At 33.3% G+C, this 72,089-nt stretch overlaps 2 protein-coding genes across 4 annotated transcripts; both read right to left on the bottom strand.

The window, feature by feature from the left end:
* Positions 1-13,522: 13,522 nt before the first annotated feature.
* On the bottom strand, positions 13,523-18,536 carry LOC122295841 (probable glycosyltransferase At5g11130). The gene is made up of 4 exons (XM_043105094.1): positions 18,217-18,536; positions 17,674-17,852; positions 16,949-17,303; positions 13,523-14,371 (listed from the first exon to the last, which is right to left on the bottom strand). Exons 1-4 carry the CDS (start codon positions 18,463-18,465, stop codon positions 13,709-13,711), a joined length of 1,446 nt encoding a protein of 481 aa, XP_042961028.1. The 5' UTR covers positions 18,466-18,536; the 3' UTR covers positions 13,523-13,708.
* Positions 18,537-27,809: 9,273 nt separating this feature from the next.
* LOC122295840 (probable serine/threonine-protein kinase SIS8) lies at positions 27,810-44,929 on the bottom strand. Of its 3 annotated transcripts, XM_043105091.1 has the most exons (14): positions 44,547-44,929; positions 43,599-44,376; positions 42,052-42,489; positions 40,994-41,097; positions 39,417-40,648; positions 39,259-39,299; positions 37,566-37,634; positions 36,476-36,576; positions 33,605-33,683; positions 33,400-33,498; positions 33,238-33,306; positions 32,046-32,095; positions 31,767-31,943; positions 27,810-28,271 (listed from the first exon to the last, which is right to left on the bottom strand). In XM_043105091.1, exons 2-14 carry the CDS (start codon positions 44,082-44,084, stop codon positions 28,154-28,156), a joined length of 3,063 nt encoding a protein of 1,020 aa, XP_042961025.1. In that variant the 5' UTR covers positions 44,085-44,376; positions 44,547-44,929; the 3' UTR covers positions 27,810-28,153. The 3 variants fall into 3 exon arrangements, with proteins under 3 accessions (XP_042961025.1, XP_042961026.1, XP_042961027.1); XM_043105092.1 differs by lacking the exon at positions 44,547-44,929 and having other exon boundaries at positions 42,052-42,508; positions 43,599-43,739; XM_043105093.1 differs by lacking the exons at positions 43,599-44,376; positions 44,547-44,929 and having other exon boundaries at positions 42,052-42,185; positions 42,266-42,409.
* Between the last annotated feature and the right edge of the window lie 27,160 nt (positions 44,930-72,089).

The following is a 72,089-nucleotide window of genomic DNA, read 5'->3' as shown; positions in this document are numbered from 1 at the left end:
CCATTGTAAGTAATTTTTCAAAAAATTTATTGATATTTAAATATAATTTTATACTAGCTTTTTTTTTGTAGTCTGATTGGTTGTGACGAGCCTTGGGTTTGAGGAGTGTGGATTTATAGATTATGTTCATTGTTGGATGTGGGCCTTGGGCTGGATTGGAGGATGGGTTTATTTGTGGAGTTGGACTGTGATTGGTATATTTTATCATGCTATGACATCAAATATACTGTTTGCATGCATTTTCATGTGTCATGTTTAAAAACTAGATTTTCGTGTTAAGCAAGAATTTTGGGTACATGCGTAATGAATAGATCGAAAAGAATGAAATAAATAGAAAGGAACTGTAGGGATGATGGTATAGTCCTACCTATGATTTCCACTTATAATATATGCAGTAGGGATGATGGTAAGTAAGGATGGTGGTAAGTCATGCCTGTGATTCCTGCCTACAGTGCAAGCTGTAGGGATGGTGGTAAGCAAGAATGATAGTCCCACCTACAATGCACACAGTAGAGATGTTGGTAAGCTAGGATGGTAGTAAGTCCCGCATGTGATTCCCATCTAGAGTGACTGATAAATGAATATGTTGGGTAATTTTTTGGAAAAATTGCAGTTTATGATTAAATGGATATGAGGACCTTTTCTAGAAAAATTGTGAATTTATGTTTGGGCCATTTTCTGGACAAATAGTAGATGGTATTTAATGGACTTGTTTTGGACCAAATGGATTTTTGGCGTATGTTGGAAAACGTGTCATTTTTTTTTTTTTGTTTTAGAAAAATGATAGTTTTGTTTTTGCATGTTTCTTCATGTGGATGCATGCACATTGGTTGTATTTATATATTTTTATCTCTTAGATTGTTTGGTTGATTACTTACTGAGATTCATAATCTCACTATGGTAATCCTACCCTACGGTTCTGTTTCATGGAATCGTAGATATTGATGCAAAGGATGACATTGAGCCCGAGAGATCAGATCTGCCGGAGGAGTGACTCGCGGTCACTTTTGGATCATGGGATTTGTTTCCCTTTTGGTTATGTAATTTTGGCTTTTACTTTATTTTCGCTGGATAACTCTATAACATTTTTGAAAAGCTTTTATTTTCATGGTTCTGTATTTAAAATTCTAATACTTAGTTGAATATTTTATTTCCCTGCTGCGATTTTTACTTTACACTTTTTGCATGTACATATACTTAGCACTTGTCGATTAGGGTACATGACCCATGTTGTTATCATCCCAGTGTCACGATTCCGGCCTTTCATATGTGGGAATCGGGGCTACCACAATGATGGACCGACCCCACCTGAAGAGTGATGACTTGGGGTTTATTTTCTGTTGTAGTTAAGGGATTTACTTTTATTCTTTTTATTATTATTATTAGTTGGATGACTGTAATAACTTTATGGAGGATTTCTTGTTGGGTTGTAAACATTTTCTTATACTTAGCTTTTAAATTGCCTTATTATTTCTCCATTACGTATATTAAACTGTACACATATTGCATGTCCTCACACACTTGCACTTAGTAATGGGTGTGTGATCTAAGTAGCCATCACTCCAGTGTCACGACTTTTACCAAATCACACGTGGTGGTTGAGGTCACCACAAATAATTTACAAGATATTTTTAACATTACAAATTATTAAATATGTTTTATGAAAAGGAAACTTCCACCGTTATTTTTATTTAATAAAAATATGTTCTTTTCAAACTTATAAGTAGATCTAAAAATATATTTTTTGCCTTAGTTGTGATATCCAGTATCTACATGTATTTTTATTGAATTATTATTTAAATCATTATAATTAGTGGTTCTCTTGTTTTAAATTTAACGTGTTTTTTTCGTGGTATTATTTTGTGATTTTCAAGTTGTGAAATTTAAATAATGTGCTTTCTTGATATTAATAATTATTTTTATAAAAAAAAATAATTATTTTACAGTTAAATTACTCTCAAGTTTACATTATTTTATTATTGAGTTTTAATTATTTTATTTTATTAATATTGAGTTGTAGTGTTTTTATTTGACTTTTATTTATTTTTATTGTACATTTTTCCTTTGTTGGACCTTTTATTTTTTATTGGACTTGTTTCTAGTGGGCTGTTCTTTGATTTTGGGCCAAGCCCCTTCATTTTCGGCCGAGCCCATTTTATTCATTTCCTAAAACAGCGCCGTTTTGTGCCAGCCCTTAGGGCTTCTTCAATTTCTTTTCCTTCTTCCTCCCACCGCTGCTACCTTCTTCTTCTTTCTTTTTCATTTTATTTCTCTTCTTCTCCTCCACCAACAACTCCTTCTCCTTCTTTATTTTCATTTCTTTTCTTCTTCTTATATTTCGGTTTCTTCCCTATGTTTTTGTGCGTGGTATCGCTGCTCTTCTTCCCCTATTTCTTCTTCATTTCTTCTTCTCATTTCAGTCATTTGTTGCTCGGTGAATCCGCCATTTCGACTGGTAATGTTCCATTTCAACCTCTGTAATTTTTTTCGGTTTATCTTTCCTGCAAAACCAAGTAGATTTCTTCCTCTTTAGCATTTATTCTTCCTCTGCTTTCTCTCTTTTTGCTGGTATGTCCGTGAGCCTCTATTGTTGTTTCTTTCTTTAATTTTTCCTTGGTAATTTCGTGGTTCATGCTTGTGATTATTTCTCATTTCATTCTCATTTGTTTGGTCCTCCATTTATCTATTTTTGTTCATGTCATGATCTATTTTTGGTCTAAATCTGTGAGCCTCACTTTCAGTTTTGGTTATTTTTGTTCTAGCCATGAGGCTCACATTTTCCAGCCACTATATTATGATTTTAATTTAGTTAATCAACCATTGTATTCCGAATTTATCCCTTCAAAATTTACTTATTTTCGAGCCCCTTTTTAGTCTCTAAAATTGTGATTTTTTTGGTGAATTTGTTTTGAGCTCGCTTATGGCACTTATCAGATGCTTAATCTTTCAGATATTGCCTTTAAAGCACTATAAGTATTTTCTTAATAACCTTTGAGATTTAAATATATTTTGCATTAAAAATTATTCTGTGAATTTGGTTGGTTGTGCTAGACTGAGTCCAAGGAGTCGGGAGTCGGTTGGAATGGAGAACGAAATTGTTTGTTTGATTGGTTGATGTTGGGATTTGTTGGATATTTTGTATCTTGTCGTATACATTGCATGGTGCACGCATGTTCATATTTGTAAAATGAATATTGGGTTTTTGCATATTGCATGCGTGTTCATGTGTTGGAAATGAAAATTGAGTTTTCGTATGTTAAATAGATTTTTTTGGTGCGTATGTATCACGACCCCAAGTCGAGATGGGGTATTATTTCGGTGGAACTCATCTGGTCACTTGGGAGCATAATATACTGAGTAATGTCCCATGGGTTGTCGCTGGGCAACAACGAGATGTTAAAGCGTTCATGCCAACTCCGTGGCCCCTCTACTGATGAGGGTTAGAGAATATGCTTGGCTGCAAACGCGCTAGGCGCTGGACTAGGCATCACTCGTTACGAAGTCACATGCATGGTCGTTGCCCATGGTGTGACGAAGGGAGCCAGGATATGTGGATGATCCTTAAGGGAGATCATGGTGTATCTAGTAAAATGGATAATAGGCCATTTTCTGGAAAAATTGCGATATTTGGTTAAAGGATATGTGGACCATTTTCTGGAAAAATAGTGGATTTTATGTTGGATAATTTTCTAGAAAAATGGCTAATGTTTTAATGGATTGGATTTTTGAGCCAAATGAGATTTTTGGCATGCATGAAAAATTATTCATTTTTGGGAAATGATGAATTTTGGGTCTCATGCATCTGTCATCCTGTGCATGCATATTGTTGTTACATGAATATATTTTTATCTTGTGGGCTGTTTGGATTATTACTTACTTGCAGTAGCGTCTCTTGGTACCGTAGATTTTGATGCAGATAATGAGGAGGTTGAGCCTAATGATGCGACTCCGCTAGAGAAATGATTTGGTGCCACTTGCTTATATTGAGAATTATTTCCCCACTTTGGAACTTGTATTGTGGTTTTAAGTTGATTTTATTGAATAACTATATTATTTGGAAACTCCTGTATTTAAGTGAACTTGTATTTAAACAAATTCTAATACTTAGTTGATCGACTTAACTTATCCGCTGCGTCTTTTGTCTTACACGTGTTGCATGTGCACACACTTAGCACTTATCATTAGGATGTGTGGCCTGGGTTATTATCAACATGACGCCTTGATTTTCATGTGAGAGTTGGGGGCGTCACATTTGTTATATCATATTATTATTTAATTAATTTTATGATATTATTAGTAATGATCTTTGTATGAAGAGAATATTTCTTTTGGTGTTATTTGATTTATTAAAATCTTAAGAAATGAAATGTTTGTAACGTTAATACTTTGTACAGACACGAGCTGTGAACTAATTCTAGGAAAATAGTGCGACAAAGATAACTTAGATTCCATCTTATTGATGATTCTTAATTATATGACTGATAATAAACAATGCACTCACAATTATGTCTAAAATATAATTATATTTGAGATGATTATAGTATGTGTTGTGAATATGGTGAATATGTTCTTATTATTTCAAAAATGTATACATGATGGAACTGCTCTCTGATATGCCATGTTATATGCCATGCTCTAACTTTATGTTCTCAATTCAGGTATGATTGAGATGTTCATGTTATGGTATCTATTATATTATTTTATGAAGCTTAAGGGCATGTCATGATGAAGCATGAGTGAAGCATGAATAATATTTTGTCAGGACCCTAAAGGCTAGGATAGGGAACTATTCTAGTGAAACTCCTATGTTTACTCTAAAGTGTTTAATAATGGAGTTGATAAAGAACCATCAACAAGATTTATATGGAATCAGAAGATTGTTGAAGTGAAGCCATTGCACTTAATGTTGGTGGGTGCTAGTGACACTATGGTAACCCTATAGAATAAGACAACATGGAGACTCTGTGATATCTCATATTTACTTGTATTTTTATTGAATAAATTATTTAAATTATTATAATTAGTGTTTCTTTTATTTTAAATTAAATGTAATTTTTGCAGTACTATTTCCTATTTTTAAGTTGTGAAATTTATTATAATGTGCTTTCTTAATGTTAATTTCTTTTCATTATTTAAATTTCTTTTTTGTTCTAAATTATTTTATTATTTTACTATTAACTTTTATTATCTTATTTTATTTAGTCACTGCATTTAAGATATTTTATGTAAATTATCGTTTTGAAATCCTTTTTCTTTGGATCAGTTTTGAGACCCTGAGTTGAAAAGACTGGATCTCATTTTCTTTCTCTTCTTTTTTTATTTTTCTCTTTTTTTCCTTCTTTTCATTTTTCCCTATTTCTTTTCCCTCCCCTATTTCTCCCCTGCACCTCGTCAATTCCCCATCCCCTCTCAACTCATGTACCTCTCAACCCAACGGCGCCACCGCACGGCAAGCTCAGCCTCGCCGACCACCCCACCACCACCCCCTCACACCAATTACCACCTCCTCCATGTCAAGCCCAGCCCCATGCCATTCTCTCTCTCTCTCTCTCTCTCTCTCTCTCTCTCTCTCTCTCTCTCTCTCTCTCTCTCTCTCTCTCTCTCTCTCTCTCTCTCTCTCTCTCTCTCTCTCTCTCTCTCTCTCTCCGCGGCATGTAGAACCCACGGGTTCTTCAGTCCGTGCCTCCGGCGCGGCCAGCTGTGCCACCACACGACTGCCAGCAACCCACCACACCAAGCCCAACTCACCGGCGATCTCCCCTTCAAGCCCCTTGTGATACACCATATTTACGTGTATTTTTACTGAAGGATTTTCTAAATTATTATAATAAGTGGTTCTCTTATTTTAAATTAAACATATTTTTCGTTGTATTGTTTTATGATTTTTAAGTTGTGAGATTTAAATATTGTGTTTTCTTGATATTAATAATTACTTCACATTTAAATTACTCTCTATCTTGAATTATTTTATTGTTGGGCTTTAACTATTTTATTTTATTAATATTGAGTTATAGTTTTTTTATTTGGATTTTTATTTATTTTATTGTGCTCTTTATTTTAAAATAGTTTATTCTTGAATTCTAATATTTTATTTTATAAAGTCACTGTATTTAAATTATTTCATTTAATTCGTCGTTTTAAAATTAGTTTTCGTTTGATCATTTTCTTTACCCAATATGTGAGGACTGGATCATATTTTCTTTTCCTTCCTTTTTCTTTTTTTCTTTTTCTTTTTCCTCCTCTTTTTCTTTTCCCTTTTTCTTCTTTCTTTTTCTTTTTTTTTTTTCTTCTTTCTTCTACTGCTCTTCCTCCCTCCCGTGCATGATGTCCCCTTCCCCTTTCTCTACCCATTTTATTCGTCAGCCCCTAGTGCCACCGTCGCACCGGTGTGGCTGTCACCACCCCCACCATTCGACTCCCTTTTGGCCAATGAACACTCCCCTCCATTTTCAGACCACCTAGTGCCACCGCTGTGCCGCACATGCTCTTCCAAGCTGTGGCGTTCAAGTGCTCTAATGCTACCCTCGCGAAACCACCAACCACCATTTCTTCATCACTTTATCATCAACCTCTTGCCGACCTAACCCACCCATTTCCAATTTTGATTCATCGGCGGAGCAACCACCACATGCACAACTCTGTTTTGGCCGTTTTTCACTTCCACTGCCGTTTTCGCTGCCACCCACGGCCAACCACCACTTCCACTAGCTTCACTAGCACCTCTAAGTCATTCTCTATCAATCTCAAGTCTTAATTTATCCCCATTCAAAAGTGGGTATTTTGTGACCCACGGCTACAGTGCATTTTGCATTGTTACGTTGCTTTACCGCCACTTTTTGCACTTCCGTAATCTTTCAAAAATTATTTTATAGCGTTGTAAGTATTTTTCAAACTTTCTTTAAGATTTAAATATATTTTTTCTTTAACAATAATTTGTGATTGGTTTATTGTGTCGAACTGAATCCAAGGAGTCAGGAGTTAGATGGATTTGAGAATAGAGTTATTTATATTTGGATGATGTTGGGTTTATTGGATAATTTGTCTTTTTCATTACATGGTGCATGCATGTACATGTGTTGAAAATTGAAAACTGAGTTTTCAAGTGTTAATGGATTTTTGGGTGCGTGTGTATCACAACCCCAAATTAGGATAGAGCATTTTCTCGATGGAGCTCCTCTGGTCACTCGGGAGCGAAATATACTGAGTGACGTCTCATGGGTTGTCACCGGACTACAACAGGCTCGGACAATACGGTAACACTATTGTGTCGACTCTGTGGTCCCTCGACTGGCGAGGACTAGAGGATGTCTTGTCATGGTACAAGCTAGGTGCGAAGCTTGGTATCGCTCATGTAGATGTCACATGCGTGGTCATTACCTGCGGTGTGATATAGGAGCCAGAGTGTGAATATGATCCCTATGGAAGATCATGGTGCGTACAAATAAAATTGGAAATTGGTTTTGATAATGGTTAATGGGCCATTTTCTGAAAAAATAGCGAGATTTGGTTAAAGGATATTTGTGGGCCATTTTATGGGAAATGGCAATATTTTTATTAATGAATTTTCATGGACCATTTTCTTGAAAAATTATGGATTTCTTGTTTTGGGCCATTATCTGAAATAATAGCGAGGAAATGTTTTAATGGAATTGTTTGGGCCAAAAATGGAATTTTTGGCATACGTTGGAAAAATGATTATTTTTTGGACATGTTATTTTTAGATCCCATGTATATGGCATCATGTTCATGTATATTGTTGAGATTTTAATGTATTTCTATCTTGTGGGTTGCTTGAATTATTACTTACCTGCGATATTGTCTTTGGTACCATAAATTTTGATGCAGATGAAGGGGAGATTGAGCCTGATGAGGCCGCTCTGCCAGAGGATTGAATAGAGCTTTTGGCTTGTACTATTTTCCTTCTTTAATTATCTATTTTTGAATTTGTGACATTATTGGGACTTGTATTATTTTAATACGTTTGTTTTAAGCGAGTTTGTATTTGAACAAAATTCTAGTACTTAGTTGAAAGACTTTTATTAACCGATGCATTATTTTTTGATGTACACGTGTTGCATGTACACACACTTGGCACTTGGCGATGGGATTCGTGACTCGTGTTGTCATCATCTCAATACCTCGATTTCCACATGTCCATACATGGGAGTTGGGGGTGTCACAAACCCCATGAGATAAGAACATATTCATAGTTTGTGTACGAACCTATGATGTGATGAGTAACCAGTAGGAACACATGGTCTTATGGGGAATCGTGAAACATCCATACTCTTAATAAGAAGATGAATAAGAAAGAATGATGATGATGTTTTATGAAAATAATAAATTCATGTTTTATAAAAAGATGTTTTATAAAAGCAAGCATGTTCAAGTCAAGTGACGATGTCTCAAGTCATGCATAAGTGAAGTTCATGCCACTTATGCATACATTTCATGTTTATTGCTATTCATGCATTTATGAGATGATGTATGTTATTAGTTTTCTTATTGAGATTTTAAGAATCTCATATTGTGGTTCATGGATCCCACTACTATTCCCATCCTAGAAGAGTAGATTTTGTTACAGAGAGGGATGACAAAGTACATGTAGGGCTTGATGAAACTAATTAGCAAGAGATACTTAGCTTGAGAGACCTCTTGGAGTTCATCCTCTAGTTTCTCGTTAAGAAATGAAATTTTATGTATATTGAAGGTTTGAGATCTGATAAATTTTATGTCTCATAAATTTTCTTGGAGGTTAATAGATGAGCATGTGTGATTTGGTGTTTTATGATAAGATTGGGGTTTTGGGTTATTCTAGTACATCTTATGACACCCTGAAAGAAAGAAAAAAAAAATCAACTGTGATTATTGCATACTGTTAAATATATGCTAGTTGCATTGCATATTTTTTTATCATGAACAAGAGTATATAACCATGTGTAGCATGTTCTGACGCTTCATTCTCCGTCAAATTCTAAGTGAGGAACTGGGGCGTCACAAATATAATATTAAGATGTGCAAGCCCAATGCGCCTGCCAATCCGTTTTCCATTCTCTTTATCGACACATACTTCTCTCTCTTTTCCTACATGGAAATATATCCTCCTCACTTTATGACTTATGGCTTCGTGTGATTGTGCTGCTTCATTAATTTTCCATCAAGCTCTAGCTAGTCAATCTATTTTCCATTCTCTCCAATGAAAGACTATTTCCAGGGAGGTCAGATCGTCAGGAATGAATATTTCCGGCTAGTTCTGCCTGCCCAACATATTTATTTGTCATGTTAAACTATGTCCTGTGGATAAAACTCGCCATCATTGCCTGATGTTGCTATCGTGGCAAATCATATATATTCTGGCGATAAAGTTCGCTGGAAAAACTTATTTTTTGGTCTCCTTGACTAGGTTTTCTTGGGAAGTAGTGAGTGTTTCCATAATTTCAAAATCAGAATTTTCATCAATTGTTTATGATAATTATCTCAATAATTATTTCCACATTCGATCATTAGAAAAATGTGTTAATTAGCCAACTTGGACCTTATAAAATAGCTTTAATCATCTCTTTGTAATTTTTTTTTTTTATAATTATTATTGTAATCAAGCACGCATCCTAGCTTGATTCAATCCGCCATAGATTACATCCCACAGAAATCTGTTCCTTGCATAATTAGAATATTGTTTATTGCATTTTTTTTTTACGATATACTTATAAGATTATTTATAGGGGTGTGCATCCGGACCGGATTTTTTTCTGGTCCGGTTTGGAAATCTAGATCTGGATGAATCCGGGCGGTTATCCGCCCGGATTACACCCGGGCGGTTTTTATAAATCCGGATCTAGTTACGGATCCGGTTTTATAACCCGGTAATCTGTAACCGGGTTATACAGATACACTTGCTCTTTTAATTATTATTTTTTTGGTCGACACTGTTCAAATTGACTTTGTATTCCCCCAAAGTACCAATTTTTGGACTCAGCGATTTGGCCAGCCAAAGAGTAGTTTCGACGATGACGGGAGTTTCATAGCCAGTTTCTGGTTGCCAATAGGGAAGCAGCCGGAGATTTTCCTAGAGCCGAGGTGGGTATGCCCGAGATGCGAAACGTAGTGGGCTTTCCGGTGGAACGGGTCGCCAAAGCTTGTAGAAGCGCTGCCCATTGAACCCCTTGAACGATGCCGAAATCTACTATGTGAATCTTGGTTGCCCCGTCTGTAGCTTCAAGGATTGCTTGGTTTGTTGTTAAATGTGCAAACTTCGAGTATGGGCACGCATAGTTAAGAGATTTGTAAATCAGTGTGAAATCCTCGGACGTGCTCTCTTCTTCAGTGACAGTCAAGCTTTTCTCACCAGATTTCACAGCAGGACCAGGTTCCGAATCGCTAGCACAGTGACACAGTCTAGAAGCTTTTTGAGAAGAGGCCGTGTAGACTCGACTTCCGGTGAGTGGCTAGATGAGACACCACCAACTTCATTCCTGTGTGGGCCCTGCAGTGAAGTGTTCTGCGGCTTGGCGTCCTTAATTGGCGCCGATGGAGATGACGGTGGTGGTGGTGATGGAGGTGGTGTCCACGAGGGGACCTAGGGTTAAGGAGAAGGGTTTGTGAGTATTTGTCGATTCACTGATTCAGGTGAGAGGAGATTGACCATTGATGCCCAAAAAATAAACAAAAATCCGGATATCCAATTACAATTCGGATATCTGGATTGACTCCGGTTATCCGCCCGGATTGAGTCCGGATTCAATCCGGGCGGATAACAGCCCGGGTTTAGAAATCCCGATCCAAATCCAGTTTTGGCCGGATATCCGGATCCGGATGCACACCCCTAATTATTTATAAGTAATTAATGAATAATTTATAGCTAATATTTTATATATTATTATCACATATATGTAATACTGATAATAAATATTGTTACATATATACAGTTGTAGAGTGTGCAATTAAGCGTCACGTAATCTTTTTGTAAAAGAGTGGCTGGGGTACTCTACTATTAACAAATTAGTTTTTTCATATGATCAATTCCGTATTTACTTATTTTTTTCAAAAAGATTATTGTGCAGTAGTATTCACACACTCTACATACAATTACAAATATCATTTCTCTAATTTTTATATATTATCAATATATTGTGTATATGTAATATATAATACATACGCATAAACGAAAAAGTCAAGCTGCATGAGTCTTATTTTGTCAACATTTTTGTGGAGATCAGACAGACATGCATGTGACTAATCTCAATCTATTCAAACTTTATGATCAACACCAAGCAATGAACCTGGTGGTTGTGTTGTGGCCTTTTTCTCCAAAAAAGAAAAAATAATGGATATAATATATAAACCGCTGCATGCATGAGCAAATTAATGCATTCAATGTACATTAATTTGTATAACCAATCAGGCTATATTTGTATTTAGAAGAGCGAGCTGATCATGATCTTTTGATTTTTATTATGGAAAATTATATAATTTTGTTCCATTATTGAGATGAGGAGCCAAATTATAAGGTGATCTCAACGTGTGCTTATATCTAGATGAGAAATGATAATTGCAATCGTAAGTGTCAATCTGTTAGGGACCCCGGTCTTGTCCCTAACACTAAGGACCACGAGCTCGCCTTAGTGATATTGGTGACTGAGTGATCTTGCCAACTTGCTTGGTCTTCAACAAAGGATAGTGTTTGGGTGGAGGAATGATAGCGGATATGGTGAAATTGGATAAGCTAGGTGTTGATTCGGTGTGTTTAATGCAAGGTGAAATGACTTAATGGCTGCCCTTGATGTTGGGGCCACTTGGATGATACTTAGGGTAGGTATGGTAAAGTGTAGCTAGGATTTTAGGTGGTGGCTAAGGGGGATTACGAAATTGGGAAGTGATGGATTATGGTTGGAGTGTAAGATAGATTGCTCCTTGATTTTAGGGATTGGCTAAGGTAAGATAGGGAAGATAGGAGTTGGATAAGGTAAAAGGATGAGGATCTTTGGTAGGATTTGAAAAGATAGAGATGGTTGAGGGAAAATTCCTAAGCTGTAGGAATCTATCAAGGAAAGAAATGGTTTCGGTTTTGGCAAGTGGAGAGGGTTTTGCTTGACTTGAGGAATTCTAAGAACGGAGTGATTTTAGGGATCGGGTGGTTTGAGTGATTTGAGTGGATGGAGGATAGGGTTTTGGGAGGATTCCTAAGTCGTAAGAATCCTTGAGAATTTGGTGGGGCTAGTTTGGTAAGTCAAATTGGACTTGAGAGATTTAAGGGATGAGAGATTTAAAAAATTGAAGATAATTAATAATTCCTTAAATCAAGGGATGGAGGATTTAAGGGATTGGAGATAATTGACAATTCCTTAAATTAAGGGATGAGGTGTATGGCCGGCTATAGAAGGAGGGCTTGGTCAATTAGGATTCCTAAATTATAGGAACCTTAATTGGCAAGATGAGTGAGTGGATTAGACAATTCAAATTAGGCAAGGATTTGCCAAAATTTGAATTCAATTCCCAAAAGAAGTGAAATTCGGCCAAGGCTAAAAAGATGGAGCAAACACTTTATAGAAAGTTGAGAAACACAAGTGTTGGGAGATTTTATTGATTTGATGGATTGGAAGAGCAAAAAATATGAAGAACACTCAAGAACAAAAGAACAAATTTATGAACTTGAATGAACAAAAGCATAAACAATACTAATTCAATACTTGATTCACAAATTGCTTAAGAATTGAATAAACCTCATATATTGAATAACTCAACTTGGATTCACGAATTGCACCAAGTTGCAAGAATAAGATAAATGAATCATATCTATTCACGAATTGCAAGGTGTGATCCTCTCTTTGGGATTCACGAATTACACTCAAAAAGTCCAAGTGCCTAACATCGATGGTTGATCTCCTAAACAAAATAATCTTCCTCTAGGAAATTTGCCAAAAGATGTAAATGTAAAGACTAAGGGTCCTATTTATAATGATTACAACTTGGAAACCCCCAATAGGTCCCTTGGAAAATAAATAATTAAATTAAAATAAACAATAAGTAATAAAATAATTGGCATGGACCAAGTTGACCCATGGCATGCATAAGCCCATGGGTGGGCTAGGTTGGCCCTTCTCTTAATGGGGTTCTATCACAATCACCGCGCGCGCAATCATTTTAGAAAAAAGTAAATAAATATAAGATCCTTATAAAAAATTAATTTCTTAATAGTAAACTTTACTCTTTTTTAAAGTGACTGTACTGCACTTGCGCTAGCACTTGCGCACTCTACAAAATACATTAACTCTGTTTGGATTTAGTAATCTATATGCACGGATCTCAAATTTCATCCTAATTTGATTTTTATTTTTTTTATTTTTTTGGTAACGGGAAGTATTTTGTCCCGTTTAAATGTCTTGCTCAAAAAATTAGCATCATCATTCCCAAATTTCTCTACCTAGTTTTGAATATTTGATCCATTTCAAACACCAATGTTTCAGGCTCAAGTTTCCCGAATTTATGTGTTTCATCTTCTGTTACAAGTTGAAGTTCAAGCAACAACGACAATATACATAAAATAATCGAAATAATTAATAATAATTCTTGAGAAATTCTAAAAAAAAATCCGACTAAAAAATCAGACTTTTTTTTCTTCCGTTTCTATATATAACTGATCTATCATCTATGTATGCTTTGTAATCTTTTATTAATGTACACAACCTTAACTTAATCCAAATTCGAAGCATTATAAAGGCAGCCTTATGTTAAGCCTCCTAAGCCATACCGAATGCAGCACCATGTGTATTAAATCATATGGCTTAGCAGGTCTATTGAGTGCAAAATGTCGTTGCACCTGGATTACCTGCTTTTGCTTTGCCAAATACTCTTCTTCTGAAATTGCTTGCAAAATCTTCTTCATTTCGGGTATCTTCGCAATGGGAATATGAACTGAAAATCGGCTCCAATCAAGAACATCACTGAATGGTAGCACATAATTATCGGATATGATAACTGGGACGCATCCTGCATGTATGGACTCAACCACTCTAGGGCTTGCAACTTCCCATCCACTAGGACACAAGCAAAACTTGCTTTCCCCCATTAGCTTTGAGTAATTTGTGGTTTTTGGGAGATATTCATACACTTGAATATCTATGTCTTTATTTTTCCAGTGCCTAAACAATATCTTCCTTACTTCCCCGTGATCCCCACCAGCAAAGAAGGCAAAGATCGAACGTTTGTTTGGGGGTTGGCCAAATCTTGGAATATCCAAGTTTTTATCACGTAAATGAACTTCAGGTAAGGAGACGTCTCTCGTAATTTGGAAGCCTTCCGAAGTGTTGGCATTGCATAGAACCCTGATAAAGTGTTTGAAAAGTTCAGGGTCATTTGCTGAAACTTCTGGTGCCTGAAATGTCACATGAATGGAGGAATGTTAGTGACTTAATTGATTTACTATCATTGCAAAATTTTCACCAACTTTTAACGATATATAGATAGAAAAATTATCTTTTTGAATCTACCATCCAAGATAAACAATCCCCATTCTTATATATTTGCCTATTGTATTAGTTCATATTTCTCTTTTACAGTGTGTACTTCTCTGCAATTTGTTTCCTCCTTTTACACCCTATATATAGTACTATTATACTCACAACTTTTCCCTCTCTTTATTTCTATGAAGAGAGAATCTGCCTTTGAGCTACAACTCAACTGATGATCTTTTGATATATAAATTAAAACTTCTCAAAATAGTTATGATAATTTACACCCAAATAACTGGTGATAGAGATAGAAATCCATCTTTGAGGGGCAACCTAATATCTTAATTAATAGTTTTTTCATCTTATATAAATATATATATATATATATATTCATTATTTAGTGACAATATATATTTCTATATATATATATATGAAATTCAAGACTAAAAAAAAACGTTATCAGCATGACTGATTCTGCTATTCTAGCCCTGACTGATTAACTTGTTATTAAACTCATCTATAACAAGATTCATATATAAAACAAATTGATCTACCATAGTACTTATATATTAAATATTATCACATAAGAAAAATGGGGATGGCCGGATCCCATCCAACAATATATATATATATATATATATGAATTCAAGACTCAAAAAAAAAGTTATCAACATGTGCCTCAACCTACAAATTAATACACAGTAAAAGCAAGCAATGGGAGATCGATCGGTTGCAATATTGCAAGATTAATAAAATGTTACGATTACAATTAATTTGGAGGAGGGCGCCATGGCCTACCAAAATTTTGGTATGCAGTTAGTACCCTCTAAAAGAAAATAAAGAAAAACAAAATATAATTATCCCTTACACGCAGACTGATCACAACAAATCACCCTATCTCGTAAGCTAGTGAATCACTTAATCGTGTCGGATTTGTATAAGATTATTTGTTATCAGTTTCGGTCAAACACTTCAATCGGAATCTGATACGTCTATTTTAAAGGTTGACTCAATACGATCCGTTTGACTTATTTAGAAATAAGAATATATATATATATATTTATATATAGAAATATTTTGATCATTATTCCTGCCATTATACAGCAAGACAAAAGGATAACAAGAAAATATTAAGAAAATATTCAAAACAAAAGTTATATTTTTAATTTAAAATTCAATTTCTAGTTGAAAATATGTGGCAAGTTACATATTGATCCAACTTAATTAACTTGTGATCACCGATCGAATTAACCCAAACAATTCGAGATTATCCAAGAGACGTGTTTTCTTTTAATCGGTTCAACCTGTGAACATGCGGCTTAATCCGATACGACTCGATTATTAATCGGGTCAAATTCAGGTAAACCTGAACTGAACATTCTACCCAACCCTAATCCTATTAATATCAGATGATGGTTTCATAAGTCGGATTAAAAATTGACAATCGATCCTAATCGCACGTAAAGTTTTCCAAGTTGCTCTCGCCCAAATCTAACGCCACCTAGACGAAAGCCTAGATACGTACGTACAAGACACTCCTAAGAGTCCAACCAAATTTTGATACCACTTTTTTTATTTTAAGGAGAAAAACTCGTACTGATCATTAAAATGGTGTCCTATTATATATGTTATTTGTACGTGTCGTTGGGTTAAGTCATGATGTCCCGACATCATATATATACACGAAGGATTCGCTTAAAAAATTCCCAACACATGCCTACGTCTTCAATAAGAGTAACCGATAATATTCATGATGGCTTCGTTGACTAGGAGATCATGGTGTTAGATAAATCATTAAATTTACTTAACTTATATATATCACCTTAAATATTTGGTACAATCGTAATTGATTTTGGTAATTTGACATGACTAGTACTCATGATTACATGATGATAATTGGGTACATGATCAAATATTGTTATGTGCATGAAATCCTAAGTGGTTGAGTGTATGTGACTGTACTTACGTACCAACTCCAACATTAATATTTGTGGCCGGAGTAATCACAATACAATCAACACCTAATTAAAAATACTATTGAGTAAAAACTTATTCGCTATGAGTTCTAGTTCTACTTATCATCCTTGTACCACACACTTGCTAAGAGAAAAAATTAAAAATTAGATTAAAAAACAAAAGCAAGTGTACGCGTGGTATAGGGATGATCGTTCGGGTATTAACCGATCCAGCCAAATACATATCCTAGTATAGTAGTATATATATCATATGAATGCCTCGCTTAGACAGTACAATATATATATATATATATATATTTATGTAGTCATGTTCAGTTTGCCAACAATAATATTGTAATATATAACTTACAGCTAGCTACCTTAAAGTAAACGAAATTAAAGATCGTGAGTACACTTCAGAAAAATGAGTATTTATCATGATGGATTATTTACGATAAAATCAATAGATTCATTTTAGCAGAAAATGGCTGACAGTAAATAAGCAGTTTAATTAGATTTCTAGTAGTAGTGATATAGCATACGTACCCAATCATGACAAGAAACCATAAAATGGTCAGCCCCGCTGCTTCTTTTCCAGTATGGGTATTTCTCTGATATGGTGTGAATGTAGTCCTTAACAACGTTCTGTAGACGTTCGCGGGAATAATTGAAGTAAGGCCTATAGACGTATTGAATGATATTAACAACGCTGACCGGAAGAAAAAAAGCATTGGCCTCCTCAGGTTCTCTTGCTAAAAATTTACTTTTTTCACTTTCCAATTCATCGATCAAATGCCCTTCAATTGAGTATATGTCCCTCATTGGCCCGTAGTGAAAAATGGGAGGCTCTCCTTCCTTATATGCCCAAACCCTAAATCTCTTCACCATCTCTTTGTGGCTCCTGATCATCATCATCCATCAAATACATCAAACGACTACATTAATATTGCATATAGAGTTCTCATTTTAAAAATATAATTTATACAGTTTTAAAAGCATGCAAATCAAATTACAAAATTAATTTATTTTATTTCATGAATTCATTTTTTTTATATATAAAATAATGATATATATATATATATATACAAATCCTGCACAGGCTTTTTATTTAAAAAAAAAAAAAAAAAAAAAAAAAAAACACCCCATTATGAAAAAGTGTGAAAATTCACTTTTTTTATGATAGGATCTATATGTATTTTACGAAAGACTTGTGCAAGATTTGTCTATTTAGAGCTTGCTCTTATGAATGATTAATGTATTTTAGGGTTTACTGATAAAATGCGCTGGGGTTGCGATAGATGACTCCGGAGGGGACAAAATCGTCGCCGTTGAGTAGGGTTGCAGCTGAGAGCTTGAGCTTCGAAGCTGCGGATCTGCGAATCGAATATCGTGCTCGTGCAAGTCCTTGTTCGAGCTTTTGCTCTCTGCTTAGTTTCGCCTTCTTTCTGATCTGCATTATAGAGTAGTACTAGAATAATTAAGCATGAAAAAAATATAAAACCCATAAACTGTTCAATGAGCAAATTATTCAAATAAAAAACTAACAGACACAGATGAAGGAAGGGGATTTGAAGTGTTATAACGACGGTTTTTGCCTTTCAGTTTTTCTTACGCGTGCACATATAATGCATGTGTGTGTGTGTGTGTATTGAAAGAAGTATGAAATTCGAAGCAAACCCAAAGTGATAGAAAAACATGATGATTAAAATATATGAGCTCGCTTTCGATTTGTCGTCCGGAAACCAGTGCTCTTTATGCAAAAATTTTTATGGAGAGAGAGAGAGAGAGAGAGGCAGGCTGAAACGTAGAGCTACCATATGGTGCCCGGACTGATTCGAGGAAAAACCAGTACTGAAGCCGCCGCTACGTAGAGGTGGGTCTTGATCATCATAGGGAGTGACTTTTGTCTTCTGTAACTCCCAATCTAATCCTAAGAAACTCATCTGCCCACAGAAGTGGCCAGAGACCATGAAAACGACGACGATGCAAAACAAACAAAGAGAACAAACGATAGAAACAGAGCGTCCACGGCGAGTTATCATTTTCTGATGACTCGAGGACATGGGCACTGTTTGCTGGCTGTGATTTTTTAGCTTTCGGGAGAAAAGAAGATGGAGGGAGGGAGGGAGAGATAGAGAGAGTCTTATACGTGGAAGAAAGTGAAGAAGAAGGGCTAGCTGTTTTTGTGTTCTAAGGCAGTACAAATTAATAACAACAAACCTAACAAAAAGATACGGATTGGATATTCTATAAAACCTATCGAGTTCAAAAAAACGGGAGTAATTATCGTATCTCTTTGGTTATATATCTATCGCTGGAGGATTTATAGTGTTTTGTGTTTTGATGGAGGTGAAATATCCAAGTTGTTTGTGAGATATCCATGCAAGTTGATGTTTCCTATGATTTTATGGTACCTGAAGCATGTCATATGATAGTAATTTGCTTTGTATCATCATTTTGGGCATGAGAATTCATCCAAACTTCTTCCTTATGCAATTTCATCTAAACGTTAATGTTTAAGAAATTTACCTTATCTTATCTCAATGTAATTTTCCTATAAATATGGATGTATTCTTTCTATTCAAAAACGATTGAGAAAGGAAAGATGTAGCGCCCTCAAAGTCGATCTCTCTCCCCTAATCATCATCTCTTCTCCATCTTCTTTTCTAATTATATATTATTTTCTATCATAAATTGGATATATCAAACTTTTTAAAGGAAAATAGTAAGAAATTTAATTAATGAGAAAGCTTGAGATAAGAAAAGAATTTGACTGTTGAGATTTTATTGATTTATAACACAAGAAAGTATAAACTTCGCTTATTTAGAATATTCAACTTTTTTAGCTTGATTTAATTGGAATTGTCATTTTGTTTAAGTGGATTACATGGTTTAACTATAAGATTTAAAATTTATTAAAAAAAACTATAAGATTTAAAATCATCGTACTTCTCTTAAGTTTCTAATTGGCAACGAAAGCGAGTAGAGGCTATGACAAATAAGTAGTAAATTGATAATAGTCCATAATTAAGAAATTAATGTGCCCTGGTATATATGAAGGTAGGATATTAATTAATCTAAGGTGGCTAGATTGAGTTTTTGTATATCATGTGGAAAAAAAAATAAATCAAATTTTTTGTTTTTGTTTTTAAAATTTTTGGGGTGCATGGTCTATAAATTTATTAATGCTTAAATTCTTTATTTTTTGGGGGTGCCCTAGTGGTTTTTTGAATGTCTAGTTTATAGACCACCCCAAAAATGACGCATGTTGGGTTTGTAGCGCCTGATTTTCTTGGTGTCTCTCAATTTGATGGCCCGATCCGATAAGAATGCGTTATAATTTTTGGCAAATTTTCAAGGAGGCTTGGGCCATGGAATTTGGCCAAAAGTTCGCTCGACGCTCATGGGTTGTGCACTCCATGTTTGCGATCAGAAAAAGCATTAGACAGAAACTTCGCTCGTCAGGTAGCTCAAGCGAAACTCGGATTAAGAGTTCGCTCGATATGCACTTAACATGCTGTTCGAGCGAATAATACAAAATGAAAATTAAGGTTTCTGCCATGAGACACTATAATATATGCTTAATGAAGGTTTTGAGTGTTTTGAACAATGAGATTTCACCCCCAAATTGTATTCTATAATCCTCAACCATAATAAATCATTTTCAGTTATGTGGATGTAGACACATTATCGAACCACATTAATTTTGTGTACTGTGATTGATTTACTTTGTTAGTCATCGTTGTTTTCACAACAGCATGCATGTTGCATACTATTATATATTAACCTTTTGTTCCCTTCTTCTAGCGTAGACCATTTTACAAAAGAATATTACATCACCCATCTCTGGCCTCGTGTGTTGCATGCTTACCCTTATGTTATATGCCATTAGCGCCGCTTTTTAAATTTAGAAAATATTCATCATCTCTTTATTGGAATGGCATTTTCTGAAACAAATCAAAGGCCAGCTCGACACGTTTGCATGTTTATTAGAATTAATTATTCAATTGAAATTGTCTCCAACGTAATGATGGTTCTGAAGACTACTAACTAGCTTGTTGCTTGATCTTCTTCTTTTCAATGTGATTTCCTTTGTGGTGGTAAAGGAGCTCTCTCTGCATGCGTTTTAGATTCCTAGCTTACATTACGTGATTATTATAACTTTTTAAATCATATTCTTCTCTTATTCTGGGTTTGGTTTGTACTTTATATCGCATGCATATTGCAAATCCACCAACATGCCTAAAACCTATTTGTTATGGAGGTTTACATACAATACTATTTTAATTCTGAATGAAAACGGAGTAGTCTTCATGACTGTGATTGTACGTATATACCTTTTATTTTATCTTTTTAGGGCCCTTCTAAATGGTACATGAATGCTGAAGAAGATCAGATTCTTAATTATTGGGAAGAAAATGAAGGTTAGCTTTATTCCCAAACATCATCAAGTTTTGTTAGATAGATAAGGTAAATTTATTCCCAAATAACAGAAGGGACTACTGCATGGGTATACTGACAGAGGAGTGGTAAAGTGGGAAAAGCCTACTGAGTTGGTAGTGAAAGCAAACTAGCCGTGGATGTTCAACATAAAAGGGTGGGTAATGGGGTAGTTATTACTAATAACTTATTAGAGATTTAGAGGGGGAGATGTTGGCATGTCTTTGATCAACAGTTGATTACATTATAGAAACGGATCGTTGCTGAAGCGTTGGCTTTGAGAAGAGCAGTTGTTCCATGTGCAGAGTTACCCCACGCAGATGTGGTATTGGAGGGAGATTCTCAACTAGTAGTGAAAGCTCTCAATTGCAGGGAAGAGATATGGGCTTGGAAACATTATTGAAGATGTAAGGATGGTAATGGCTGATAGATTAAATTGGGGGGTAAGGTTTGTGTACAGGGAAGCAAACAATATAGCACACAAGCTAGCAAAACTAGCACACAATATAGCACACATGATGAGATCAGGGTGTGGATAGAGGATGGCCCTATAGAGATTACAAATGTCTTACTAAAGGAGAGATACTGTAATGACTGATTTGTATTAAAATTTCAATAAAGATATTACATTTGAATTTCAAATAAATATATATATATATATATTTGTGAGCCCTGCGCACTTGCCAATCCGTTTTCCATTCTCTGTTTGGCACGTACTTCTCTTATCTTTTCCTCCGTGGAAAAATATCCTCCTCACCGTGTGACTTATAGCTTCGTGATTGTGAAGGGTTGAATTTTAGAGAAAATGCAGGAGATATGTCGTTGAGTTGTAAATAGATTACATTGTCGTTTAAGAGTAATACGCATAGTTTCACTAAATAGAACGGCATCGTTTGATGCCTTACTTGTACTAAACTTGGCCTGACGTAGTGTAAACTCTAACTGTAATAACAGATTGTTGTTACAGATGTTCAATAAATAGAGGAATGGGAGGAAGGATCCCATATCCCGAATTGTGCAAACAACTTCCCTCTGAAAATACTTCTCTCTTCAGTTCTCTCTCTCTCTCTTCTTCTTGATCTTCTAGGAGATTGACTCTCTCGAACGAGTCTACAGAAAAGGGTCCATTACATTTTTGGTATCAAGAGCCAGTACGATGGCAGAAGGCACGAGGTCATATGCGCAGGTTCTTGATTCAGTAAACCAGTTAAGGCAACAGCAAGAAGTGCAGCAAAAGCAGTTGGAAGATGCGATATCCATTTTGATTCAGCAGCAAGAAATTGTTCGTGTGGATAGGGAAAATCAAGAAAGAAAGTTTGCTGAGATGGTACAGCAAATCTCAAGAATTTCTTTGAATAATTCTCTTGGGAATGATCATGGAATAAGACAGCATCAAGAAAATGTGAATCTTGAAGAAAATGAAGGCAGTCATGGAGGGCAGTTTCGGGACTCAGTTGATAGAGGAATCTTTAAAAGCATTAAGATAGAGTTACCAAAGTATTCTGGTGGAAATCCTGTTCCTTGGGTGTATAAGGCAAACCAGTATTTCTTGTATCATCAAGTTCCACCAGCACAAAGGATTTTCTTTGTTTCTTTTTACATGGAGGAAGACGCCTTGGTTTGGTTTCAGAACTCTACAGAAGCAGGCCTTTTTCATTCATGGGATGAATTTATCCAAGCACTACAAGTGAGGTTTGGATTGTCTGATTATGATGATCCAATGGAGGAGTTAACAAGGCTGAAACAATCGGGTTCTGTTGTGGCTTACAAGGCAGAATTTGATTTGATCTCTAATAGACTCAAGGGGATTTCTGAAAGAAATAAGTTGAGTTGCTTTATAAGTGGCTTGAAGGATGAGGTGAGGTTTACTGTCAAGTTGTTAAGTCCCAAGAACTTAAATGATGCATTTGGCTTGGCCAAGATTCAAGAACAGAATGTTTGGAGTACAAGGAAAGCTTGAAAGTCGAGTTCTTATGCTTCTGGAACTAGTGTACAAAGATCAATACAAGTTCCTTCTATTTTGGGGGCTCCTCCTAAAGGGCAGGTTGTTTCTAAAACACCTTACCAAAGGATTTCAGAAACTCAAATGCAGGAAAGAAGGAGGAAGGGCCTTTGCTATTTTTGTGAGGAGAAATATCATCAAGGCCATAAGTGTACTAAACCAAGAATATACCTTTTAGAAGGTATGGATATTCTTGATGCTGAGATTGTTGAAGATGATGAAACGGTACCTGAAGAAGAACCTGTTAAGATTGCAGATGTGGCTTCAATTTCTTTACAAGCTATTGTTGGGTCACCTAATCCTAAGACAATAAGGATTGTGGGTCAAATTAATAAAAAGAAAGTGGTGGTTTTAATAGATACTGGTAGCACCCACAACTTTGTGGATACTACAATTGCAGCCAAATGTGCTTTAACAGTTGAGAGAGACCAGTCAATACAAGTTCGAGTGGCCAATGGGGAGGTTGTGCAGAGTTTGGGCAGAGTTCATAATGTACAAATTCAGATGCAAGGTAATAAATTTCTAGCTGATTTTTTTACTATTGATTTGGGAGGATGTGATGTTGTTATGGGTGTGCAGTGGCTGCAATCCTTGGGTCCTATAATGCTGAATTTTGCTAAGTTGCAAATGGAGTTTTCTTATGATAATAAAAGTGTGGTTCTTAAAGGACTTAGTTCACCAACTTCTGAGTTGGTGGATAATAAAGAAATGACTGTTATTTCTAAAGTGGGTTCCAAGGGATTTTGGCTCCAATTGATGGTTGTAGAACCAGTTCAGAAGCAAATGATATCATGTCCTCAGGTTGATGAATTATTAAAGAAGTATGAGGGTATTTTTGAGGAACCTAAAGGTCTTCCTCCACATAGGTCTCAAGACCATAAGATTTTGTTGAAGAATGAAGCTGCCCCTGTTTGTTTAAGGCCATACAAATACCCACATTGTCAAAAGGAAGAAATTGAAAAGATTGTGGCTGAGCTCCTACAGACTGGTGTAATTAGGCCCAGCCAATCACCATTTTCATCTCCTGTGCTCTTGGTTAGGAAGGCAGATGGGTCTTGGAGAATGTGTATGGATTACAGGACGCTTAATGAGGCCACCATTAAAGATAAGTATCCCATTCCAGTAGTTGATGAGCTGTTAGATGAGTTATTTGGCTCTACTATCTTTTCAAAGCTGGATTTAAGATCAGGGTATCATCAAATTCGAATGAGGCCTCAAGATATTCATAAAACTGCATTTAGAACTCATGAGGGTCATTATGAGTTCCTTGTTATGCCTTTTGGACTCACTAATGCCCCCTCAACTTTTCAAGCTCTCATGAATGATGTCTTTAGACCATTTTTGAGAAAATTTGTCATTGTATTTTTTGATGACATCCTTGTTTACAGCAAGGATTTGAATTCCCATTTGGAGCATTTGAAACTGGTATTGCAAACCTTGGAGACTCATCAACTGTTTGCTAAACAATCTAAGTGCAGGTTTGCTTGTGCTGAGATTGAGTATCTTGGACATCTTATTTCTGATGTGGGTGTAAAGGCTGATCCCAAAAAGATTGACTCAATGATTAAATGGCCAGTTCCTAAGAACCTTAAGTCTCTAAGAGGTTTTTTAGGCTTAACTGGTTATTACAGGAAGTTCATTAGAGGTTATGCACAAACAGCTGCTCCTTTAACAGCTTTATTGAAGAAAGACTCCTTTGTATGGAGTGAAACAGCCACTTCTGCCTTTCAAGATCTGAAAATTGCAGTGTCAACACCTCCAGTTTTATCATTACCAGACTTCTCCAAGGCCTTCATCATTGAATGTGATGCCTCTGGTAGTGGTATAGGGGCTGTGTTAATGCAGGACCAGCACCCAATAGCCTTTCTCAGTCAGGTTTTAAAAGGTAGAAACCTTTTACTCTCCACTTATGAAAGAGAGTTATTCGCTCTAGTTGTGGCAGTCAAGAAGTGGAGACCTTATCTATTGGGAGCCTCATTTGTTGTAAAAACTGATCATCATAGTTTGAAATATTTGTTGGAACAGAAAGTGGGGACAGTTGCTCAACAAAAATGGATATCCAAGCTTCTTGGGTATGAATTCTCGATTGAATACAAGAAAGGTGTTGAGAATAAGGTTGCAGATGCTTTATCAAGGAGGGATGCTGATGTGGCTTCCTTATCTGCAATTACCTTTCCTAATCCTACTTGGTTAACGGAATTGAAGCTTGCTTATAATGAGGATCCTATAGTGCAGCAACAGATGAAACTGTTTGAAGAAAATTCTAATACCAACACTTCCTTTACCCTCAAGCATGGTGTTTTGTTCAAAAAAGGAAGGATTTATGTTCCTAATTCTCCTGAGCTGAAACTAAAAATTTTGAATTTTGTGCATGCCAGTCCTTATGCAGGTCATTCGGGGTTCCACAAGTCGTTACAACGTGCTAGGTCTGATTTTTATTGGCCTGGATTAAAGAAGGAAGTGAAGGGGTTTATTAGAGAATGTGAGGTCTGCCAGAGGAATAAAGCTGAAAGTGTACATCCAGCTGGATTGCTACAGCCATTACCAGTGCCCCAACAAATTTGGACTGATTTGTCCATGGACTTTGTGGAAGGTTTGCCTCTTTCTAGGGGCTATTCTGTGATTTTAGTAGTCGTGGATAGGCTATCGAAATATGCTCATTTCATGGCTTTAAAACACCCATTCACTGCAGCCAAAGTAGCTTCACTATTTCTGGATAACATCTTTAAACTTCATGGCATGCCTAAGAGTATAGTTTCAGATCGTGGTTCGACTTTCACAAGCAGCTTTTGGAGGGAATTGTTTAAACTCCAAGGGGTGGGTTTATCCTTTTCTTCTGCCTATCATCCTCAAAGTGATGGTCAAAGTGAAGCAGTTAACAAATGTCTGGAGCACTTCTTGAGGTGTTTTTCTGGTGAAAAACCAAGATTGTGGGCTGATTGGTTGGCATTGGCTGAGTATTGGTATAATACTTCTTTACATGCTTCGACTAAGTGTACTCCCTATGAAGCAGTTTATGGTGTGGCTCCACCTAAATTGCAAACTTATATTCCTGGATTAGCTTCAAACCAGGCAGTAGGAGAGCTATTGAAGACAAGAGAACAGATTCTTTCAGCCTTGAAAGTGAATTTGTTGGCTGCTCAAGACAGAATGAAGATGCAATATGATAGACATAGGACTGAGAGAGAATTTGATGTGGGAGATTGGGTCTTTCTAAGACTACAACCATATAGACAGCAGTCCTTGGCAGCAAGGAAGAGCTTCAAGCTGTCACCCCGATTTTATGGTCCATTTCAAGTTTTACAAAGGGTGGGCAAAGTAGCATATAAGTTGGATCTTCCTTCGTATTCTTCAATGCATCCGGTGGTGCATGTTTCTTGTTTAAAGAAAAAGCTTGGACAGTAGCAGGCTCCACTTTCAACACTTCCACCAATTGATTTTCAAGGTGAGTTAGTGTTGGAACCTGAGGTGATTTTGCAGAGAAGAAGTAGAAAAGTCAATAATCGGGCTGTTGTGGAAGTCTTGGTTCAATGGCAAGGAGCAGATTCTGAAAGTGCTACATGGGAGTCATATTGGCAACTCAGGCAGAAATTCCCTCACCTTGTGGGTAAGGTGCTTTAAAGGGAGAGGGTATGTGAAGGGTTGAATTTTAGAGAAAATGCAGGAGATATGTCGTTGAGTTGTAAATAGATTACATTGTCGTTTAAGAGTAATACGCATAGTTTCACTAAATAGAACGGCATCGTTTGATGCCTTACTTGTACTAAACTTGGCCTGACGTAGTGTAAACTCTAACTGTAATAACAGATTGTTGTTACAGATGTTCAATAAATAGAGGAATGGGAGGAAGGATCCCATATCCCGAATTGTGCAAACAACTTCCCTCTGAAAATACTTCTCTCTTTAGTTCTCTCTCTCTCTCTTCTTCTTGATCTTCTAGGAGATTGACTCTCTCGAACGAGTCTACAGAAAAGGGTCCATTACAGCGATCGAGTTGCTTCCTTAATTTTCCATCATGCTCTAGCTAGTCAATCCATTTCTATTCTCTCCAATGCAAGACTATTTCCCTCCCGAGAACAAATCGTCGGGAATGATATTTTTTCTGGCTGCAATTCCCAACGTAAATATTTATTTTCTGTTAAACATTTTCCGGCGGATATGAATCCCCGCAAATAGTCATTTCCTGCTGTTCCTAACCCGGGAAATGATATTGACCAGAGATAAACATCGCCACAAAAGCCTTCCAGCATGTTAACCATCTTTTGGTGGCGAAATCTGGTACTTTACAACGAAATAATTTGCTGGAAAAAGACTAGTATTTGCGACTATCCCACAAAATCGCAGGAAAAAAAAATATATTTATATATATCTCTGTGTGTGTGTGTGTTTTTTTCGTCTTCTAACAACTAAAAGGTTAAAAAGTTATTTCATCCGCCCATGGGAAGAAGAACAATAGAACTGTAAATGCGGCTCCTCAAAAATTACATTTGCAAATCGGCATGAAAAATGTCCCGCAATGACTTCCAAATAAAGAAGACTCAGAGACCAATAAGCTGCTGTTTTTTATACAAAGCTACTGAAAACATAACAATGGAATCATGAAGGATGTGTTATCAAGGAAAATGAAACTCATATTGAGTAAGAAGCATCGACCAGGTGGAAGGGGTCAGGACTGCTCGAGTTTTGACCAAATATTACAGCTTCATGAATAATGGTAATCTGGACTCAGAAGCTCCTAGAAATGTTCAAGAAAGTGTTGGCAGATTATTTTACTCATGAGCCACATCTCATCAGTGTATCTGACTCATTTCCCTGTTGTTTTCTCAATCCAACTCTGAATGTCTACAGCTTCAAACTTCCTTACCCCCCCCCCCCCCCCCCCCCCCAACAACACAACCACTCCTCCTACGGAGTCACTATTCCAGGTAGCCTAACGCTTTGGCAACTACTTGATAGAACTCCACGTACGGCAAAAATTTCACGCATTGATTACTTTTCAGTTGATTTCTACAAACAAATACACAACCTTGCACTTGCCCAGAAAAGAAAAAACAATACACAACCTTGAGGATAGCTGCACCATGAAGAATACCAAAAGAAAAAAAGGAGTCGAGGAAAAAGAATCACAATCTCCAATTAGATTGAGTTTTGGGGTCATGATTTCCAGCCAATCACTCGCTCATGTCCCACAGTCCTAGGCTACCTAGAACTTGATCCCATATTTTTGCATTCCAATGAACAGAGTGAAAGGTTGTATACTTGTTCTTCTGGCCAGCCTAGCCTTCAGCAACTTGTGATGGCTGGGCCTTCTAGCGGCTGCTGCCTACGGATGCAGTTGGTCTGGAAACTTGAGAACCAGTTATTGGCTTCTGCAACGGCTTCAGAGCAGCCATGATCTCAGCAAACGTGGGTCTCAACTTTGGATCTCTAAAATATTAAATTGGGTCAATTGTCAGGAATCCATGAAAGAAATTTTGTAGTATATTCGATATGCTACAACATCCATGACAAACACAAAATGGAATCTCTTTACCACTAATTCACAACTTTAAGACTATAATCTTTCTCAACAAATATGGTACCATCATTACCTGTCTAGGCAACAGGTTTATTGTTTAATCAATTATTTTATAAGGAAGACATAGATATCATGTTTCACAGTTTCACGTACAAGATGGAGGTGGCCAAAAGTAGAGAGTTGAAGTTCCAAACATAATCCTAATGGAGACGAACACTACTAAACATGAAAGAAGTATTTTTTTTTTTTTTTTTTTCCTTCTTCTTTTCAAGAAAAGAATGCAAGAAAATATGCTTTTAACTAATTGGTAGCAAGAAATGGAACCAAAAAAAATATATATATATATATATTATATTGAATAACATTGGCAGCATTCTCAGCATGTATAGGACTCTGTATTGCGCGAAGTGGTGGTAGCTTACACGTGGGAAATTACTGTTGAAAATCAATATCATTTTCATATAACATAAAAGGTAGCATGTTGTTTCAGGGATAGAACACAAGATTGTATTGAAAATTACAGTGATTCCAAAAACAGACATTCAAGGGCAGGAAAAACAAATTCTTGGGTAGTAACAACTTGATAGGCAAGTAGAATCTTTAGAACTAAATCTTTTTTTTTTTGATCAGTTAGAACTAAACAAAATAATCAAGGGCATCTTATTTCCACAATATACAATCTGCGATAAGTAGTTTTATAACAAGGAGGGCGTAAGTACTATAGCAATTTGCCATGATTTTCTTAACACAATGGTTACTTAAACCCAAAGCAGAGATTGACGCATCAAGATGTGAGGTCATAGGTTTAACTAGTATGTCCATATTTAGAGCAATGGTTTGGTTCAAAACTCACACAAAATAGGAGAAAATATCTGTAAAATATGAAATAATGTTGCTACCAAGAAAGTAAAAGCTTAGGATTATATATTTAAAAAAAAAAATTGAAGAAGATGTGTATGGATTCAAAATAAGCATTAATCACCAATTAGTCTGTCAGTTCTATGCAAGTTTCAAAATTCTCACGTGGTTTCATAATTATTATAGATGGTACTCAAGTTTCACACATTTGCCAACAATTATCCTTCCATTCATCTGCTATCCAAAAACCTAAAGGAACACCATGTTAGACTTATTAAAAGCTCAACATGTGTCCTCAGCCATGTCAGCTCAGACCCAAGAATACAAGACAGCTCAGAAAATAAAAACATAACAAAGCTAAAAATAAAATCAGAACTAAAAAATTGAAAAAACAAATGAAAAAGTGGTGGGAACAAGACCCTACTGAGTGGTGCTGCCAAAGCGGGGAGGGGTTTTAGAGTACTTTTCCATTGCCTCAAATAATGGTAGGCTGACATTAGAAGAGAGAAAGATATAGGGGGGTGGAATTCGATGGGCTTCGCCTGCCTGGGAGCTCCTCAAGCATTCTTCTCAGGAAGGTGGGACCTATTCAGTCCATCCTCCTATCTTTTTCCCCCCTAAAGTCATCCTGTCATCCCCCCCTAGAACTGACAAGGAATCTATATTCATAAGGGGAGGGGAAGTGCTTTTATATTATTTTCTAGTTTTTTTAAGTTTACTGGAAGAAACTTAAAAATGACAAGGAATCTAAATCCATACGGAGAAGGGAAGTGTTTTATAATTTTCCAGTTTTTTTAAGTTTCCATTATCTGATGTGGCAGTCTTATACAGGTGGAAATGAGCTAACATGACTGAGCATACGTGTATAGCTTTTTAATGGATATGATATGGAGCTTCATTAGGTTTTTGAACATTTCAGGGACAGAAAAACATTTTTGACAAAATTGTAAAGCTTGAGTACCACCTATGATGCTTTATGAAATCCAATGAGTTAAAAAAAAAATCTAATATATACATGTAAACCAGAGAGACTATGGTATTTAACCCTTAAAATAAAGAGTTCCAAGCATTCAAAAAAATTATATAAGATTTTGTCATAATGTGTTTGTATAGTTGATTATTTTCTGAATTAATTTAAGATGCTATGGGACATAAAACAATAACAGTCAGGGGTTTAGGTTTGAAACCCGATGCTGCATAGCAATTGCATTTCGATGTAGGTACTTTGTTTTGCAGTAATATACTTTAGAATGGCACCCAAAAAGGCTTGTAACCCAAAATTGTTGATTTTTTTTTTTTTACACGTAAGTGTTTACTATTACATTACTTTTGAAATTCTAACTGTAGATCCAAAATTTTGGCTAGGACTTGATGACTTAGTTGATAACTTTGGATAGGACTAGGTGACTAAAATGATAAGGTTTATCCTATCATTATGTTTGTAATTTTGGATGAATGTAAAATAATTATTAATTTTATTTAGAACAATATTGAGTTTATCTAGAAGTCTTAGGAGTTGTTTAGATAAGTCGTTTATGTGAAATTCAAGTCCATAAAGATCTGCACTTATCCAGAACAGAAGCTGAACAGAAATCAATACTGAAGATAAGAGTTATCACAAAATGTCAGTAAACCGTCAGGAGATGTCTTCGCGACAGATTCTATCAATCAGCAAAATCCACTGAAACTGGAAATCTTTCCAGATTGTTTATTTAAAGGATCCTACTAGTTAGAATCAGCAGAGATTCAGATCTACATATCTTCTAGAGCACTTCCTAGTGATATTTTGGTAAGAAAATTCCTTGGAGAATTTTCATATTTTTATCTCGTTGAGTGTGATCAGGTTTCAAGTGTGAAGAATCGTTGATTAGATTTCAGCCACTGTAGTTCTAGGAGGAAAGGCAATATTTGAAAATTGCCAGAGGTTCTGACTGCTACTGCTATAGAAGACAAATTGGTCGTTTGTCTGGACAAATAAGAGAGTCAAGTTGCAAAGGTTTTGTAATTGATGATTACTTGTAATTGATCTTCAAATAATAAGATTGATTTTCTCGAGTTTGGCTGTCTCGTAGGGTTTTACCTTTAAAGACTTCTTTAAAGGATTTCCCTTCGTAACCAATCGTTATGTTATACAAGTTTGTTTATTTACTTCAAGTATTTGATTCATTTAATAATCATAATATTGAGATCCAACTAATTTGTTTAAGAAAATTGGTAAACAATTTCGTGGTTTTACAGGAATATATTGGGATCACTAACCATTGTAAACACAAATTAATTTGCATCTTTTTATATCCACAACCTGCCACCGCCTCAGGTTGCACTGTTTTCACTAGAAGCAAGTTATCCTGGATTTTAACAGTGTTGAATGTATATCAGTCCTACAAACAATACAACCTGGCATGCACTCCAATCAACAGGTTACTGGCGTGACTGTGGTTGAAGAGCAATGTTTAACGACCAAGGTAGGCCAACAAAAACCATTGGCGTTGGATGTTTTGAAACACTATGTAAATAGTTAAAATTATCAAACCAACAATACTTACGTCTGCCAGCATTTCTGAATAATATCCGCAATGGTAGGATCCATATCATTTGGAATGTCAAGACGCCGATGTTGAAATCCAACTGCACCAACAACTTGCATTGGGTTCATTCCCCCCCATGGTTGTTGCAACGTAGAGAGCTCCCACAATATGACCCCAAAACTATAAACGTCACACCTACATATCAAATTGATGTAATTATTTAAAAAGCAATCTATCCAGGGTCCAGTCCAAAAATAATACTAAAAGAACAGAGAGGAGGGAGAATAAATGGCTTACTTTTCATTGGCAGGTTCATTTCTTAGCACTTCTGGGGCCATCCACTCAGCCTGAAATATTGCAATACAAACATTAGCTTACTCAAAACATACTATCAATGGTTAGATACTAGCAACCCACGAAATACAAACAAGTCAATTATCAAAAAAGAAAAGCATAACACAAAGCTCTGAATTTGCTTTAATTAAAAAGATCAAAAGGGGCAATCCATGGACACAAGATCTATACAAGATAGCAACCTATCTAGAATTAGAAAAAGATACAAGAAAAACATGGAAATCAGGCCCATTAAAGGCTATAGAAGTTTTTGAAAGGAGGAGTGTTAAAAAAAAAAAAAAAAAAAAAAGGTCTTGAGCTCCTCTGTCATTCGTATATAGTCCTCAAAATTTCTCATTGATTTCCCACCAAACACACCATATGGGACAATTAGGCATAATTTCTCACACTATTTCCATCTTGGGAAACCCCATCTACAAGAGTCAAAAAGGTTCACTACCCTTTTAGGAATGACCCAAGCTATTACCAAAAGCAGACTTTGCCCAGCCTGTAAGCTTTATTTAATTTTTCTCCATTCCACGGAGACCAAAAGTATATGTCCTTCAAACATTTCATGAAAGCAGAATAAACCTTGAAATTCAGTCATGAATACACAATGTTGTAAGCACTAAGTCCAGATGATCTTACTGAATGAGGAGCTTTCGGTATAGTTCTCTCAGTGATTTTTTAAATTTGAGATAATATGTGTCAAGTTTATCACAATAAATTGATCAAATTCAGAATCAAAACAACAGAAAAGCAAAGTCCAATTCTCTGCACGTAATACGGAGGCATTTTCCTTGTCAAAAAAGATGTAGTGATCTCTTTCTTTTCCCTTAATCGCCACAATAAGATCTGCCAAATGTCTTGGTCCAGGCAACCAACAGGACAGTGTTCAAAACAAAATGCAACAGATGATCTACTAACAAGAAAAGAACAAAACTGAGTGCTTTACTATTGCTGGAAACACATAGGAGGTGATTACAAACTAGATATTATCAAGAAAAGAATATATCCAGCATTAAGACATGAATGTAAGTCTAGCCGGATGATTTACCAAAACAACCAGAACAATACACACACACACACACACACACACACACACACACACACATATCCATCACATTCATATCCATGAAAGTTTTCAATGGCTTACCGTTCCTGCAGTTGACCTTGAAGAAAGATATGTGCTATTTTTCATCCGTGATAACCCAAAATCGCAAACCTAAACAGTCACAGAATTTTACACCATGATCGGTTAGGCATGGAAGATACATTAAATGCATTCAGCATGATCAGTAATGAGGCAAGAGACCACCTTCACAACCCAATTTTTATCAACAAGGAGATTTGGAGATTTCAAGTCACGGTGTACTATTACGGGAGAGCAGTTGTGCAAATAATTCATTCCCCGTGCCTGAAAGTTCAATCATTCAAAGAAGACATTCTTTCTAGTAAAGTCATCAATTATAGCAAATTTCTGACTGAAACTGGGATAAAGGGCAAAAATTACTGAATCATACAGTATCAAGGGCCATCCTCAAGCGCCTTCTTTCATCTAATTGATTGTTAGGCCGGTGAATCAGCCTATACAAACTACCTCTGCAAAGCCAAAAAAAGGGGAAAAGGTTATATTCCAATTGACATAACAAACAAGACTCGAGAAATAACTTATCAAACAGAACATATTAGCTGTGGAAGCTCTTAATCAAAGAGAATCGTACTGAAAAAGTAAGCTCATGGCTCTAATTCAATTTTGGAAAGCAGATAAGAGATAAATTTGGTAAGCCATGTTTAGTTTCTTATTCATAAGGGCAGTGTATAAAAGCATGTTTCTTCCTTTTTATTTCTGAGAAAATTAGATGTATCTACTGTGGCAATTCTCTTCTTTTTTTCTTAATTTCTCCGTTTTTTTCAGTTGATAATCTTAGTTTGGTTTTGGGGAAAGATGGTGTCAATGGATAAAGCATTGTATTACAACTATCAGATTCTCAATCCTGGTCAATGGCACTACCGAAGGCTTCTTCAACAGTTCTCGGGGCTTGAGACAAGGGGGACCCTTTATCCCCACTTTTATTCATTTTAGTGATGGATGTGCTGAGTAGAATGTTGGAGGGGCTGGTGGACAGGGGCTTTATCTCGGGCTTCTCGGTGGGTAGTTCCTCGCATGGTAGCTTGACAGTATCTCATCTCCTTTTCACTGATGATACATTGATCTTTTGCAACCCAGACCCTGATCAGATTCGCTTATTGAGAGGCCTTCTAATTTGCTTTGAAGCTGTCTCTGGTCTTAAGGTGAATTTATCAAAGTCTGAAATAGTTCCAGTAGACTCAGTTTATAATTTAAGTGAAGTGGCTGCTATCTTGGGTTGCAAGGTGTCATCCTTGCCTATGAAGCACCTAGGACTTCCTTTGGGGGCTCCTCATAAATCCAAGGCAATGTGGGATGGGATTGTTGAGAAAATTGAACGCAAACTGGCGGGTTGGAAGAGAATTTATTTGTCTAAAAGTGGAAGAATCACACTTATCAAGAGTATGTTATCTAATCTCCCAACGTACTTTTTATCTTTATTTCCTTTGCCTGCAGGGATGGCAAATAGACTTAAAAATATTTTTCGTGACTTATTGTGGGGAGGATTAGAGGATGAGAAAAAATTCCATTACATTAAATGAGATAAAGTATGCACCCCCTTGTCTTGTGGCGGGTTAGGGGTAAGAAAATTTAGAACTTTCAACAAGGCCCTTCTTGGAAAATGGTTATGACGGTATCATCAAGAAGGACATGCTCTTTGAAGGAACATCATAGATGTTAAATATGGGAGCTTGTGGGGAGGTTGGTGCTCTAATGAAGTAAGAGGGGCTTATGAGTTTGGAAATTCATTTGGAATGGATGGGAAGATTTACTCGGTAATTTCAGACTTGAGGGGGGAAGGAGCATGCGAATCAGATTTTGGCATGATATTTGGTGTGGTAATGTTGCTTTGAAAAACGCTTTCCCATTTCTTTATAGGATTGTGTCAGATAAGGATGCCTATGTGGCTGATAATATGAGCATTTCCACTGATTCCCTGCAATGGTCTGTGAGATTCACTAGATCTATCAACAAGCTGAGAAAGTGTGACCTCTGCATAACAGATTTGTGCTCCATGTGCAAACACAAAAGTGAATCAACAGATCACCTACTTCTTCATTGCGAAGTAGTCAAGGCTTTATGGGATGAAATCTTCACTAGGCTTGGTCTTGCATGGGTATTGCCTAGGAGGGTGATAGACTTATTGTCATGCTAGAGAGGGATATGGGATAATCGTCACATTGCAGCTGTTTGGAAGATGGTGCCTCTATGCTTAATGTGGTGCACATGGAATGAAAGAAATGGTCGTTGTTTTGACAATAGGGAACGCTCTCCGCTCTGAATAGTTTTAGGGCCTTTTTCTTTCATACATTGTTGCTTTGGGCTTCTTCTATTGTATTGAATGGAACGAGTTTTAATGACTTTTACGCTACTTTCCGTAGCACGTAGTTTGTAATTAGGCTCTTTCTTGTATACTTCAAGTGTACTCGGGCTTTGCCTAATTATGTGGATCAATAAAATCTCTTACTTATCAAAAAAAAAAATTCTTGGTTTTTCAAAAATTCAGACGGTAACTATTTATGGGATTCTCCCCTCATATCCTGTATATTTGGGTCTCTGTTCATCAATAAATTATCCATATATAAAAAGGCACTACGATTTTTTTATTTTTGTTTGTGATAAAACAAACATTTTTTAATAAGAAATTTATTAAAACCACGTAATTAGGCATAGCCCAAGTACACACGAAGTATACAAGAGAAAAACACCTAATTACAAGCTAAAGCTGAAAAACAGCACAAAAGTCATTAAGACCGGTCCCATCCATTACAATAATCATAGCCCAAAGCAACAATGTATGAAAAAAGAAGTCTCTAATCCCTCCCACCGAGTGTGAAACAGCAGCAACAAGAAGTCTCTAATAAAGCAAACATGAAACAGCAGCAACAAGAACATACATAGAATTTTCAAGAAAATTGCACAAACTGAGAAGTTAAAGAAAATAAACTCAATGAAACAGATAAGAAAGTTTGATTCCAAAGTATAGTATTTCTGTGTAAACCAAACAAGAGCCCTCTTTGATGCCCTTTAAGTAGTTACATGTGTGAACATGTGCACGTTTGTGTCTACACAGGTGTGTTCTGTGATCAATGCCAGACAAGGAAAAGGTTTTCTGTGCACTATCGCAGCAAAAGCATTCTGACAAATAGCCCAGTACAGGTAACAGGTTTTTGTCAGAAGTTACGGTATCGCACACATTGACTTCCATATATTTGTGACTAATATTATATCACAATTATGGTTAGAACAAGTGTTTACATACCTGGGAAGAAATTCAGTGACAATTGAAAGATTTGGGGGACGGGTTACCGCTCCCATGAAGAGCACAACATTGGGATGCCTGAGTCTTTTCATTAACAAGACCTTGCAATTCAAACAGCAAGTAGAACAAATGATTTCAAAACAAACCTTCACCTAGTTGGAGATAAAAAAATAAAAAATAAAATAAAATAAAATTGACAGCTAGCAAACGTTTAATAGGAAAGGAATACTTCTAGGCATGTCCATGAGGGGAGAAAGAGCTGGGCATTAAACAAAGAAAGGTACATTTCCAAATTCCACATGAGGATCCAGACAAATATGTCATCCCTTAGATTTTGATGAGTCAAGCATATGATAAGTTCAAACAAGGTAATTAGGGGCAAGGAAAATTTTGACAGCACATGCATGCTGATAGCTGAACTGGCCAGAGAAATAACTCATTATTTATCATACTTTAACATGATCTCCTGAGTCAATCATCAATTGATAGAATTTATCATTAATAATGGATTCACCACAGTTAAATGAGTGTTCAAGAAGGGCAAATACAATGAAAGAAAGATTAATTCCTGGGAAGCACAGATATCGCAAGAAAAGAATAAACAAATAAATAAAGACCCATATGTGTCATGCATACAGCAGGATAAGGTGGGATATAAGGTGGCTTGGACAAGGCACAGATACATTTCGTAAAAAATTATTTTTCTTGGCAAAAATCAGGCTGTGTACATCAAAGAGGATACATTGTCAATTCTACAAACCCCCCCCCCCCCCACAAAAAAAAAAAAAAACCGTAGGTGTATTTGTTCTTTTTAATAAAATTTAAAACACGAAGTCCACTTTTTCAGATAATTAAGTTTAGAAAGACATGGCAATGCATAAGTTTCACTTAAGCTTCTGAGACTATTCAGGAACTAAAAAGCAGATCTTGTTTTTGAGTCCAGATAACTCTAACAAGGTTTGATATTTTACTTGTGCAACCACCACATGGAAGCAGTGTTAGAGCCAAAATGCTGAATGCTGAAGTACCACCGGTAATCTATTCATGAGAAACAAGCAAAGACATAAAGAAAGGGGAATGCAGATTGCACCTCACTTTTGAATTCCTCAAGTGCTTGACCATAAATATCTTGGTCTAGAAACCTCTTCACAGCCACTTCCTATGGAACCAAAGAGTGAATAAAAATAACATATAAAGCTTCCAAAGAAATGCAAGCAACAAATCTTGAAACAACCAGAAGACAATGAAATATGGCTAGACAGTTGATGTTTCTATCACAAACTATACAATTAAAGAAACACACAAAAACAGAGAAGATAATCATGTGCCATTATGCATTTCTGGAATAGGAAAATGGGTGACGATGATCTGGGCTTCAAATATGTAAACAGGGTCCAAGAACACCTCAATAATTCAATCACGGCTAAACCTTCTACAACTTAACTCAGATAAACGAACACAATGAAAGGAGATGAAATAAGCGAAGTTCAGTGTATCCTATGCTAATTAAAGATGACAGCATACTCGTGGATTTCAAGCCATACTATTGCGAAAGGAAGTTGTAGGCTTTTAACTCACATATAAAAGAAGAGCAGTACTATTTTAAGGCATTTACACCACACGCCATCCACATGGCATAATTTGATTTTTGCGACTCAAATTTATCTTTCAAATCAAATTATGCCCATGTGGATGGTATGTGGTGTAAAGGCCTTCAAATAGAATTATTCATAAAAGAAACAATGACCCTTGTTGTTTTGATAATTATCTACCAATGGATTAGAATCATTAATAAGATTCTTTTTCAGTCATTTTACTACCTATACAAAACACAATAATCATGGATTTCAAGCCACACCATTAGTCTTTACACCTGAAGCATAACCAACTTCCTCAGGGAAAATTTCAAAAAATAGAAAGGAAAAGGATTAGACCCAATATACTTAACATGTCACTCAAGAAGTGCTAACATGGTGCAGGGAGAAGAGGACAGAATGTTGTGGAAACACGCTGAAAATTCAATTTTCTCTGTCAGCTCTTATTATAGAGTGCAGACGTGTCATTGTGTCAATCAATTTCCTTGGAAGTGCATTTGGAAATCCAAGGTTCTGACCAAAGTTTCTTTTATCTGCTGGTTGGTGTCACTCGGGAAGATTCTAACAATGGATAATTTGAGGAAGCGGGGTATACTGGACGGGTGTTATTTGTGCAAGAAAGATGGGGAGTTGGTTGATCATTTGTTTCAGCATTTTGAGGTCGCAAAGACTTTTTGAGATGAAATTCTCAGCAGGTCGGGTATTGCTTGGGTGATGCCCAAGAGAGTGGTGGATCTATTGGCTTCTTGGAAAGGATCTATGGGCAGCCATCACATTTCTGATATTTGGAAGATGATACCTATATGTCTAATATGGTGTTTGTGGCTAGAAAGGAATGGACGCTGTATTGATGACAGAGCTCGCTCGTTGGGAGAATTTAGGAGTTTTTCTTTCACACTCTTTGTTTTTGGGCGAAAACTCTTGTACTAAATGGGGGATTCTTTAAATGTTTCCTTTTTAGACTTTCCCAGTTCCTAGTTTCATAGCTTGTATTTAGGCATTTCTGCTTATATACTTCTTGTGTACTTCGGCTATGCCTATCTACTTGAATTAATAAATTTCTTATTACTTATAAAAAAATACTTAACATGTCTGAAACCAATGCAAAAGGAAAGGATTAGACCCATAGTATACAACAGAAACACAAAAATGCACCGCCATCATTCAGGGTCTACAGGGAAAACTCACAGTTCCGTGCCAGTCTCCACGATATACCTCTCCATATGATCCTGCCAAACAAAGTATGAACCAAAAAGATGAAATTACACAGGTGGAAAACCATATGCACTTATAATTCTTTATATGAGAAGTACATGAACTTGATGGGATAATGCACTGGTAAATACCAAGTCCGATACGCTCACCCAACGTGATTTCCTCCCATGAAATCTCGCATTCAGCAACTTCATCCAATGCACTATCAGATTTGGTGCTATCATTACCTGCTGATCCATCCGATATTCTCTCGCCTTCTAAAATGGCTCCAGATTGATCATTATGCCGGTCACCATAACCACATGGATCATAACGAGCAACATCTGCATCTCCATCACTTCTTGCAACCTGCTCATACTGCTTGCTAACAGCTGCAGATGTTGCTACCACAGCTGCAGCAGTAGCAGTGGCAGCAGCTGCTACAGGAAGTTCAAGATTGGACTCAATGCTTGACTTTGCTGCAGCAACTACCATTGATGATGCAACAACAGCTGCTGCTGCTGCTGCAGCAGCAGCAACAGGTACATTTTTTGTATATTTCACATGAGCTGCTTCAGATTGTGATGGGATAGGGCTCGAAGTTACTTCCCCCGTATCCAGATGACCAGAGGAAATATGTGCTTTAGAGTGCACTCTGTGGGGAGGCAAAGGAGGCAAAAAGTAAGCAGGACCAAGATCTTCTTGACCTTTGAATCCTTGGTTTCCACTCCCCTGCTTATTGTCATCCTTATCTTTAGTCGGAGACTTTGCCTCAACTGCCAACACATCTAACTGCTCCTGATAGATTTCAGTAAACAAGTTCGGAGGAGCAACAACACCACTCTCAAGTAGCACATCATGAAGTTTCTGAGCCAATTGTGGATTCTCTTTGGCAGCATCGATCATGTATTGTGAAACATCTTTTACTTTCATTCTACGTACTGCAGGGGAGCTAACACCTTCAGTCCAAGAAGGAGATCTTGCACGAATGTAAGAATGACTAGACTTGCCAGGATTCTCCTGCACTGGCACTTTCTCTAAATTGGAGGGAGATATAAAATCATCGGGAGATGACTTGTGCTCTTCCTCACTTTTAGTTGGGCTGATTATATTTGCAGAAGAAGTTAAATCACCTGTGTCCTCAGTTTCCTTTACTAAAGCAACTGAATTGCTGAACCTAGACCTCTTGTCCGATGTCCCAAAGTCTGACTGTTCTTCCAATGAACTCCCAATCCCACTGCTTGAAGAGGCCATATAAGAGAAGTCAATGTCTCTGGACAAAGGACTTGCAGGATAGAAAGATTCACCATATTCTATATGTGACCCAGCTGTATCAGATGGAATGAGTGTGCCAGGATCTGCCATTAAATCAACAATGTACTCCCTGAAATTCACATTATCCACTTCTCAGAGACATATGAGGCTTTGATCCCAAAATGAAATCCTAAAAAATACTAAATGGGGGAATTTTCTCCTCTGAGATCACTTTCAGCAGTAACTCAAAATATCAGAAAAAAATGCAACACATTCACAAACTAGATTCTAAAACAATCATATAACAGCATTACAAGCTGTACAAATTAACTGTGTGAGAAAGAAGAACTAGAGCAACTTGTCTATGCATAGTGATATCATCTTTCAGAGAACAGAAAATAGGAAAAAAGAAAAAACCCTGAATGTTCCTACTGACTTGGCTTCATCACAAAAAATAAACTAATACCAAATATACCTTTCATCATCGATCTTTACAAAGTTCATAGCCACGTCATCAGAACCCGTGTATTGCTGTCCTTTCACCAACCGGCACGGCAAACCCACGCTATCCGCCAAAACCTACATAACCACAGAAAATTTTGAAGTGAAGCAACTAGAGGAAGACTAGGATTCCGTACAAGGAAAAGTGATGGCATGATAACCCCAGCACTTCTCATAATGCAGCTGGGCCAAAAGTATTAACTGGGTTAAACAATGAAAGACTGGTTCAGCAACAAGGATGACAGGATGTAAAATCACTTGTGATCACCAATTATCTGACAAGCCATCTCTAAGATGATTCACATATTGATTATTGGACAAGCCATTTATCCAGATATGGATCTATGCAGTTCAGAGGCAGATCCACTGATAGTTGAAATGTTGTCATATGCATAGTTCAGAGGAAAATTACAGCAAAGGAAAAGCATTAAATATACACAAAAGAAGAAGTTACTCCTTATTTCACACTAGTTATTTTTCTAACTAACTATGTGTCAGTGTCCGAATTCTTAAGAGGGATGACCCGCATTATGCAATATTTCAAAACTATAAAAAGGGGTTTGTCCATGTAACCATCGGATCCTGTAACCAGGCCTCCATGGGAAAAGCATCTGACTTGGAATGGACCAGGAAAGCATTTATAAAGTGAACAAAAGAAGTATATGAATATCTGTGGCAACATGAAGAATGTGATCATGTGATTGCATAGAAATCCTCCTTGTCCGTCATCTCCAATCTGAGGTACATCCATCCTTCAAAATGGCATATCATTTTGCTCAATCATAACTAAGTGACGAACACAAATTTGATCAGAAAGGAAGACAAAAGTTGATATGATTATATCATCAGTAAGTACTGAAAGTGTGGCCACACAAAGGGAAACCAAGACCAATAATCTTGCATAGAAGTTTCTTGTCAAAACCAACAAAAGGAAATTCAAAAATGGGAATCAATGGTTCCCACGTTATATTCAAACCCGTAGTGCCATTGCAAATTGGGTTTTAAACCATTAAGAAAAGGCCAAGAATGTACCTTGAACAACAATGCACGGTGACGAGCCAATCCAATTGTTAGAGAACCAAGTGGCAAAACCATGCTACCGAGGGTTGCTTTCAAACTGTAAATAAGACTTTGCCATGCTCTCAACATGCTTTCAGGATCCCCAACTGGTCCACCCATATAGTCAGCAACTAAAATAGCAAGCTTTCTCACCAAATTACTACCTACAAAAACGAGAGAATTGGACCTTGATTTGACAGCTAGCTCTAGAGCCCTCTGCTCAAGCTTCAACAAATTAGCATCAGCAGCCCTATTGACCAAAACTGCTTCCCAGGTGACTCTGTCTGACACTGGTGTTCCTTGCAGATCAACTAAGGAAGGCATTCTTTCTGAGGTTGATTCAGCCATAACTCCATACAGGTCATAGAATCCATCCAGGATCTTGTCATCATAACTAAGTGAATTGTAATTCTGTGAAGCATGGATAAATCTACGATATGAGATAGGTTAGAAAAGAATAAACATGAGACAGATATGAGAGGGAAAAAAACTGATCCAGTTTACTTAATTAGTCTCTGATTTATCAAAAAATAGATATATCAAGCACTCGGCATATATAGAAATAATTTATAAACTATAATAAAACAAAAAAAAAAAACTGTTAAATTTCCTTTATCCCGTGTATTTTATGTTGAATTATGACCTAGTAAGTATGCTGAAATAAGTTGATTACACAAGTTGGTAACACCTAAATAGAACTGTCATGTAGTTTTTCAATTGTGCAGAAAAGCAAAATGCAGGAAGAATGACTACTTGCTAATTATACTGCAGTGGCAATGGAACATCAATTAAAGAAATGGTAGTAGGGCATAGATTTCCTGATTTCAACAATTTGTTGTCATCTTACACGGCATTGCCATAAGAGAAACCTTGGAGCTGAATAGTGAAAGTACAATTACGAAGAAAAATGCACATGGACCAGAAAAGAATATACACAAGCATATAAGCATATGGATTTATAATCAAATGTATTCAAGACTCTGCCACAGTTATTAAGCCTTAACTGTTGAAACATTTTACCGAAAAGCACAAGAGTGTCCTAAACATATAGCTCAACAACTAGTAGAACCCATTATAAAAGGGAGATTCATATACAGCTAACTTGCTCTACCCTGCCTAGGCTAACACTTGCAAAGCAGCTTTACCGTGACACTCAACAAGATTGCTTACACTGTCAGAATCCGACTAACGTTAATTTGACTGAAATTTCACTCTTCTTACATTAATAGGATTGAAGAACAGGGATCGTAGGAGCTACAAGGGCGACAATGACACCTTCCCAAATCTTTTTTTCCTATTTTCCTTGACAGCCCTTCGAATATTATGTTGAAACCATCCGGTATATCGAAAAGCATTTTCTGGCAACGTATCACTTGATATGCTACATGTTAGTGGGCTACACCCCAAGCAATTTAAGAGCAGACTTTATTTAATGGTAGGATCAAAAGCAAGTGTCGCCCTTACAAATACTCATGATGTATTGTGATATCATAAGAAATCAGAAGAAGGCTCAAACTTACCCAGTATCGATAGGCGACAACTTCAGCCGGAGTATTATCAATGGCACAAGAGCCCAAACTTATCTGCTTTACAGCCTCGATCTGAACTGCCTCAGGATCCTCCCTGGCACTTAGTTCCAAAGCCAGTTGTATCTGATACTCTTCCTCTATATCAGGATCCCTCGAGTTACTTGAACCGGAATCAGGCCTCGCTCCATCCAAAACAGCTTCTAACTCACCAGGGCTAGCCAAATCAGACGGTTCCATTTTTTCTCCCCTTGACACATTCGAAGAAGACGGGGGGCTTGGACTACCTCTATTAGCAACCGAGTTCAACCAACCCGAGAGCCCCATAAGGGGTTTATGCTCAGGATTATGATGGGACCGAGAGTGCAAAAGCCTATCAGGGGACCCTTCATTAGAATTGTTGCCCTTCGATGTAGTAGATCCATCTGCATCTTCCGATTGATTGGACATGATATGAAGCTTCTTAAGAAGGTTCTTCATAATATTTCGATTCAGCAAGCTGAAGTTTTGAATGCTAAAGAAATAAAAATCTGGTCACAAAGCTCACCATTGTCTTTGGGCAAGCATGAAACCTTAATCACTATTACACCGCAAAAGTAGAGTTCAAACGAATACAAAAAGCTCATTTTTTCCAACATCCCTTACACCCCACAAGTGACCCCAAACCAACCTCTCAAATCCAAAATCCGAAACAACCATCATAAGCAATAGCCAGTAAAGCTTGCAAATTACCAAGACGATCCAGATGCTTGAATTGGAAGCTTTCACACTCCTGAAAGAATGAAAAAGACTACGTGTTGAAGACAACACAGAATCAAGTATTATGCAAGATCGAAGAGAGCTCAAACTATAACAATATCAGAACTTTGATGTATTATGACCTTCAAGAAGCAGAACAAGGAAAAAAAGTGAATATCCCAGATTAAAAAAACTGGATCTTACTTGGATACAGAGAACAAGAACGCATAGAAAAGAGAGAAGCGTCTCTTGGGGAAGTTTGAAAAAGGGGCAGGTAACACAGGCTGAGACAGCAAAGACCAGCAAGTGGGAGAGTAGGACCTCATAAAAGAATGACCCACTTGAGCTGAGAGGTTGAAGGATTTCACGGTCCCAGGAAAAGGTTAAATTGGTGGGAAACACAACCAACTGGCTCTTCTCTCTGTCTCTCAGCTCCGAGTCTCTAGCTAGAGACGGCATGACTTGGGAAACTTTCGTGGGTGAACTGCACAGGAATGGAATATTAAAATGGGCAACTTGGCCAGGCAAAATCATTCTCTGCGACTCACAAGTTTCAACTTTCGCTATTTCGAGCAAAACTTATCTTGTCCAGCGTAAACGCTTCTGTAATCCATTGAAGAAAATAACTCAATCCGTATTTGAAAGAAATAAAATATCCATGTACTACTTCTCATTCAAACTTATATTCCAGATGATATGATTTGATATTATTCATTAATTATTTAATTTATTATTTTAAAAATTAACCTATGGTTGATAACCATATTAGCATTATGTGACAAAAATAATGTAAGTGCTATTATATAGATCAAAAAATTTCTCTCCTTAATAATGTGAGAACATAACATTCTACAACCTTTCTAAATCCTATGTTCACACCAACTCATTGTATGATACAGACTTGATGGTAGCAATATCTTTCCTAAGAAATACTTTATACTCATAAAAGAATTATATAAAAATAATTCTACAAATTGATATGACTTGATGCAATACGTCATATTGTAAAATTACTTTTAGTATAAAATATATCTAACAGATCACGTCAAATTACGTCAATTTATAAATTTATTTTTATATAATATCTTTTAACTGTAGCAGTCATCATCCATGACACGTTACATCGATTGATACTAATTATTACGATGGAGGAAGAATTGAGATCATATTTAGATTTATAGATTAATCAAAATTACAATTAGTATTCATTATAATCATTACAAATGTGAACAAATTTTTCTAGCTACATCGTGGAAATTGAAGCTGCCTTTATACACCTAACTTCATGTTGAAAAGAAGCTAATTTTCGTGAAAAACGTGCTTATTATTTAATTACATAAAACTATAAAGTATATATATATATATATATATCACAAAGAATTCAAAGCATTCAATTGCCATGAGTCATGACTAAGTTTTTAATGTTATGACTCATGAATCCTGTTTTTATGAAGGTTTGGTTTTATTTTTGTGGGAAAAATAAAAATTCAAGCACAAGAATTAAAAACAGTTTATAATTAATTGTTAATATTTAATTGTTGACCATTGGTTGGGGTGTATTGGATTTGTATGTGGAAATATGAAACCTGCCAAATAAATGCAATGACTTTTTGTTTTATGAGTAGCTCTACAGCCACAGGATCTGGATTCAAATTTGGGTCTCGATATATGTAAAAAAAAAATTATATATTTTTAAAATAAAAATAATAAAATTCATAATATAAATAAAAAATATTTATTTAATTATTAAATAAATAATAATAATAATAATCGAAAGAAATACTCGAGACTCATTATTAAGATTCTAAATATTTCTCATTTTTTATTTATTTTTTCCCATCAAACCGACAAATGACAATGACTTAAGATACACTTTTTCAAAGCCTTAACATGTTTTGATTCTCTAAAAATGATTACTCAGAGCATACTTTCATAAATTCATGAATCCTTAAAACCAATTATTAGGTTAAAGTGAATATTTTCTTATTTTCTTTTTTCCAAATTATGATAATATAAAGAAAAGTACTGATCAGGATAAAAGGAACAAGAATATATGTATATATATGTGCACACTTTTCTTTTATCTTTTGTCTTATTCTGGTGCCTTGATGAACAGGGATCATGGGGTGCTTTCTCAACCCCTTGAAGCTACTTTAATTTATAGTGACCCTAGAAAACTTCTCTACCTATCAAGATTTATATTTCATTTGTTTAATGGAAACTTTATATTATATAGTATTCCAATAAAGGGTTGGGTACTCAAAATTTGGGAAAAGGATATTCTGATCAAGCAACAAGTCAAGATGTGGCCAAAGGCATGTGACCTGGCATAACATCCAAGCCTCCAAAACGGAGGTATTGGATTCGATCCCCCTCCCTTAATGTATAAAAAAAAATAAGTCAAAATGTAGAGATGGGTACCATTAGGGCTCTTTGGATAGTGAGACAATACAATATAGTTTTAAATTAAAGTTAAAAGTTAAATAAAATATTATTAAAATATTATTTTTAATATTTTTATTATTTTAAAATTTGAAAATATTGAATTGTTTATTATATTTTATGTAAAAATTTATAAAAAATTATAATGATGAGATGAGATAATTTTTAAATCCAAACAACCCTTAATCAAGCAGTATAAAAATATTCAAGAATTAAAAACTAATAACTTTGTCATCTTTACAAATACTATTTATAAACACGCGTAAGTAATTATGATTTAAGTAATTAATATATAAAATTATTAATTAAAATTTGTCACATCAGTATGATTAAAAATTATGATTTTTTTAGAAAATTAATTATAATTAAAAAAAAAACATGATCTTGGATAAATAGAGAACAAAAGATGCTCATCATGTTTTTTTTCTCTTCTTTTTGTCATTTCTTCTTTCTTTCCGCCATCATTTCTTTTCATTTCTTTATTTTATTATAAAGAAAGATTTCTTTCTTTAAATGGGGAGAAGGGTTTGGTTTGACCACCTTTGTTATTTAAAAGAGGTGTTCCTCTGTTGTCTGTATATACATACATGAATATGCTAAAAAGTTTTTGGTAAAGCAACTACTAAGTATCTTTGCCTTGCAGATGCTTCATCGTCATGCATCTCTTTTCCTTTTTTTTGTTAGTTTTTTTTTTTTCAAATTTTCCTTTCTCAAAAATGAAAATTTCTTTTTTTTTTTTTAAATCAATTTAATTTATTATGAAAAATACTTAATCTATAAAATAATTGACAAAAAAAATTTATAAACTGACGTAAGTTGTAAAAGTATTTACTAAAAATGAAAAGGAAATGAATAAGATCATAGACGATGCACGGGACCGGAGTTTACTCTTAAGGGGTGAGTCTGAAAATCTCCACCTTGGAGAGAATCTCCGACATTAAAAAAAAAAAAAAAATCTATGGAAGTGCATCATATAATATTAGGAAAATACTATTCTTACCACTACTTTTCACTGCTAGATTCTACCGCTGTGATGTTTTTATTTTTTTTTATTATTTTTTTTTACTTAATGATTAAGTAAATATTTTTTTAATAATATTAAGAATTTTTTTATTTTTTTAAAAATATTTAAATATATTAAAAAAATACATGTAAAAAAATACAAAAAAATAAAAAAATTTCCAAACCATTAGCGGGAGCCCCAGCGAGCTCCCAGCAGTGTGTGTAGCACCGCCCATAATATTATTATGATATGGGCTCCACAAAGTAAATTTATCTCTTAATTTCTCTCCCTTGCCAAAATTATTCACATGGGAGACAGTGGGGTCAAGGTATAATTATATAGTTTATGGATTTCTTTCTGACTTTCTTAACTTTTATATATATATAAGAACAATATCATGTAGTATGGGATACCATCACAGGGCATGTGCCTTTCTGCTACAATGCCCCGTAGTCAAGATATTCACATCTCTAAGCATCCCTTTCTCTTTTAAGTAATATGTACCACATATAGCACAGTATCTTATGTTGGTATACATTTCTTTTTGAAAAATGCCATTATTCGTTTGAATTCCATCACTATCAGTTGAGCAGTTTACTTATAAAATCACTTAAAACATATCATATTAATCAAAAGAATTATTTTATTCTTAAGTCAATGTGTAAATTAAGCTTATTATTTACATCACTTAAATAGTAAAATATATTTTTCAAATCAAATTATATTATGTAAATAGTGTGTAATATAGAGGCTAGTAATCTAATTAAAATGATTGTAGATAATAAAAAATTTAAAAAAATTATATTCACAAGAGTGTAAATAGCACACTTGGCAAAGTGCTTTATATCATAATTTAATTTTTTTTTAAAAAAAATTTAAAATTTGAATTTTACCGTATAAATTATGTAAATAAGATGTTCTATACATGACCAGCTTGTAAATATAATAACTCTAGAAATTAAGATTAAAGATGATATTATTCTTTCTTTTTTTCTTTTTTCTTTTTCATCCTATATATATATATATATATATATATATATATCTTGCATCTCTTTAACAATACAGTTGATTCAAAAACCTACTTCATATTTACAGTAATGTTAGGTACAAGTCTCAATTAGATAAGACACATACAAGCTTTTCGTAAAAAAGCAGATCCCACTAATAAATAATAGTTTTTTTACGGTACTTTTTTTTTAAGACGTGGTCCACTTTTTTGCAAGAGCTTGCATAGATATTGTACAAATTATTTCTCTTATATTTAACTATTTCAAAACCTTTGCCAAAACTATTCCAATTACCTTCTTTTACCCTAATTAAGTAGATAGATCAAAATGTGAAACTATGGTGGGGTTTCATGTGCATGAATATATATATATATATATATATATATTTATATAATAGCCATTTTAACGTGTTTCTTGCATGAGAGACGTCAAAGCTAAGCATGCATGCACAGATAAGCATCAAAGGATAGAAATATAATCATCTCTTGAGTTGGTTGTTTTGTCTTTGAAGGAAACCAAATGAGAAAATTCCGACCTTGCTTATGGAATATATATTTATATATATAGAAAATTATTAAAAATTGCTATTGATTTTGGATAAGTCTCTCGATCAAAATTAAGGAAGTCAACCTTGCATTCACATTAATGAAAGAGAAAGCACCCATACCCTTATGACGATCAATGAATTGAGTATACAAGAAAATTTGGCACCCTAACGCACATTTTCTATACCCACGCAATCAAAGTGGACGGATATCTTGATTTAAGATACGCGTATCATATATTATGAGTTATGTTAGATATAATTTTAGAGTGTATAAATTATACTCAATCCCTTAAAAAAAAATGGAGTTCTAAGTTTCTAACAATAAAAAAATGATTCCATCAAGTGGGTCCTAGATTTTTTTTATTTTTTTAAATGGATTGCTGAATACTTGTACATTCTAAAATTGTAAATATCATTTTTTAATATTATACTAGAGTAAAATTAAATATAGTCATGGAGTGTGTAAGTTTCGTGCATCAATTTAACAAAAAAAAAAACTAAAACTAAAACCAGCATATTATTAAGAAAAATAGATTTTTTGATATGAATTTTAAATTTATCTATTTTCTTTAAATAAATATACGAGATTTACATATCTTAAAATTGTACAAATTATTTCCTATTATACTAGACCAACCATTGCTTCATGAAATAAGTTCATATAATATAAAAATACCATACATGTCACTTGTTGATACAATAGATTATTATTCGAATAATTATCTTAAAAAAGATGACGAGTTTTGCCAATTAGAGACATCCCTTTTGTCGACAAACGTTTTGTACAGTTACTCAAAAAAAAAACACAAGCTTTTTGTCAAAATCTTTTTATATTTTTTAAGATTTTTAAATGATGTGATAGTAATTAACATGAGTCATGTATCAGTATGTGTGTGTTAAGCTTAATGAAAATAATAAGATGAATTTTATGATTGAGCTTAAACCAATAACTACTTAGAAGCAATATTATATACAATCATAAAGTGTACAAACACCGCATAATTATTTTAAAAAAGAGTGGAGTCTAATATTAAAAATTATTATTTTTATGTAGATCTTATATTTACTCGTTTTTTCAAAGAAATTACACGATGTTTGCATACTTTTCAACCGCAAATATCATATCTCTTTTCGTAATAGTAGCAGTCCCTCCTCCTGAGTTTGAATGCTGACCTTCTAATTATATTATTAATAGTGGATCATATTCTTTTATAAATAAATTGCATAGAGTTTACTTATTTTAAAATTATATCTAATATTATCATTCTGTAAATTATAATGGTGCAGTATTTCGTGACAGAAAATATTTCATATTTTTCGGTTGGTGCTATTTATTTTTAACTAGTCCACTTTAGTCCTAATTTAAAGTTTCGTTACAGTTATTCTCTTAAAAAATATTTTAGCCACAAATTAATTATAAAAAAATAAACTCACAAATTAATGTGACTTGATATTGTATGTCAGATTGTAAATTTATTTTTATAATAAAATAAATCTAACGAATTTTATAAAATTATATTAATTTATAAATTTATTTTATATGATCTCTTTATTTATATAACAGTTGTCTATTCTCTTAATAAAAAAGATAAAATCACCTTTCATAAAGACTTTTTTCAATATCCATGGCATTTTCAATTTTTTTTTTTTATATTTCTGTCAAAACTAATAATAATAATTTTTTTAAATATTGAGAAAAGTGATATTGAAACTTTAAATTAATATCTAAGCTAAATTACATTAAAGTTGTAGGAAAAAATAATTAAGAATGGGAGAGAAATTATATCAAAACCCAAAAACATATCTTTTGATTTCAATGTAATTAAGAATTGGGGCGGCTTTGCTTGTACTAGTCGGACATCCCTTCTTTAGTGCAAAACAGTAATGTCAAGTGGGCCATCCCCTTCCCTTTCTTAAATATTATACAGCTCAACAGTTTTTGGAGATAACGTCAGCGCCACGCGCTTTCCATCCGCCCTACATTCTTATATGCTGTATCGCACTTTTGAACACGTCTTCTAATAAATATGATTTTTGTTACTTTGAAAGTTTTATATTATATATATAATTTATAAGTAATGTCACGTATAATCATAAAATGTATAAATATTATATAATTATTTTAAAAATATATTATATTTATTATTAAAAAATTAATTTTTTTATATAGATATCATATTTATTCACTTTTTTTAAAGTGATTGTGATATTTAGACATTCACGACTAGATCTGGACAAAAAAATGTAGGCCTAATCCGTTCAATGACCTAACTTGACCCAATTGATAAATGCAGGTAAACTAATTTTCAAGTTGAACCCGTGAATTGTTGATTTCAACTCTCCTGAAGTCACATTTTAAGCATTTCATCCAAATCAAACCCTAGCCGGCTAGCTCTCCCCATTCTCTTCCTCATTGTCATCACCTTTGTTCATTGACGTGGTCCTTACATCAATTCCCTCTGTTTGTCATTGCATTCCTTTCCATCTGTGGGACCCAATCCAAGCTTTTATCTTTTTGTCATGTGGTTAGCGCCAAGCCAACATTGGCACTAACAATAGCGAGCTAAGAGGTGTTGTTGGTCCTCTTGGTGAGAATGAGATGATTTATGAGGATAGAAGACGAGGATGAGAGCGATGGAGTTTATCTCTCCCTCTGTATTCCAGTCCTAGCCCCAAAGTTTATCTCAATGTCATTATCGATCCTCACTCATCCTTTATCTGCAGTCAATTTGTTGAAAACTCAGGAGAATTTTGAGTTTGTGGACCAGGCTTGGATTTGAATTTGTTCCAAATCGCTTGCAATCCTTTACTTTGATTTGCTTTGTGTACCTTCGTTTGAATTTTATGGCTATGATGTTTCTTTTCTTTTTGTGTGTTTTTTTCTCCTTTATTCTGCATTTGATTTTTGTTAGTTTATTTGTGGATGGTGTTAATGGATTTTTATTATGTTGCAAATATGTCATTTTTCTATAATTTTCGTCTTCAGCACACGGCCGAACCCACTACAATCTTAAAAAATATAAATAATAAATAATTTTATTTTAAAAATAAAAAATAAAACTTGACCAAATCCGTGTCCTAGTTGATGCACAAAGTCATATGGGTGGAGCTCAAACATTGAATGGTTTGGTCAGATTGCAGGCCTACTCATGACTGCAAATATTACTTTTTATAATTTTTATAATATAATTTAATTTATAAGATTCAAATTTTAAAATTTATATTCTAAATTAAATTATATCACGTGAATAATATATGATATAATTTATTATATTTATAAAAAAGTTAAAACACCAATAATCTTTTTATGTAAATTGATAATGGTATGTTTTCACATCAATAATTTAATAAATAAATATTTTCACTCTATTATATGTGTTCATATTTTTTTTTTTTTAAGTTTTTGGAGCAACATTTACAATTTTGTTATAATATATTTAGGATGAACATTCATTTCATCTTGGTCACTTTATATCCTTATGCAATATATACTCATCATCTATGCTCATTAAAAATTTATTTTTCATTTTTTATTTTGTAAAGAGAAATTATTTTTCTTTTTCTTTAGCTTATAGTTTAATTAAAAAAAGGGAACATTTTTTTTTTTTTTTTGTATTACCAGCTACGAAGTCACCTTAAGTATGTATGCTTTCGGTATAATCATATCTTATTCTTGAACTTAGTATTCTTAATATTAAAAAAAAAATGAAAATTCATCTTAAATATAGTTTTAGAATGTATAAATTCTACGTACTTACTTTCAAAAATAATAGAATCTTTTTTTTTTGTTGTTGAAAAATTCATATGTATTCATTCGATAATATGGAGCCTCATTACAAGATTTTTCTTTTTCTATAATGCTTCTAATACATTCTGGAACCTCTTCTATCCAAGCTAATTTAGATTGCAATAATAAAGCTACTTTAGCTAAAACATCTGCTGCCTCATTTGCTTTCCTATACACGAATTTGACTATCTATCCTTGGCTTGCCTTCAACATGTTTTGAGCATTCAAGGCCAGCTCAATAGGAATGGGGTGACCAAAATTTTTATTGGGTTTTTTTTTTTTTTTTAATTTTAAAAATTAAAATTAAATAAAATTATTTTAATTTTTACATTATATTTTTATTTACAAATAATTCCAATCGATTGTCAAGTAAAATTACTGTTTAAGATTTTATACTACATTTTCAACTTATAACCGACTTAATTTTTATTAAAAAAATTTCGATTTAAAGAGGATTTTATCAAATCTAGTTTAACAAGACGTGCTTTAGACTACTCTTAATGGCCATTCGGGAACACTTTTTTATTGTATAGTCCACTTTTCAATAAAGGGATTATGTGAGGCTTATCTATTTTGGAGCTTGTAAAAATCATTACTCGAATCTCATATTTGCCTTTTTTTTTTAAAAAAATTTGCACACTCTAAAACTATATAGATCATTTCCCTAAAAAAAGATTATGTTAATGCCAAAAAATTGCACAACATGTCCGAATAGGAGAAAGAGTCATTCTTGACCCATGGTGATAGTTTGGGCCTCAATTGAAGTGTTTGGAGCCTTTAGTAGCGATCTGATGCGGTTATACGATAACCATATGTACATCCATAGTATTGAATAGAAAATAAAAGCAAGAAAATATAAATGGAGATGGAGACATAGATTTACATGGTTCGGCACTAGGCCTATGTCCACGAGTTATTTAAAGGGAAAATCTACTATAATATGAGTATTTTATAATCTCTCATGTCTCTCTGTATGATGGAGGTTGGAAGATTATTTTTTCTGGAGAAGATCATTGTCTTTGAGGCTCTCGTTGCGAGGTTGAAGAAGCTGAAGTCCCCACCTCCTCTTCTAGTCCGATCCCTTTTTATCCTTGCCTTGAGAGTGATAAGAAATGACAGTTTTATTCTACTCATCGCTTGCATGCTTGACTTGTTTTTCCCCCATTTCTCAATTTTATTTTCCTTTCCATCACCTATTATTTTCCTTCTGACATCTTCTTTTTCCTTATCCTCTCATTGTATTTTATTTCTTTCTCTTTCTGTTGTCTTCTAATGAGGACCCTTTGATGAGTTAGGATATTTTACCCCTTCAGTTTATATTTATGATTCTTCCATGATAGATCCTCTATAACTATAAGAATTCTTTATTTAAAATGAGATTCTAACTATACATCTTTTCAAGATTTTGAGAATAGTTGCTTTATGAATGACATAATATAGCTAAACAAATCATAGTTAAAAATGATGTTAAATTTCTTATGTAGTATTATAATGAAAATACTCCATTTCTTGAAATACCGAATGAGACTTTGGGGTAATTTTTAAGAGGTGACCCTGAGAATCAAGTTAATTGAAAAGGAAAAATGCAGGAACCAATAGCTTAGTAAGAAAGTTAATGGCAGGATTTCTTTCCCTTTCTGTAGTCATGCGACTCGAATCTTCCCTATTTATCATTTGAGTGTTCTCATCTATCTTATCCAATCATGTTGCTTGCTTCCCCATCCACTAACAAGAGACTAATGAAGGTGCAGGAATTCGGAACTCAACTTCATGGGTGTTGAATCCAAAATTTCAAGTTTCGTGTAATTATATATTTATAAATAGATTTTGATGATAACAAATGAATTCAAAAAATAAAGGAGTCTCAAACTCGAGTTATCCACACAATGGAGTCAAGCACATCAAGAAACCAAGCATGAGTAAGAAGGGAATAAGTTCACATTAAAGTCATAGAGTAATGTTATAAATTTCTTAAAAATTCAAAATTAGGATTAAGACTCAAAATTAATATTTTATCATAAAGCATTAAAATATATTTTCTACATGTGCATGAATACTTTAAAAATTAAATATGAAAATTTTGAAAAATGATTGATTATCATCTTTCATATGTGCATAACATGATTAAAGGTTTGAATTTTGAAATATTAAAAATGATTGATTATCATCTTTCATATGTGCATGTTTTATTTGAATATTTTCAAAAGTGATTGATACTTTTTTTGACTTATGCAAAAGGTAGATATTTTTGTTTGAAAATTTTGAAAAATAAAATGTGCTCCTTTTGTCATATGCAAAAAGTAAAAAGATTATGTTTGAATTTTTTGAAAAGTAAAATGTGCTCCTTTTGTCATATGCAAAAAGTAAAAAGATTAAGTTAAAAATTTTTGAAAAGTAAATGTGCTCCTTTTGTCATATACCAAAAGTAAAAGATTAGGTTTAAAATTTTAGAAAAATGAATGATGTTGTCTTTGACAATTGAAAAGGAATAACTTTTTATTTGAATTTTTTTGAAAAAGTGAATGATGTTGTCTTTGATAAATAAATCTTTTTAAATTTGAATATAAAATCTCATATGCCTATAAATAGATCATTTCAAAGTTTCACATTCACAACACCAATAGCATATAATATTTATTCAAAACTTTTATTCTCTTTTCTCTAAACATTGGACCTTAATCATTGTTCATTTAGATAGAAATATATTTTGTACTGTATTGTTCTTATTTCACTCATTGAAGAGTATTTTCTTATAACCTACCCACTATCAGTTCTTGTATCAGTAAAAGGGTGTGTATAACCATTGTGCATGTAGAAAGTGTTCTACACAGAGAATAGTTGAATCACCACGTGTAAGGTAATTGCAAATGTAGAAAGTGATCTACACAAATCTTTTATAGCGGTGTTGTTCAAATGTGTAATAGATTTCTATCTCCACCTGAAGGAGGTTGAATAGTAAATAAGATCATAGAAGTGCATCGTATAATATTATTATGATATGGGCTCCACAAAGTAAATTTATCTCTTAATTTCTCTCCCTTGCCAAAATTATTCACATGGGAGACAGTGGGGTCAAGTATAATTATATAGTTTATGGATATCTTCCTGACTTTCTTAATTTATATATATATATATATATATATATATAAGAACAGTATCATGTAGTATGGGATATCTCATAGCAGCTCTGCTATAGGTACCCGCCGTTGGGTACCTTTTGCGGAATCGGCAATAGCTGGTATTATTAAAAATAAAAACAAAATGAAGAAAAACATGAAATAAAACGGAAAAGGCAAGAGTGTTTGTAGCAACCTGTGTTCTTCCGGCTTTGAGAAGATAAATTTAGTACAAATCTAAAGTACTTACCTACCAGGAGCAGGTGTAAACCCAATGGTGTAATAAGTGAGAATGATTCAAATACCAGATTCTATGAGTGAAATTGGAATTCTAAGGAGCCAAATAGGCAATGCAAAAGCCCATGCAGGGTAGAACAAGAAATCTCTCTGTTCTTGAACAAATTAGATGCTTGATGTCTTCCTGGGTTCTGAAACGATCTTGGGCGGCTTTGTCTTCCATTTTGGTTGTAACTTTAATACGAAAGACTTGTATTGTTGATGTGAACTTGTTATACGTAGTAAGTCTATTTGCAGAGAAGTATGGTTGTGAATTCTCTTTTATTGCAGACATGCATTTTAACAGAGTTCCACAAGGCAAAATTTATGAGAGAAATGCAAAAGAAAATACTAGAGAAAATTTATTGTCCAATAAACTTCATCACAACTGCAATCTGCGTATTTAGATTTAAACTAGCAGAAAAAGATCTCTATGAATTCAAGTCACAATGCAAACTTGCCATCGCATGCAACTGACTAACTACACACATCACTTATAAAAAGTTCTGTAAAGATGCTGCCACCGCAGGACCAAAGTCTTTCTGTTCATCCCCAAAGAAGTTAGCCACAATCACACCAACGTCCTCCAATCCAACTCCAATACACAAGGGATTCAATGGAGTCCTAAAAGAAACATTTGCCCCCTCAACTTCATTACCATCATCGCTGTTTGAAACCCTCACATTAGGGCCATCTCTACACTTGCCCAAGCATTTACAACCAACAACAGCACCTTCATCACTGATTACCTTTCCAAATTCTCTGATCTGAGATCCCCCAAACCATCTGACAGAATTGCACTCCCTTCTTGGGTTAGCCTGCTAGGAAGGGTTGACGTTGTTGCATTTTCTTGAGAAACACTACCAATGGGGCACGACTTGGTCAGAAAATAGAAGACGCGAATCAGTAGATGAGAAGAACCTGTCTTCGTGGTTGTCTGAGGGGAAGCTTGCTTTCGAAGTCGAATCTGTTCTGTTGGCATACGAAAGGGAGTGCTGCGTTTCAAATGAGAAGAAAATATGAAGGAGATGCGAAGAAGAAGATGAGAAGAAGAAACGCCCCGTCTGTGAGGAAGCTTACTCCCGAAGCTTGTTGCGTGTAATAAACAAAACGCCCCGTTTCATTATTACACGTGGATAGACGTATACGCGAGAGGTCCTCAACCCCGTGTGCAAATAGACTTTTTCATCTCATAGGGCATGTGCCTTTCTGCTACAATGCCTCTAAATAGTCAGGATATTCACATCTCTAAGCATCCCTTTCTCTTTTTAAGTAATATATACCACATATTGCACATTATCTTATGTTGGTATATATATCTTTTTGAAAAATGGCATTATTCGTTTGAATTCCATCAGTAACAGTTAAGCAATTTAATTAAAAGAATTATTCTATTATGTATAAACTATATCATTCACATATATTACTTAAATGGTAAACTTTATCTTTTAAATTAAATTATATTACATAAATAATGTATAATATAAAGGCTTTAAAATTACAGTTGTCTAATCAAAATGATTGAAGATAATAAAAAATTTAAAAAAATTATATTCACAAGCGTGTAGATAGCACACTTAGCAAAGTGCTTTACATAGCATAATTTAATTTTTAAAAAAAAAATTAAAAAAGTGTAGACAATATGTTTGATACACTAGCTTGTAAATATAATAACTTTACAAATTAAGATTAAAGATAATATTATTCTTTCTTTTTATCCTTTTTCTTTTTCATCCTATATATATAAATATATATATATATATATATATCTATTTAACAGTACAGTTGCTCCACAAACTTACTTTATATTTAGAGTAATATTAGGTACAAGCCTCAATTAGATAAGACACATACAAGTTTTTTGTAAAAAAGTGAATCCAAATAATAAATAATAGTTGTTTTTTTACGATATTTTTTAAGGCATGGTCCACTCTTTTACAAGGGCTTGCATAGAACTTGTACCAATCATTTTTCTTATATTTAACTGTTACAAAACATTTGCCAAAACTATTCCAATTACCTTCTTTTACCCTAATTAAGTAGATAGAAAATGTGAAAATATGGTGGGGTTTCATGTGCATGAATATATAATTAGCCATTTTAACGTGTTTCTTGCATGAGAGACGTCAAATGAGAAAATTCCAACCTTGCTTATGGAATATATGTATATAAATAGAAAATTATGAAAAATTGCTATGATTTTGGTTAAGTCTCTCGATCAAAATTAAGTCAACCTTGCATTCACATTAATGAAAGAGAAAGCACCCATACTCTTATGACGATCAATGAATTCAGTATACAAGAAAATTTGGCACCGTTACGCACATTTTCTATACGTACGCAATCAAAGTGAACGGATATATTGATTTAAGATACGCGTACAATATATTACGAGTTATATTAGATATAGTTTTAGAATGTATAAATTATATGTAATTTTTTTAAAAAAAGTGAGTTCTAACATTAAAAAAATTATTTCTTCATATGAGTCCTAGATTTTTCTATTTATTTAAATGGAATGCACAGTATTTACATACTTTAAGATTGTAAATATCATTTCTTAAATATTATATTAGAATAAAATTAAATATAGTTAGAAGGTATGTAAGTATCGTGCACCAATTTTTGAAAAAACTAAAACCTACATATTATTAAAATAAATAATTTTTTTTTACGTGAATCCTAGATTTATTTATTTTCTTTAAATGAATATATAAGATTTACGTATCCTAAAATTATCAAATTATTTTCCATTATATTATACCAACCATTGCTTCATGAAATAAGTTCCCATAATATAAAAATACCATACATGTCACTTGTTGGTACAGTAGATTATTCGAATAATTATCTTAAAAGATGTCGAGTTTTGAAAATTGGAGACATCCCTTTTGTCAACAAACGCTTTGTACAGTCACTCAAATAATAATACGAAAAAAAAAAAAAAACACAAGCTTTTTATCAAAATATTTTTATATTTTTTAAGATTTTTAAATGATGTGATAGTAATTAACATAAGTCATGTATCAGCATGTATGTTTTATGCTTAATGAAAATAATAAGATGAATTTCATGATTGAGCTTAACTAATAACTACTTAGAAGTAATGCTATATACAATTTTAAAATACATAAATATCGTGTAATTATTTAGAGAAATAGTACGGTTTAATATTAAAAAATTATTATTTTTTATATAGGTCCTATATTTACAAATTTAAAAAAAAATTACACAGCATTTACGTACTTTTCAATGGCAAATATCATTTCTCTTTTCACTATAGTAGCAGTCCCTCCTTCTGAGCTTGAATGCTGACCTTCTAATTATCTTATTAATAGTGAATCATATTTTTTTATAAATAAATTGCATAGAGTTTATTTATTTTAAAACTGTATCTAATATTATCATTTTGTAAATGATAATGGCGTAGTATTTCGTGAGAGAAAATATTTCATATGTTTATGTTGATGCTATTTATTTTTAACTAGTCCACTTTAGTCCTAATTTAAAGTTTCGTTACAGTTATTCTCTTAAAAAATACTTTAGCCACAAATTAATTATAAAAAAAAACTCATAAATTGATATGATTTGATATATTATATCAAATTATAAAGTTACTTTTATAATAAAATAGATCTAACAGATTTTATAAAATCATATTAATTTCTAAATTTATTTTATATAATCTCTTTATTTATATAACGGTTGTTTATTTCCTTAATAAAAAAGACAAAATCACCTTTCATAAAGACTTTTTTCAATATCCATAACATTTTCATTTTTTTTTTTATATTTCTGTCAAAATAACAATAATAATTTTTTAAAATATTGAGAAAAGTGATATTGAAACTTTAAATTAATATCTAAGCTAAATTACATTAAAGTTGTAGGAAAAAATAATTAAGAATGGAAGATAAATTATATCAAAACCCAAAAACATATCTTTTGATTTCTATGTAATTAAGAATTGGGGCGGCGTTGCTGGTCCAAGTCGGACATCCTTTCTTTAGTGCAAAACAAGTAATGCCAAGTGGGCCATCCCCTTCCCTTTCTTAAATATTACACAGCCCATCAGTTTTTGGAGATAACCTCAGCGCCACGCGCTTCCATCTGCCCTACATTATTACATGCTGTATCACACTTTTGAACACGTCTTCTAATAAATATGATTTTTATTACTCTGAAAGTTTTTATATTATATCTAATTTATGAGTAATATTATATATAATTATGAAATATATAAATATTGTATAATTATTTAAAAAAATGAAATTTATTGTTAAAAAATTAATTTTTTTTATGTGAATATCATATTTACTTATTTTTTTAAAAGTGATTGCGTGACATTTGGACATTCACAACTAGATCTAGATAGAAAAATGTAGGCCTAGTCCATTCGATGACATGACTTGACCCAATTGATAAATGCAGGTAAATTAATTTTCAATTTGAACCCGTGAATTGTTAATTTCAACTCGTCTGAAGTTACGTTTTAAGCATTTTATCCAAATCAAACCCTAGCCGACTAGCCCTCCCCATTCTCTTCCTAATTGTCATCACCTTCGTTCATTGATGTGGTCCTTGAATCCATTCCCTCTGTTCTTCATCACATTCTTTTCCATCTTTGGGACCCACTCCAAGCCTTTATCTTTTTGTCATGTGGGTAGCGCCAAGCCAAGATTGGCACCAACAATAGCAAGCTAAGAAGTGTTGTTGGTCCTCTTGGTGAGAATGAGATGATTTATGAGGATAGAAGACGGGGATGAGAGCGATGGAGTTTATCTCTCCCTCTGTATCCCAATCCTAGCCACAAAGTTTATCTCAATGTCATTATCGATTTTCACTCATCGCCTATCTGTGGTCAATTTGTTGAAAACTCAGGAGGATTTTGAGATTGTGGACCAGTCTTGGATTTGAATTTGTTCCAAATTGCTTGCAATCCTTCACTTTGATTTGCTTTGTGTACCTTGGTTTGAATTTTATGGCCATGATGTTTCTTTGCTTTTTGTGTGCTTTTTTCCCCTTCATTTTGCATGTGATTTTTGTTAGTTTATTTGTGGATGGTGTTAATGGTTTTTTATTATGTTACAAATGTGTTGTTTTTCTATAATTTTTGTCTTTAGTACATGCCCAAACCCACTACAATCTTAAAAAATATAAATAATAAAGAATTTTTTTTAAAAAAAATAAAACTTGACCAAACCTGAGTCCTAGTTGATGCACAAAGTCATATGGGTCGGGCTCAAACATTGAACGATTTGGTCAGGTTGCAGGCCTACTCACGACTGCAAATATCATTTCTCATAATTTCTATAATATAATTTAATTTGTAAGATTCAAATTTTAAAATTTATATTTTAAATAAAATTATATCACGTGGATAATATGTGATGTATAAATTTTCAAATTATTCACGTCATTTGTCAATTATGTAATTTATTATATTTATAAAAAAGTTAAAATACCAATAATTTTTTTTTTATGTAAATTGATATGGTATGTTTTCACATCAATAATTTAATAAATAAATATTTTCACTCTATTATATGTGTTCATATTTTAAAAAAAAAATTTGGAGCAACATTTACAATTTTGTTATAATATATTTAGGATGAACGTTCATTTCATCTTGGTCACTTGATATCCTTATGCAATATATACTCATCATCTATGCTGATTAAAAATTTATTTTTCATTTTTTATTTTGTAAAGAGAAGTTATATTCTTCTTTGCTATTACCAAAAAAAAAAAATAGAAACTAAACTACATGTCAATTAATATATATATATATATATATATATATGTCATATGAATTAAATTGTTTTTATTGTTCATTCTTAATATTGTTACTCTTAGTTATACATATTGACGCGAGACACTTTAATGAATTTATATGTTATAGTTTTAAATGACAATCATTTAATATATGTGTTATGTAGTGAAAGTAACTAAAACCAATAAAATTTAAAATGAAGAATACGATTTTTGTGTGTTTATATTACCCATCATTTTTTTATTTTTAAAATAAAAACATCACAACTCGTTTATCTACTCTGAGAGCATTAGCAGTGGCCTAATTATTCTTTAACCAAAATTTTACTAAGCACGTTTCAATAATATTAAATAATAAATTCTCTAAATTTATCACTATTCTATTTAAATATTTATTTGTAAATTTTATTTATACAATTTAATTCTAATGATAATTAAAATATTTACTTCTTATTAAAAAAGTATACATTAATTTTTTTAATTCATATTATTTAAATAAATATAATTTTTTAATGATCATATTTTTTCATTCTTTTTAACGGTTATCTTTTTTCGAACCATCTTAATTATAATTTGGATAATGAGGTAAGATGAGATATTTTAAAAAAAAAATTAAAAATTGAAAAAAATATTATTATTATTTTGATATTTAAAAAAATTAAATTATTTATTATATTTTATGTATAGATTTAAAAAAATTATAATAAAAAAATAAAATAAGATAAAAAATTTTCGGTATCCAAACTAAGCGATAGGTACAGTCTGAGATAATTTATTTCCAATTTTATTACTAAAAATTGATTGGAGCGTGGAGATGCGCGTGAGTGGATTTTCATTTCTCCTTCCTAGATAGGGACCGGACTTCGTGCAACTAAATTCGGGGATGGGGGCACCATTATCCAATCATAAAGGTCCTGGGACTGTATTTTGTCAATTCTCGTTGGACCGTGAGGAAGCGCGTGGCCTATAATTTGCTGTTCTTTTTCTTATTATTTGCGGATTAGGACCAATGGGACACTATTTGCTTTTTTGTTTGGAGCATGGGCCACTCTTGTTTCTTCATTTGTTTTTTTAACCTTTCTTTTTCTTTACCTTATAGTTTACTTAAAAAAAAAAGGGAACATTTTTTTTTTTTTTTTGGTATTACCAACTACGAAGTCACCTTAAGCATGTATGCTTTTGGCATAATCATATCTTATTCTTGAAATTAATATTCTTAATATTAAAAAAAATAATAATTCATCTTAAATATAGTTTTAAAATATGTAAATTCTACACATTTAATTTAAAAAATAATAGAATCACTTTCTTTCTTTTAAAAAAAAAAAAAATTCCTCCATATTCATTCGATAAACTGGAGCCTCTTTACAAGATTTTTATTTTTCTATAAAACTTCTAATACATCTTGGAACCTCTTCTATCCAAGCTAATTCAGATTGCAATAATAAAGCTACTTTAGCTAAAACCTGTGTTGCCTCGGTTGCTTTCCTATACACGAATTTGACTATCTATCCTTGCCTTGCCTTCAACATGTTTTGAGCATCTTTAATAACACTGTCATAGATAGATTAATCTTCTTTCCCTTCATTGACTGCATTCACTATAACTTGAGCATCACCTTTGAATAAAACTGTTGAAATTGAGATCTCTACAAACCTCCCTAGCTTTCCATAGGGCATAACTCTCGGCTATTGTAAGATGTGTCACATGCCTTTTCTATTCTCCAACAACAACTAGGACTTCCCTTTCTTCATCTCTAATGACCACCCCAAGTCCCATCTTTCTTTCTTTTTGATCAACAACTGCATCCCAATTGGCTTTAACATTGTTCTCTCTTGGTCTTCTCCACTTCGAGTCCCTTTTTTTTTCACTTGTACCTGAACTTTGCCTTGCATTCTGCTGAACCAAATGGAAACCTTTTAGTTCATCTCTAGTTGATCTCATCACTTGACTTGGGCTTTTAAGAATTCCATCAAATATAAATTCATTCCTTTTCGACCATAGATTCCTCATTACCATGACTATCTCTTCTATTTCTTCTCTGCTTACCTTCTCCATCAATCTCTTTTACAAAACTAATAGCAGAATCTATTATTAAAAAAAATAGTTTTTTTCATGTGGATCCCATGGGTAATGCTATGTATAAGTTTTAAATAGACAAATTCTACACAGGTTTTTTTGTAAAAAAGTGGGTTTCACTAATAAAGAATGGTTACACTTTTTTATTGTATAGTCCACTTTTTAACAAAGGGATTGTGCGGGACTTGTCTATTTTGGAGCTTGTAAAAATCATTACTCGAATTCCATATTTACCTATTTTTCTCAAAAATTTGCACACTCTAAAATTGTATAAATCATTTTCCAAAAAAATATTATGTTAATGCCAAAAAATTGCACAACGTGTCCGAATAGGAGAAAGAGTCACTCTTGGCCCATGGTGATAGTTCGAGCCTTAATTGGAGTGGTTTGGAGCCTCCAGTAGCGGTCTGGTGTGGTTATATGATGACCGTACGTATGTCCATATCATTGAATAGAAAATAAAAGTAGGAAAATATAAATAGAAATGAAAACATATATTTACATGATTTGTATTGCCCAGATGACTAACACAAGAGGGGGGTGTGACTTGAATTGTATTTAAGAAAATAATAATTATAAATTAAATATACAATACAAAATATAAACAAAATTTGAAACAATAATAAATATAAAGAGTAAGGGTAAGAGAGAAGTAAACTCAGTATGTTAACGAGATTCGGCCCTACTGCCTACGTCCTCGCCTCAAACTATCCATTGAGGATCTCCAAATTCGCTATTCAACCTCCTTTAGCTGGAGATAGAAACTTATTATACTTTTGAACAACACCGCTACAAAGGATTCGTGTAGAACACCCTCTACACTTGCAATCACCTTACACGTGATGATTCAACTATTCCCTGTGTAAAACACTTTCTACACACACAAGGGTTATACACACCCTTTTACTGATACAAGAGCTGATAGTAGGTAGGTTATCAGAAAACACTTCTCAATGAGTAAAATAAGAACAATACAACACAAACTATATATCTCTCAAAATGAACAAGAATTAAGGCTCAATGCTTAGGGAAGAGAGAATGAAAACTTTGAATGAATGTTGTATGCTTTTGATGTTATAAATTTGAAACTCTCAAATGATTTATTTATAGACATATAAGACTTCATGTTTAAATTTAAAAAGATTCACATGTCAAAGACAACATCATTCATTTTTTTCAAAAAATTCAAATAAAAGGTTTTTCTTTTTCAATTGTAAAAAACAACATCATTCATTTTTCAAAAACTTCAAACCTAATCTTTTACTTTTGGCTTATAACAAAAGGAGCACACTTTACTTTTCAAAAAATTCAAAATTAATCTTTTTACTTTTTACATATGACAAAAGGAGCAAACTTTATTTTTCAAATATTTCAAACTTAATCTTTTTATTTTTTATAATATAACCAAAAACTACAATGATAATGAAAAAAATAAAAAACAAAATTCTATTTGTATTTCAATTTTTTTGTTCAAATTTACTCTGAATAAATTTTTTTATAAGATAATTAAAAAACACAACTAAGCAAATGTGCACACGTTTGGCCTCCACTAATATATATATATATATACAAGAACAGTATCATGTAATATGGGATATTATCATAGGGCATGTGCCTTTCTGCTACAATGCCTCTAAGTAGTCAGGATATTCACATCTCTAAGCATCCCTTTCTCTTTTTAAGTAATATATACCACATATAGCACGGTATCTTATGTTGGTATATATTTCTTTTTGAAAAATGCCATTATTCATTTGAATTCCATCAGTATCAGTTAAGCAGTTTAATCAAAAGAATTATTCTATTATCAAATCAGTGTATAAACTATATCATTCACATACATTACTTAAATGGTAAAATTTATTTTTTAAATTAAATTATATTACATAAATAATGTATAATATAAAGGCTTTAAAATTGTAATTCTCTAATCAAAATGATTGAAGATAATAAAAAATTTAAAAAAATTATATTCACAAGCGTGTAGATAGCACACTTAGTAAAGTGCTTTACATAGCATAATTTAATTTTAAAAAAAAATTAAAATTTTAATTTTACTATATAAGTTATGTAGATAATATGTTCGATATACTAGCTTGTAAATATAATAACTTTAGAAATTAAGATTAAAGATAATATTATTCTTTCTTTTTATCTTTTTTCTTTTTCATCCTATACATATATATATATCTATTTAACAGTACAGTTGATTCACAAACCTACTTTATATTTAGAATAATGTTAGGTACAAGCCTCAATCAGATAAGACATATACAAGTTTTTTGTTAAAAAGTGAATTCTACTAATAAATAATAGTTATTTTTTTACGATATTTTTTAAGGCGTGGTCAACTCTTTTACAAGGGCTTGCATAGAACTTGTATCAATCATTTTTCTTATATTTAACTATTACAAAACCTTTGCCAAAACTATTCCAATTACCTTCTTTTACCCTAATTAAGTAGATAGAAAATGTGAAACTATGGTGGGGTTTCATGTGCATGAATATATATATATATATATATATATATATATAATAGCCATTTTAACGTGTTTCTTGCATGAGAGACGTCAAATGAGAAAATTCCAACCTTGCTTATGGAATATATGTATATATATAGAAAATTCTTAAAAATTGCTATGATTTTGGATAAGTCTCTCGATCAAAATTAAGTCAACCTTGCATTCACATTAATGAAAGAGAAAGCACCCATACCCTTATGACGATCAATGAATTCAGTATACAAGAAAATTTGGCACCGTTACGCACATATTCTATACGTACGCAATCAAAGTAAACGGATATATATATTGATTTAAGATACGCTTACAATATATTACGAGTTATATTAGATATAGTTTTAGAATGTATAAATTATATGCAATTTTTTAAAAAAAAGTGAGTTCTAATATTAAAAAAATTATTTTTTCTTATGAGTCCTAGATTTTTCTATTTATTTAAATGGAATGTACAGTACTTACACACTCTAAAATTATAAATATTATTTCTTAAATATTATATTAGAGTAAAATTAAATATAGTCAGAAGGTGTGTAAGTATCGTGCACCAAACACTTTGTACAGTCACTCAAATAATAATACAAAAAAAAAAACACAAGCTTTTTATCAACATATTTTTATATTTTTTAAGATTTTTAAATGATGTGATAGTAATTAACATGAGTCATGTATCAGCATGTGTGTTTTATGCTTAATGAAAATAATAAGATGAATTTCATGATTGAGCTTAACTAATAACTACTTAGAAGTAATGCTATATACAATTTTAAAATACATAAATATCGTGTGTGGTGTAGTTTAATATTAAAAAATTATTATTTTTTATATAGGTCCTATATTTATTATTTTTTTAAAAAAATTACACAGTATTTTGCATACTCTTTAACGATAAATATCATTTCTCTTTTCATAATAGTAGCAGTCCCTCCTCCCGAGCTTGAATGCTGATCTTCTAATTATCTTATTAATAGTGAATCATATTTTTTTTATAAATAAATTGCATAGAGTTTACTTATTTTAAAACTGTATCTAATATTATTATTTTATAAATGATAATGGTGTAATATTTCGTGAGAGAAAATATTTCATATGTTTCGGTTGATGCTATTTATTTTTAACTAGTCCACTTGAGTCCTAATTTAAAGTTTCGTTACAGTTATTCTTTTAAAAAATACTTTAGCCACAAATTAATTATAAAAAAATAAATTTATAAACTTATATGATTTAATATATTACATCAAATTATAAAGTTATTTTTATAATAAAATAGATCTAATAGATTTTATAAAATTATATTAATTTCTAAATTTATTTTATATAATTTCTTTATTTATATAACGGTTGTTTATTTCCTTAATAAAAAAGACAAAATCACCTTTCATAAAGACTTTTTTCAATATCCACAACATTTTCAATTTTTTTTATATTTCTGTCAAAATAATAATAATAATTTTTTAAAATATTGAGAAAAGTGATATTGAAACTTTAAATTAATATCTAAGCTAAATTAAATTAAAATTGTAGGAAAAAAATAATTAAGAATGGGAGAGAAATTATATCAAAACCCAAAAACATATCTTTTGATTCCTATGTAATAAAGAATTGGGGCGGCTTTGCTTGTACTAGTCGGACATCCTTTCTTTAGTGCAAAACAAGTAATGCCAAGTGGGCCATCCCCTTCCCTTTCTTAAATATTACACAGCTCAACAGTTTTTGGAGATAACCTCAGCGCCACGCGCTTTCCATCTGCCCTACATTATTACATGCTGTATCACACTTTTGAACACGTCTTCTAATAAATATGATTTTTATTGCTTTGAAAGTTTTTATATTATATATAATTTATGAGTAATATTACATATAATCGTGAAATGTATAAATATTATATAATTATTTAAAATAAATGAAATTTATTATTAAAAAAATTAAATTTTTTATGTGAATATCATATTAACTCATTTTTTTTTTTTAAATGATTGCATAATATTTGGACATTCACAACTAGATCTAGATATAAAAATGTAAGCCCAGTCCGTTCGATAACTTGACTTGACCCAATTGATAAATGCAGGTAAACTAATTTTCAAGTTGAACCCGTGAATTGTTGATTTCAACTCGCTTGAAGTCACGTTTTAAGCATTTCGTCCATATCAAACCCTAGTCGGCTAGCCCTCCCCATTCTCTTCTTCACTGTCATCACCTTCGTTCATTGACGTGGTCCTCGCATCCATTCCCTCCGTTCGTCATCACATTCCTTTCTATCTTTGGGACCCACTCCAAGCCTTTATCTTTTTGTCACGTGGGTAGCGCCAAGCCAACATTGGCACCAACAGTAGTAAGCTAAGAGGTGTTGTTAGTCCTCTTGGTGAGAATGAAATGATTTATGAGGATAGAAGACGAGGATGAGAGCGATGTAGTTTATCTCTCCTTCTGTATCCCAATCCTAGCCACAAAGTTTATCTCAATGTCATTATCGATCCTCACTAATTGTATCCCAATCCTAGCCACAAAGTTTATCTCAATGTCATTATTGATCCTCACTAATCCTCTATCTGCGGTCAATTTGTTGAAAATTTAGGAGGATTTTGAGGTTGTGGACCAGGCTTGGATTTGAATTTGTTCCAAATCACTTGCAATCCTTCACTTTGATTTGCTTTGTGTACCTTGGTTTGAATTTTTTGGCCATGATGTTTCTTTTCTTTTTGTGTGCTTTTTTCCCCTTCATTCTGCATGTGATTTTTGTTAGTTTATTTGTGGATGGTGTTAATGGTTTTTTATTATATTGCAAATGTGTCGTTTTTCTATAATTTTCGTCTTCAATACACGCCCAAACCCACTACAATATTAAATAATATAAATAATAAAGAATTTTTTTTTTAAAAAAAAATAAAACTTGACCAAACATGAGTCCTAGTTGATGCACAAAGTCATATGGGTCGGGCTCAAACATTAAACGATTTGGTCAGGTTGCAGGCCTACTCACGACTGCAAATATTATTTCTCATAATTTTTATAATATAATTTAATTTGTGTTATGTAGTGAAAGTAACTAAAACCAATACAATCTAAAATGAAGAATACGATTTTTGTGTTTTATATTACCCATTTTTTTTTTTTAAATAAAAACATCACAACTTGTTTACCTACCCTGAGAGCATTAGCAGTGGCCTAACTATTCTTCAACCAAAATTTACTATGCGCGTTTCAACAATATTAAATAATAAATTCTCTAAATTTATCACTATTCTATTTAAATATTTATTTGTAAATTTTATTTATACAGTTTAATTCTAATTATAATTAAAATATTTATTTCTTATTAAAAAAGTATACATTAATTTTTTTAATTCATATTATTTAAATAAATATAATTTTCTAAGGATCATATTTTTTCATATTTTTTTAACGGTTATTTTTTTTTCGAACCATCTTAATTATAGTTTGGATAATGAGATAAGATGAGATGTTTTAGAAAAAAATTAAAATTTAAATAAAATATTATTATTATTATAATATTTAAAAAAATTAAATTATTTATTATATTTTATATATAAATTAAAAAAATTATAATATAATAATAAAATAAAATGATATGAAATATTAGTCATTAAACGAAGCGATAGGTACAGTCTGACATAGTTTATTTCCAATTTTATTGCTAAAAATTGATTGGAGCGTGGAAATGCGCGTGAGGTGTGTTCATTTCTCCTCCCCAGATAGGGACCGGACTTCGTGCAACTAAATTCGGGGATGCGGCCCACCATTATCCAATCATGAAGGGCCTGGGACTGTATTTTGTCAATTCTCATTGGACCGTGAGGAAGCGCGTGGCCTATAATTTGCTGCTCTTTTTCTTGTTATTTGCGGATTAGTACCAATGGGGACACCATTTGTTTTTTTGTTTGGAACATGGGCCACTCTTGTTTCTTCATTTGTTTTTTATCCTTTCTTTTTCTTTAGCTTATAGTTTAATTAAAAAAAAGGGAACATTTTTTTTTTTTTTTGTATTACCGACTACGAAGTCACCTTAAGTTTGTATGCTTTTGGCATAATCATATCTTATTCTTGAAATTAGTATTCTTAATATTAAAAGATAAAAATGAAAATTAGTATTCTTAATATTAAAAGATAAAAATGAAAATTCATCTTAAATACAGTTTTAAAATGTGTAAATTCTACATACTTATTTTAAAAAGTAGTAGAATCTTTTTTTTTTGTTGTTGTTGAAAAATTCCTCTGTATTCATTCGATAAACTGGAACCTTGTTACAAGATTTTTCCTTTTCTATAATGCTTCTAATACATCCTGAACCTCTTCTATCCAAGCTAATTCACATTGTAATAATAAAGCTACTTTAGCTAAAACATTTGTGCCTCATTTACTTTCCTATACACGAATTTGACTATCCATCCCTACCTTGCCTTCAACATATTCTGAGTATCTTTAATAACACTGTCATCTATAGATTAATCTTCTTTATCTTCATTGACTGCATTCACTATAACTTGAGCATCACCTTCAAATAAAACCTTGTTAAAATTGAGATCTCTACAAACCTCCATAGCTTTCCATCGACAATAACTCTCGGCTATTGTATGATGTGTCACATGCCTTTTCTGTTCTCCAACAACAATCATGACTTCCATTTTCTCATCTTTAACGACCACCCCAAGTCCCATCTTTCTTTCGTTTTGATCAACAACTGCATTCCAATTGGCTTTAACATTGTTCTCTCTTGGTCTTCTCCACTTTGAGTCCCTTCTCTTTTTACTTGTACCTGAACTTTGCCTTGCATTTTGCTGAACCAAATGGAAAACTTTTAGTTCATCTCTATTTGATCTCATCACTTGACTTGGGCTTTTAAGAATTCCATCAAATATAAATTCATTCATTCTCAACTAGAGATTCCTCATTACCATGACTATCTCTTCTATTTCTTCTCTTCTTACTTTCTCCATTAGTCTCTCTAACAAAACTAATAGTAGAATCTATTAATAAAAAAATTGCTTTTCATGTGAATCTCACGAGTAATTCTATGTATAAGTCTTAAATGGACAAATTTTGCGCAAGTCTTTTGTAAAAAAGTGGGTTCCACTAATAAAGAATGGTTACATTTTTTTTTTAATTGTATAGTCCACTTTTTAACAAAGGGATTACGCAGGGCTTGTCTATTTTGGAACTTGTAAAAATCATTGCTCG

This window comes from Carya illinoinensis, chromosome 15 (assembly GCF_018687715.1).
Source record: "Carya illinoinensis cultivar Pawnee chromosome 15, C.illinoinensisPawnee_v1, whole genome shotgun sequence".
NCBI lineage: Eukaryota > Viridiplantae > Streptophyta > Magnoliopsida > Fagales > Juglandaceae > Carya > Carya illinoinensis.
The sequence above is the reverse complement of the archived record's forward strand: the minus strand, read 5'-3'. Positions and strand labels throughout refer to the sequence as shown.

Coding starts and splice junctions, on each gene's coding strand:
- LOC122295841 (XM_043105094.1), bottom strand. CDS start 18,465: ATGTCCTCGAGTCATCAGAAAATGATAACTCGCCGTGGACGCTCTGTT. Junction 17,853..18,216: donor ATCAGTCCGGGCACCATATG/GTAGCTCTACGT, acceptor TCTATAATGCAG/ATCAGAAAGAAGGCGAAACT. Junction 17,304..17,673: donor AACCCCAGCGCATTTTATCA/GTAAACCCTAAA, acceptor GATGATGATCAG/GAGCCACAAAGAGATGGTGA.
- LOC122295840 (XM_043105091.1), bottom strand. CDS start 44,084: ATGAAGAACCTTCTTAAGAAGCTTCATATCATGTCCAATCAATCGGAA. Junction 40,649..40,993: donor GTAAAGATCGATGATGAAAG/GTATATTTGGTA, acceptor TGTGAATTTCAG/GGAGTACATTGTTGATTTAA. Junction 33,684..36,475: donor GTCACTGAATTTCTTCCCAG/GTATGTAAACAC, acceptor TTGGCTTTGCAG/AGGTAGTTTGTATAGGCTGA.